Below are 72089 nucleotides of genomic sequence, written 5' to 3' on the forward strand. Positions count from 1 at the left end.
TCATCTCACTCTCTTCGTCTTCGGCTCCTAATCCTATCAACATTTCACTGCGTTTACTTCTTCCGCCATCCGCATCTCCACGTACTTAAATTTAGTTTTTCTTTTTTTTGGCTTGCTTTGATGTCACGTAGTCATTCTATGTTGAAAATCAAAATTATTTCATGTCAAGATCGGTTCCATGGATCCACGGGAACCGGACAGACCGACGGTCCGGTTCCCGGGTGGATCCATGCAACAAACGGGTGGATCCTGGTTCCAATTTTTCGGAACCGGTCTTTAGCGGGCGGTTCCCGGTTCTAGGTCGGGAACCGCCCGCCCGGACCATGCACACCCCTAGTGAGCTCAATAAAATCCCAATCAAGTGTATCATAAGCCTTTTGGAAGTCCACTTTAACAACGCACTTTGGCAGATATGGGTCAAGATGGAACCTCACAAACAACTCCTGGGCTAAGAGAATATTGTCCCTGATCCTCCTACCCTTGACAAAAGCATTCTAGGAGGAGCTTATCAAATCATTCAACATGGCCACAATACGATTGGCCAAGATCTTGGTGATTACTTTATATATAGTGTTACAATAAGCTATAGACCTAAAATCAGATATGGCACAAGCATTAGAAACCTTAGGCACTAGAGGTAGAATCGTGTTGTTGATTTCCCTTAACAACCGACCCGTGGAGAAGAAATCCTTCATAGCATCCAAGACCAGCGGCCCAACTAGCTCCCAATTGCTCTTATAGAATTCCAACGTAAACCCATCCGGCCCGGAGCTTTGCCGTAGGCCAAAGAAAACAAAGTATCCCTAATTTCATAATCCAAAACCAATAAGGAGAGAGTACAAACCTGGTCAGCCGAAAGCGGCCTCCGGATAAACTCCTTCAACTCTTGCAACGAAGGCTTCACAATAGCAACTTGGGGAGATAGGAGGTTAGAGAAGAATGACACAAACACCGAAGGCACCAAGGCCGGATCTGCTACTAAGGAGCTTGAAGATGTCTTCTATTGACTGATTGGTGAAAAAAATTTGTGTTTAGGTCACTTTCCTTGAGCCACCTCACTCTGGATTTCTGTCCGAAAAAAGATTCCTCATAGGTACGCAACTCAACATAGACACGGCGCTAGGTCTTCTCCAACTCAGCAAGCATAACATTGTCTAGATCCTCCTGAAGACCGAGTTGGGAAGTACATAAGGCATTCCTTGCCTCATCAGTCCTCTTTGAGATGTTAGAAAAACCTCTCTATTGAGTCGCTTGAGGCGGCCCTTTAGAGACTTTAATTTACAAACTAATCTAAACATAGGCGGCCCTTTAATTTACAAACTAATCCACTGGAATTTCCTAGACTTGTTGCATAATAGAAGAAAAATCAGGATGCTTCATCCAAAAATCATAGAACTTGAACAACTTCCTTCTTGAAGCTGGGCTAAGAATTCTAACAACCATGGGGGAATGGTCAGAGATTCCCGGATTCAAAAGGGAAGCTTCAGAGAAGGAGAATTCATCGTTCCACTTGGTATTAACCAGAACTCAATCAATCTTTCTCATCTTTATACTATCGCCAGAAGAAGTGGACCAAGTATATCGAAGACCGACATACCTTAAATCCTCCAACTCGGTCCAGTCTAGGCAATGGCTGAATTCATCAAAGCAAGGTACCCAAGCCATAGAACTCCCACTACCAACACAATCCAACGAATCTTTGATAGCATTGAAGTCACCAGCAACCAACCAAGTCGAACCTTGCATCAAAAGGCTCATCCGAACGAGGTCCTCCCAAAGGGGATGACGATGAGCAAACGAATGTTCACCATAAATGATGGAAAGACCAGAAGTCAGCCCTATCTAAATAAACTTCAAATGGCCATGGATAGCTTGAGCATTAACTAATGAAACTTCAAAACTTACAAACTCCGGATTCCTTCCTACCCAGATTCTCCCACAAGGGGCAAACTCATAATTTGCAGACTAGGTCCACCATGTTAAAAAACAGGAGGAAATAGGATCAAAAAGAGATTTTGGAACTTTGGTCTCAAGGGGACCAATAAAACACGGGTTATTCAAAGAAACGAACCTTCTAACTTCAGCACACCTTTAAGGGTTTACTATACCCCTTATATTCCAAACACCTATGTACATAACACAAGGAAAGCATGATTACCTCTTTTTAGAGGACGTACGCCGACTAGGGGACGAAGCATGAACTGAGTGAGAAGGATCAAGAAGCAATTTCTGTAGCCTCTCTTGCAAGGTTTCAGAATTCTCAAGAGCAGAACAGCCTTCGAAGAAGGAGGGCAAGTAGATAGCAAGTCATCATCATCCAAATAGAAATTGGGGTCCTCAATGTCTTCTATTGAGTTGGAATCCTAGAATAACCATCGTCCCCCTAGACGTAGACAATGCCTAGGTCTTCTGACCAAGGTTGCCGAGAACTACTTTAAGAGCAAGGTCCTTAAGCTTCAAGGACTGACCACCATCTACGGGAAGTGCCGGCTTGAAAGACGTTGCTTCCTTACTAGTAGGGCCCTTTTTCTTCTTGCCCTTCACTAGTTTCCATCCCAAGTCAGCCCCTAAGGAAGGAATAACATCAATGGCTTCAAAGGCAACAAAAGTATCCACAATCTTGCTATTTTCAACACCTTCAAATGAAGCACCAGCCGCTGGAGGGGCAATCAAAAAGCAAGAGGGGGCCGAGCGTTATTTGGGCTAATACCCCTCTCAGGAGGGCGATCTAACTCATCTCCAACCCGAATCTAGTCCACTTCACACATCGAAGCAAGGCTGCGAAACATCCCAAGCGTTAGGAGCAGCCGGGGTCTTTGGAGTAGAAAGGCTAGTAGGAGCAAGTGTGCATTTGTGGCCAAAGATGCCACAACCAGGACAAGCAAGAGGCCTCCATTCATACTCTATGCTCACCAAACAAGCGCGACCTCTGTGAACCACCTCAACAAACTCACAAGTCGGCTAATTCGCTGTAATTTCCACCCAAACCCTAGCGAATGCCAGCATCTTCATTTGTTTCGGTACAACGGTCCACATAAAGCAGTTTTCCCACCACACTGGTGACTTTACCAATTACTTGAGAAGACTAGAACGCAAGGGGCAAGTTCCTCAATCTAATCAAAATCGGTACTGTCAAGTGACTATCCTTTCTTAGTCAGAGTCCATTGTTGTAACACCAGTAGCACTCTGACCATGGTAATAGGTCCTCCTTCCAGGATCTTCCGCCGGAACTCAACATCGGGAACATGAAAGAAGAAAAAACCCTAGCCATTGGACATCACCTTGGCCAACTTCAGGCCCCAGGCATTTTTGAGGGCCGACTCAATAGTTTTGAATGGAAGTCTTTTCCCAATGAAGAACCAACAAGGCACTCCTTCAGCTTGGGGTCACTGCCTCAAGATCATCATCCGATAGCTCAACAACGGGCATTTCGTTCACATAAGTCGATGTAGAGTATTCCAAATCGTACCCCTTCGCAGCAACACTTGCCATAGCAACCCATGATCGAGTGTTGGGGATCTTTGAGCTATTCCTCTATTGAGGATTCTTTGAGCTAGACCTAGCTCGGCTCCTACCGTGCGGCCCTGCAAGACCACGGGAAGGCCGAGGCACCTGATCCTCACAACTAGATGAGGTTGGGACAAATCATTCCACAACTACCTTAGAGGAGTCCCTTTAGGTTGAATGGCCAGGGACGGGATAGGAGGGGCTTCGAGCACTAAGGCCTTCCCCACCATTATGGGCCACATCCACCAAATAACACATCACAACAGAGAACGGTACGAGACCAGCGACGAGGAGCAAGATCCTAGTCGAAAGCAAGCAAAAGGCCCATGAGTGGACACATAGCAAGGAAGCACTCAGCGGGCTTTAAAGAAGGGCAGACAAGGGATCTTCCTTCAGTAAATCAACCCCACTCTCGGACGAAGGCTCCTAGAAGCAATCTCTTCCATCGCAACCCAAAGGAGGAAACGTAGCTAGACTAACTGTTGGGGGGTTTTAAAGGAGGGTAGAAAGCGCTCTTTTCCTCCAAAAATCAAGCCCAACAACCAGCCAAGGCAATCGGAATCGGCCGAACTCCGAGAAGCAGAAATAGCACCCGCAGGCCGACACCACTGGAGCCTCCAACAACAGCAATGATGAGGAGGACCAGCTTGAGAGGATGCCCCGAGGAGGCAGCAACTCTAGAATCGGCGACGACCTTGGTGATGCCAGCATGGTGGGTTTCCTAGTACCTCCCCCTTCGCGGCGTCAACGACGGATGCCGCCGCGACGGCTCTTCGTGGGAGTCCGAAGAAGCTACCTCTAGCGAGGGACGTTCCGGCGAAGAGACGAACGAAGAGAGCGGATTTCTTGAGGCGCTGCCAAGAATCCGTCGAGCGTCAGATTCTTGCAAAAAGTAGCAAACATCCACAACCACACAAAGATAATAAATCCGCACACATTCTCCCCATTTTTGTCAACAGCAAAAAGTGGAGAAGAATATAAAAAGTTTGATGAAGTCAGGGCTGTTTGGGGATGCAAACGAGTTGGAAATCTCTCATTGATTGAACTATTTCCTCCGGCTTTCACAGTGACTCCTAGACCTTCTTAACATCTTCAACCTTGGCAGTTTCTTGAGCTGTCTCTTGAAAATGAAGCCTAAGGTCATGTACCTAATCATGAAGAGAGACTGAAGTGGCTTTCAATGCAAATTGAAGGTTTTGAATCTCACACTCCATGCCATATTGTTGAGCCTTTATTTCCACAAGAAGTTCAAGCAGTCTTTTAAAGTCTGTTGTGGTGTATGTTTAAGTACTAGCTTCAACACATTTAGTTCGAGGAGTGTCTAGAGATGAGGGAACCTCAGCTTGTCGAGTATCAAGACATGGAGAGGATGCCTCAATCTCAACTTCAAGATATTGAGAGGCATGGACATCCTTTGAATCTGCTAGAGATCTGCTCACATCATCACTTATAAAAACAGGTGAAGAAGATGTACCTATGTTTACAGCAGCTCTCCTTGTCTTTGTGGTTATAGGTGGAGAAGAAAATTCTTGTTCTTGTTCTTGCTCAACTGGCAAGTGATGTGCTTTTTCTCTTGCATCTCCTATAGTTTCACTTCGAGTCTTCTCAAAATCCTCGACAAGAATACTGCAAATGTTGGCTCAAAAGAGTCATCTTGACCATCTTCTTCTTTTGCTTCCCCTTCTTCTTCTCTTTCTTCTCTTCCTTCTCTTCTTGTTCTTCTCTCTTCCTCTGCTCTTCTTTCTCCACTTCCTTCTCTTCTCTCTTCTCTTCTTTCACTTCCCTGCTCTGTCTCTACTCATCCTCTATCCTCTCTATTCTATAGCTGCTCAAAACTAACAAAGCTTTGTAGATTTTTCAAGGCAAATGCAGATAGTGTGAGATCATCATCATCTTCTTCATCTTGTAAAATAAGGGCTCTCCTTTTTCTTGATAGGTGCAATCATTGGCTCTTTGCCTTTCCTTTTCTTTGTGGCAGAGTCTTGTTTTGTCTTGGTTGGGGACTTCTCCTTCAAATGCTACAATGCTTTATTCAACTTCTTCAGTCTCATTTTCAAAACCATCTTCAATCCTATCACCATAGGAGCAATGGTTTTGACACAAAGAGATGCCGAAGACTGAATGTGAAAGTGTTGAAACAATTTGGTAACCAGCGTAGAGTAAGGAAGTTGTCCATTATCCTTCACAATAGTCCTGTACATTTGCATCAGGATTGTGTGTGGCAGCAAGAACTTCATCCCATTATTGATGGCAAACATCAACTTTGCCTCGGAGCAAGATACGTCTGTCCTGGAGGTTGAATTGGGTCGAATGCAGTTAATTACAATCTTGCGCAGCAAAATGTTGGAGGTAGACATTCTGGAATATGAAATTCCTCCTTCAGCAAGTCTGCCCTAAACAAGAGACAAAGTTACATGACCAACAGACACATTTATTGGTTGGAAACTCCCTCTTTCCACACCAATGACATCCGCCAATGTGTCCACATCCACCACAAAGTCTTTTTCCCTCACCATAAAATGAAATCTATTCACATCTAGAAAAGATAGATTCAAATAGAGATAAGCAGTTAATTCAGGGTAAGCAACAAAAGTTTCAGAACAAAATCTTTCAAGTTGAAGGAGAGCAAACTTCTCCCTTAGATTCACCTTCAAGAAATCCATGAAATCAAAATCCATAGTTCGAGAGTTAATCACTCCTCTCTTTAGCAAATTCGAATAAGTCTTTTTGTAGTCTTTAGAACGAAACAAATCCGTTCCCTCACCACGCACATTAGCAGCCACGCCCATCTTAAGTTGAAAATTCGCATACATTTTCTCATCATCATCCTTCACCTCAGGCTGATTAAAAGAACCAAACTGTAGATCACTTGGAAAGTTGGCAAAAATCCTGTCTGCCAAACCTTCAAGCGCAATGCCTAACCTTTCCATTTGTCTTAGAAACACGGTCTTGTTCTTATAACCTCTTTCTTGTAGAAACTCATCAATAAAAGTCATCGTAGTACCACCCTATTTTAACTTATTATAGAGTTTAAAAAGAAACCGGGGTTTCAACATTTCTTACAGATTCAACATCTTCCACAATTTCTTCTTCTACTTGGTGCGAAGAATCTTGAGTCGCATGCTGACATTGTTGAGAATGTTGTTGCTGTTGCTATTGCTATTGAGGAGAGTTTTCTTCCTTAGTTAAGTCAAAATGAGTAGGACCCTCTGGCATGTGCTGTGGTCCCCTGTTAGCAATCCGAGATGATTTCCTCTGGAAAGACATTTTTGCAATCGAGGAAGATTTCTTGAACTCGTTCGGTTGAAAAAAAATGAAAACTTTGTAGAGTAAACTTGAGAGAAAAAGTGAGAGAGTAGGAATTTTGTATTTTAGGATTTTTCATAATCGTAAATGGAGAAGAACTTGACAGTATTTAAAGCAAGTGAACGGAGTATATGAACAGTCACAAAGGAAAAAATAAACTACCTTTTTCAAAAATAAAAACTGCCAAATATTTCAAAAATTCGAAAAAATAGTTTCTAAAAATAAATAAGGCAAGTAACGACTCAAAAATCATTGTACCTTTTCATACCAAAATTAAATTACCTGTAATGAAAAGAAATTGACTTACAGATGTAATTTTTTATCATTCGAGTATGACCACCTTCAGATTTTAACCAATAGAAAATATAATGTTTAGTCCGGTGCAAATAGACTCAAATAGACTTTTCTCCAGTGGCTTTGTAAAAATGTTTGCCAACCAATTCTTTGAGTCAATAAACTGAATCATGATTTCTCCATTCTAAACATGATCTCTTATGAAATGATGTTGAATCTCTATATGTTTTGCCCTTGAATGAAGAATTAGATTCTTCGTGAGATTGATGGCATTGGTATTGTCGCATTTGATCTCGATGCATGATTCTTCATTTCTAAAGTCTCTTAACTATTGCCTTATCCACAAGATTTTAGAACAACAGCTTCCAAAAGCCACATATTCTACTTATGTTGTTAGAGCTACAATACTTTGCTTCCTTGAGAACCAAGACACTAGCTTGTCACCCATAAATTGACAAGTACTAGAAGTACTTTTTCTATCAACTCTACAACTTGCTAAATCTGCGTCTGAATATCCAAGGAGAGTAAAGTTTCCTTCTTTGAGATACCACATACCTAGCTTTAGAGTAGTTGCAATGTATTTAATGATGCACTTTGCAACACTTAAATGAGATTCTTTGGGATATGATTTGAATCTAGCACAAATGCAAGCACTAAACAAAACGTCAGGTCTAGATGCAGTAAGGTAAAAAAGTGAACCAATAATACTCCTGTAGAGCTTTTGGTCAACTTTCTTTCCCCATTCATCTTTGTCCAGCTTTGAAAAACTTGACATCGGTATCTTAGTCTTTTTTGCAATTCTCAATCCAAATTTCTTAATGAGATCTTTTGCATATTTCTCTTGATGAATAAAGATATATTTCTTTGATTGTTTAACTTGTAATCTCAGAAAGAAAGTTAATTCACCCATCATACTCATCTCGAATTCATCCTACATACTTCTAGAGAATTTCTTGCATAGATTTTCATTAGGAGATCCGAAAATAATATCATCGACATAAATTTAAACTAATAAAGTCTTTTCCTTCTCTTTTGATGAATAAAGTAGTATCTACCTTTCCTTTAGTAAAACCATTTTGGGTTAGAAAATTACTTAACATTTTATACTAGGCTCGAGGTGCTTGCTTTAGTCCATACAAGGCCTTTTCTTCAAGATCTTCAAAACCAAGTAGTTGTTCCACATAGACTTTTTCTTGATAAATCCATTTAGGAATGCACATTTTACATCCATCCAAAATAACCTGAAATTTCCATAGCAAGCAAAAGCAAGTAATAATCTAATTGCTTCTAATCTTGCTACTAGTGCATAGGTCTCGTCATAGTCTATCCCTTCTTCTTACGTATATCATTTGGCCACGAGTCTTGCTTTGTTCCTAACCACTTTTCCTTTCTCATCCACCTTGTTCTTGAAAACCCATTTAATTCATATAATAGATTTACTTTTAGGTTTGGGAATTAGCTCCCAAACATCATTGATGTTGAACTATCTGAGCTCTTCTTGCATAACTTCAATCCATCTTTCATCAGATATGGCTTCTTCTATACTTTTGGTTTTATTTCAAAAATAAGTGCTAAAGCACTAGACTCTTCTCGTCTTTTAGATCTGGTGTAAATTCCTTCATCAATGTTGTCAATGATGAGTTCTTTGGGATGACTTGACTTATGCTTCCAGTTGCTGGTTGGTCTAAGAGTCTACTAATCCTCTACTTCAGTTGAATCTTCTGGTTCTGCTTGATGTTGATCTTTAGAAGTCTAAACCACTTCAGGGGAAATAGACTTTGTGTAGTATGGAGCAGGTTCAGATTCTTCAAGTTGAGTTTAATCTAATTGATTCTGCATAGTATCTTGAAACTTGATATTCATAGATTCTTCCATAGATTTAGTCTTCTTATTAAACACTCGGTATGCTTTGCTTGAGGTAGAATAGCCAAGGAAAATTCATTCATCTAACTTTTCTTCAAACTTCCCAGTTCAATCATTTGCATTTTTCAAAACAAAACACTTACAACCAAATACATGAAAGTAAGAAACATTTGACTTTTTCCATTTATACACTTCATAAGGAGTTTTCTCTAGTATAGGCCTCAAGAACACTTTGTTGATAATATAGCAAGCTGTAGAAACTGTTTTAGCCCAAAATCAAGAGTAAATTTTACTCTCAATTAAGAGGGTTCTTGCCATTTCTTACAAAGATATGTTCTTTCTTTCCACAACCCCATTTTGTTATGGAGTATATGAAGAAGAGAAAACATGTTGAAACCAGATTCATCACAGAACTTCACAAAGTCTTGATTTTCAAACTCACTTCCATGGTCTGTATGTATGCTTGAAATAGCATATTCTTTTTCATTCTGAACTTTCTTGGCAAACTTTGAAAAGAGAGAAAAGGCTCCAAACTTATTTGCCATAAAGTAAACCTAAGTAAAGTGAGATTAATCATCCACGATTACTAGACAATATTTCTTTCCACCAATACTTTGAGTTCTGGTTAGTCCAAAGAGGTCCATATGCAGAAGCTGCAAAGCTCGATTAGTAGAAACTTGATTTATTGATTCAAAAAAACTTCTAACATGTTTTTCCAAAACAAGGAATACATAATTTAGATTTTTGATAAGTCATGTTGGGAAGACCACAAACAAGCTTCTTGGATGAGATTTTGGCAATCTGCTTCATGTTAACATGACCAAGCTTTCGATGCCAAAGATTTGCTTCATCTTGAATGGAAATAAGACCCTAAGAGCTTTATGGTTTTATGTCCATAAGATAAATGTTCCTGTGTCTTCGCCTAGTAAAAGATTAAGAGAAATCTTTACTTGTTCCCGAATAGATGCCTTCTTGGAAATTAATTTTGAATCTAGTATTGCAAAGCTGACTTATGCTAAGTATTTTATAATTCAGTCCTTCCACCGAGGAGACATTGTTTATAGTCAGGCTTCCAATCTTCACGATTCCACATCCAACAATTCTTCCTTTACTGTTTCTACCAAATGAGACTTTTCATCATTTATTTGAACAAGCTTTATAAAGCAACTTAAATCTCCTGTCATGTGTCTCGAATAGCCACTATCGACATACCATTTGATCTTTTTCTTAATAGTGACCTATGATCAAGAAATGAACTCAAGCTTTTTGGTACCCATATTTTCTTGGGTCTAGAAAAGTTAGTGTTAAAAACAGTCTTTACCCAATCTCTCTTAACATGTCTCCAAATCTTAGGACATTCCTTCTTGAAATGTTTTGTATTGTTACACTTTGAACATTTGAGAACACTTCAGCCAACTGGTTTTATAAAAACTCTTTGAAAATGATTTTTGTAAAATGCCTTTGTTGGTCTTTGTTTAATTATTTCTTTAACTTTTGGAAAATCAATTAAATGTATAGTTTCTAGAGTCATACATAAACCAGATTTGTTGAAAAAATAATTTTTTTCTAACTTCTCAGATCCTTTTGAAAATCTTTTTGTGATATTCAAATATCTTCTTTCAAAAAGGCATTTTCCTTTGAAAGAGAATTTGAATTTTCTTTCAAATCAACAAAACTTTTATCAGACTTTCAAACTTTTCTCTCCAAGAATTTTCTTGTTGCTTCAATTTAGAATTCTCCCCTTTAAGCTCAGAGATCCTTTTAAGAGATGTTTTGAGACTGAGATAGAATTCATCTATATACTTCGAAACTTTAATGGGAATTTTTAAATTGCTAACCTCAACTTCTTTGTCTGAGTCTAAATCAGAATCCATTTCGAAGTCCGAGTCTGACTTTGAATTTGCCATTAGACAGATGTTGACATATTCTTCATCACTTTCTTGCATTCAAGGTCACTCCATGTTTCTGCTTTGAGAGCATTCTTATACTTCTTAGTTCTTTCTTTCTTTTTCTTCAACAAATGACAGTTAGATCTAATATGCCCATTTTTCTTGCATTCGAAGAATCTTACATTTTTGTTGATCTCGTTGTCCTCAGTTGATCTCTTCTAGAAATTTTTGCATGCTCTACTTTTTCCAATTGAATCTTCTTCCCTTTCTATTCAACTTTTTGAATTTCTTAATCATAAGCGCCAGTTCTTTATCATCCATTTCATCTTCTGAATCTGTATCATCAAAATCATCGTTAGATTTTAAAGCAATTGATTTATTACCTTTAAAATCGTCTTCTTCATTGATCTACTCCACTTGATATGGTTGAAGTGTGCCAACAAGTTCATCTACTAAAAGAGGCATGATCCTTTGGGTTTCTTTAATGGAAGTCTTCACATGATTCCAGTCTTTGGAGAGTCCATGCAGCAATTTGTTGACCTTCATTGGTCTTGAGATTGGTTGTCCTTGATATGCCAAGCCGTTTACAATCTCTGTGAAGCAACTAAACATATCGGTGATGGATTCTCCAAGCTTCATCTTGAAGGCTTCATACTGCCCGAGTAGAACATTGATTTTTATTTCTTTTACTCGATCAATTCCTTCATAGGTAACATGCAATCTGTCCCAAACTTCTTTTGTTGTTTCACAAGAAGAAATTTGATTATACTCAATAGGAAATAAAGCACGGTATAAATAGTAGATAGCTTTAGCATCAAAGCTTGTCTCTTGGTTAATTCTTCTTGTGCCATTTCGTCAGCATCTACAACTTCATTTCCTCTTTCTGAGGTTGATGTGGCTTTGGGATTGATCCATTTTTCTACCAAACCCCATTCTAAGGGATCTTTCGATCTTAGAAACGCATTCATCTTGTTTTTCCACACATTATATTCATTTCCATCAAAGTAAGGAAGTCTGGTGTTACTTTAGCCTTCAACCAAACCTGGAGCCAAAATACTAGCCATAGATCTTTAGCTCGGAAGTAAAAACACTTCAATAAAATGAGCACACAAACTCTAATACCAATTGAAAAAGCTAGTAATAACACCTAAAGGGGGTGAATAGGTATAATAAAAAGTCCTGCAAGATTCAAAAGTAATATTTTCTTATAGAAAACCATAGACAAATTTAGACTTTAACAATTTTTAAACTTGAACAGATAAATAAAGCTACTTAATTAAAATAAAGAAGTTGAGGGAAGAAAATAAGAACATAAGATTTATAGTGATTTGGCTTAGATCAAGCATACGTCTACTCTCTCGCGCGACAGCCTATTGGCTGGATTTCACTAAGAATTCAAAAAGATTTTACAATCTTGCGATCTTGACTTGCAGTTGAAGAGTCTCTACTAGTCTCTTGCAAAGTTTCACTAAGAGTTTCTCTCTTCTTCTTTTTTTCGGTAACCCAGGGAACCCTGTAAGTTGACAGCCGGTGAGCAAACCCAGGGAAAGCTACTACAAGACCCATCACCACAGCACTCTAGGTAAGAATCCTTAATGACGCCTCTGGGATTCGAACTTCTCCCCTTCATGAGGGGGAGAGAGCCCAAGCTAGCTGCGCCGCTAAGGGCGGTGGTGAGTTTCTCTCTTTTTTATACAACTTTAAGCTTAGTGAAATAGCAATGAACTAGAAAGCTTTAGACTTTGAAATTTTCTTTCACACCCACTCTCGAACAACTACAGAGTCCTCCTTATATACTCCTTCATGCCTTTACTACCGTTGACATTTTTCAAAAGAATTCTTCCAATCTACCCGTTGGAGAGAATCAATCAATGAGATCTCGAGTCATTAAATAATTTGTGATGAAAGCTCGTCAATCATGTTCGCCCATACAATCAGGATCTTAGTTTTCATAAGTAGAACCTTCCAAGTTTGCTTGCCTTCCAAAGATTTGATTATCGGAATTGTTTCTAATAAAGATAGTCAATCATATGGGTGTTATATCCAGCCATAAGGTCATCTGTAAGCCATACGAATTGAATTCTTGAAGAATAAAGATAATATCGCATCTAGATAATTCTTCATTTTTCAATCTGAAAACTGTTAGTGTCGGCAGACTTTGAACCTAAAGTCTAGTAGTTTTCAGACTTTGACACTAGAGTTTGGATGCTTTCAGACTAGACTTTCTGGAAACGTTTTGTCAACTTCAAAACAGTAAATGAGTTTTCTCCAACAACTCTTCACTGTGAAGTCAAGATCGCAAGACTGTAAAATCTCTTTTGAATTATTAGCGAAATCCAGCCAATAGGTTATCAGCGCAGAGAGAGTGGACATAGGCTTGATCTAAGCCGAACCACTATAAATCTTATGTTTTTATTCTCTTCCCCCAACTCTTTTATTTTGATTAGTAAGCCTTATTTATCTGTTGAGGTTTAAAACTGTTAAAGTTTGAATACATCTATGATTTGATTTTCTATTAGCAATTATTACTTCTGAATCTTGCGAGAATTTTTGTTTACACCTATTCACCCCCCTCTAGGTGTTATTACTAGCTCTTTCAAGATCATCCTATTATATGTATCTATCATCAAATACTACATGGTAACTATCAAGTCCAAGACAAAAACCTTTAATGAGGCCAAAACGCGGCAACATGAGGTTCTCTTTCGCAATCTCTATATCATCATTAGCACGACGAAGCAGGTGTATAATCAAGGCTGGTCACGACCTGGCATAATTTCGAAAATGTTCGTGAAAACAAGATTGCATGCGACTAGCCCCGCATGGTCAAAAACCACAACAGCTCGCCGCATCAAACCTAAGAGAATAGAGCTCTCACCAGAATCTCACAAAAAACACAAACCAACAACGGGATCTTTGAAACTCCGACGGGAAGGTCAAAAGACTTCAGATAAAAGAAAGAGGATCACGATACCAGAAAGAATCACAAAACCACAACAGCTCCCCGCATCAAACGATCCCCGACATAGGTTCAGAATCCGACCATACCCCAGCATCAGTAATGAGAACTCATTTAAAACTGTATTAATTATGTTCGTTTGTTTTGTTTTCAAGTGCCTTCGACGACGGATCAAGACCTCAAGTAGTGTGAAGCTCATTTTTGGTTGAGTGGACCGAGATGGTGTTATGAATATTAAAGATAGATGATTACAAGAACTTTCCATCTTAGAGACGTTAGAGAGAAACCGAATATTTTTCAAAGGGAAGATCCGACTGAGTGAGACTCAGGATCGGCAAGACACGAGGCAAAGTAAAACTATTATATTATATTATATTATATTATATTGCAATGTTCTATCAATAGCACTAATAGTAATTTCAATTTAAAACTTTTGTTGAGTATTAATTATTCCCGCCCATTTGACCTTTGCTTTTCAATTTGGGTCAAATGATAGAAGTTTTTGAAGAGTAGAGTATAATTATCATTTCGAGGACGTTGTGGGCTGTGAAACGACAGCTTTTGTATAGTTGACTGCCAATCAAAATTTGCGAGTGTACGAGCATTAGGTCCACTCCACTATCGTTCTCATCTAAGGTCTCCAGACTCGTACTATGATTTGATTTTTCCATTGTGCTCCCCTTAACTTTTAATTTAATTCCAATTGGATCTTCTAACGGGGTTGTGATATCAATTTAGTCCTTTCTGTTGAGAAACTTACTTTAACGAGGGCAGTTATCATAACAAGTTGTGGAAATTATATACTGCAAATTTTTTATATATTGAGAAGAGCCATGGGATTATCACTTTCGTTTAGATATAGAAATTTAATTTTAAAAATTATTGAAATCAGAAAATGAGAGAGAATTAAAGTCGAGAGAGGAGAGGGCGGCCCAAAGGCAACAATTATTGTGTGATTGAAAGGTTTCTCATATTTCATGTATGCCGAACATTCACTCGTGCTGTGTGTGTATATGAAAAATGAACTAATCATGAAACGAGAGAGTAAGATATAAAAGGATCATGTCCTACCCAATATGACCGAGCATATGAAATGCATGTTTGGATGGAGAGATTTATACTGTGTTTGAATAACCATCTATTCCCTTTCTTTCTCTCTCCATCTCTCGATAAAAATAAGTAAATTAATAGCTAATTATTACACAAAATATTTGACGCATAAAAAGGAAAGAAAAATTGAGATCAGTGTGAAACTCTCGTGAATCGCGTGGTCTATGAACTTCCTCATCACATCGATGATGTTTCAAAGATCAGTAAGCAAAATTCAAGTCACGTTGCATTTGCTTCAGCAAAACTATCCTGGAAAATAATATATAATAGTAGACAACATTTGTCTGTGTAGCCTTACCAAAAAAAAAAAAAAAAAAACATTTGTCTGTGTAGGCCACATAAGCATTAGCAAATCAACTGCTAAAACCTTAAAATTGATATTTATCCTATAATATTTCATAAAGCTAAGGGGACTTCCAATTTTTAGAAATCTTAATCACCCAAGTTCTCTTTTACATCCATCGACAAAGCAAAAAGTATAAGGACTGGGGATATATTATATTATATTATATTATATTATATTATATTATAGTTATATTATACATCCATCGACAAAGCAAAAGCAAAAAGCACACGCACGCCCTGTTAATTCATTGAACTCTGTACCAAAGAGACTAAATTCACATTTTATCTTTTAATCTAAATATAGAATAAATTTGAAGAATCCGTTAAATATAGATATCTTAATGATTCTCTAAATATGGTTATATATTTTTTTCTATTAAAAAAGTTTGGAAAGAACAGTGAATGAACTATTTGATTTCAACTTCATATCATGACAGTGAAAAAAATAAAGAAAAAAATTTATATTTCTTAATAAATTTATTGCATAGGCCATTAAGATATTACCAATAGTTAGACATGCTTCCCGGTTACAGATAGTATCCAGAAAAACTTCCTGTAGTTACAACTAGTGTGTCAAGTCCTGCATATGACTAAGGGATTAAAAAGGGTAATTTCATGTCTAAGGTCACGCGCTACGCACGTGTGTGCAGTCGAGTGGCTGGCTAAGGGGATATAATGAGTAATTTCATGGAAGGGTAGATGAGAAATTGGAAGTTTTAAAAAATAATATGCTAAATCTCAAATTGTTCCAATACGGGGGCTTGGTTACGCAGGGGTAAAGAGTTAGCACCTTCACATCGCCTCTTTGGGGTCATGCGTCTGGACTCAGAGTAGATCGAGGTAGCAATGACCTCCATGTATCTCTCTAGTGATGCAAAGCTATGGTGGAGAATCGAGCATGACAAGATCCAACAGGGTTTGCCCACAGTTTAAATACATAGGTTGACTTGAGGCAACCACTAAGGCAATAATTCTTTCTAGAGGATCTAAGATTTAGTAATGCTTGGAGTGCATCACATGAGCTAAAACCTGGTGACAATATCTAAAAATATGTGCATAATCATATATCACATAACAGTATTGACGTGATATAATCCGTCAATTATTATTTCTCGTGTGCATTGATGTTATGTGCACATGTATCACACTACCAATCAATCGATTACACCACATGTTACTATCACGTGAATATATACATCGTATAAAATATCCTTTTGTTGGAAATTTACTGCAATCGTTTCGGTATTCAGAGTACTTTGATGCGGATAGTCATTGGCACATAGTATTGCAATCACAAGATGGTAAGATTTCACCTTTTTGCTTTGGGAGAATGAAAGTGTAGGACAAAATGTTTCCGTTTTTCTGTGCTTATGAAACCAACTACAAATTGCAATATTATTTTGTCGGTGCACTCGAACTGCTTAAACATAAAACTCGCATGAAACAACGATTGCCCACTCAAAACACACTCGAACATAATCGAACGAACCCATCCAGTCCGGCACCGCGGTCCAGGCATTACTCGACAAGCTCGAGCGCAGATCACGGGATCGATCCACTTGAAGAACCCGCGACAATTATCTCGCCACGCACGCGACGAAAGGAAAAGAAAAAACAAGATTATTAGTTGAAATCCGTAGAGTCGAACAAGCTGGAGCTCACTAATTTGGGCATGCAGGAAAGAGCCCTGGCGAGGCTATTGGGCCAAAGTGGAAGACGGGTAAATAGAGGGGCAGACTGGGTAGCTAAGGCCCGTAGACGAACCATACTTCAATCGAATTGGGCAGCCTGCTCCGTTCAAATGGTATCGGAATTCGCTTAGGCTTTTTTTTTTTTTTTTTTTATATGAGTCGAAAATTTTGGATGCTCCTTTTATGGCCTTCCTCCCCTAGTTGGATCTCTCGCCGACGTAACTTGGCTTTTGTACTGAAATTGCGAAGCGTAGGGCGCGGTTGAGTTTTGTTTATTTTGGCGGTTTCCGGAAATCTCATTCCTATTACTCAAACAATCACTAGAGATGACATGATTGGGTCATTTTCCAGACAAAATTGTCCCTCCTCTAGTGCCGAAAATGTTACATCTCATGAGCGTGTGTCGATCACATCACTTTTTGAAAGGTCCATTGAATTTTGAGGGACTTTGGATTTTCATTTGGGGTGCGTATACTTCACGGAAAGTTTTCTGATGATGGAAAGTATTTTCTATGAAAATCATTTTAGAAGAAAATGATTAATTTTTATTTGTTAGGTGGTTTAATGGAAAATGATTTCCTTCTTACTAAAAGGGAAGTCGTTGTCCACCAAATCTAAGCTTTTCAGCTCATAAAAAACGATTTCAGATCAATTAATTTTTCTTTATTCAAATATCAGAAAGTTGGAAATTAAATTTCTTTTTGCAATTGCTCCACGAAAATTGAATGATTTGGCAAAATTTTCCTAATAATGACTGCGATTACAAAAATGAATGAAAGAAAAATAATACGTCATCATCCATGAAAATGCTTAGACACAAATTGTTATTACATTTCTCATTGAGTAATTATTTCAAGCGATTCAACTGATCATTTTTAGGTTTCCAAATCATTAATTTTTACAAAACAAATAAAGTCGCAGATAAAATCCACATGTGCACGTTTTTTAAAATTTTCTTGAGTCGTTTGGTTAGAAGAAAAAAAAAAAGAAAGCTCTCAAATATATTTTAATCCAACTTTTAATATATCAGCGTGGATAATATCGATCGCCCCATGCCGAAATATTTTCGCAATTTTAAATAAATAAATAAATAAGTGGATAATGGCTAGATGAGCTAACATGACAGCCAATGGCAGCTAAGCTATAACCAAACCAGCATAGTAAGAAGTCAAACACATAATACAAAATTATCCGAAATTTCTTAGGTCAAACGCATAAGAAGCATCTAAAGAAAATAGATACATTTCACGCATTGAAATGTCATAAAATAATTTCCCACGTGAGCAGTGGGTTGAAATTGCGAAAATTATTATAATTTATTGAAGATTATACCCATACTAAGAACAACAGCCTTGATAAAACCTTGAGCATGCTTATAAATTGGCCCTAAGAGAATTATTAGCAGGTCCACAGGTGACGTCATAATTCCTTGTAATTAAATTGTCGATTTTAGTCCACCCAAGTCTCTGTCTCAAATCATAGTTGTTGTTTTCTGCACTATTTGGAAATCTGGCCCAGATTGGGCTCATGGTGGGACAAAAATGGGCCACGGATCCAAGATCCACCGGGCCCGGAGGCCCATCTCTGACAGCCCAGATTATTCGCTTCGCCCTGAATTAAATAGCATTAATGTCGTCGCATCTCGCATTGATCCGTCGTTTTTTATAAGCAAAATCTAGTCATATTCAACGGTTCATATTCATTTTTAACGCATGCACGACACTCACAAGAATAGCATTTTTTTTTCCTTTTCGCTTGCTTCAAACGAAACCTCCTTAGGCAAGACTCCGAACTTCTTTTTTCTTCACTTTTTCAGGTAAAAGATATAATTTATCCAAAAGCAAATCACATTTCGGGCCATTTCCATTCCCTCTCTTTTTAAATTAAGGACAAGTATTAAATAACCATAAGGGCCTAGTCAAATCCAACATAGATAAGAAAAGATTTCATGCTCGATATCATCACTTACTTATTTTATATTTAGTATCCAGTAATTTGATTTATTCTATTAGAATAGAAAAAGATTGATCCATCCTATCCTATGACATTTTGGTGTCACCCGAATTTGGCTTAAAAAAAAGTAGGGATAAAGTAAATTAATCTTTTTTCACAATATACATACTATGACTAATAACGCGGTAGAAATAATTAGAGATGGCCAATAAAAAATTTACGTCAATCCTTTTTTTATAAATTAGAAAAAAAAAATCCAAATTTCTGTATTAGTGGTCTCTCTCTCTGTGTCTTTTCACTTGGTTGACTGACCTTTGACTTTTTGCAGCCCTAGCACAAACTCCACCTTCTGACCAAAGCAGAGAGAAAAATTCACGAGAAAGAATCCATCGATCTCTTTTCGCGTTAAACGGAGTCGCTCCGATAATCACCCCCCAAAACCTCCCCCAGATCCAGAATGGCAGTTTCGTAATTCCGGACAGCAACGGGTCCTTTGGGTAATTTCACATCCCATCCCATATAAAACCGCCATGGACCATCCCCTTCTTTCCCCCTCCCCTTCCTCCTCCCCCATTCCCTCACTCTCTCTGTCCCCCTTTCTCACCTCTCTCTCTCTCTCTCTCTCTCTCTCTCCTCTCTCCCTCCGCCCTCGCCCGCCGCGCCGCCGCCGCCGCCTCCGCCACGCCTCCGATCATCGATCCGCCACCACCTTCCTCCACCTGCAAATCCTCCTTCTCCTCAGATCCTATTTTCGTTTTCTCCGACCTTCTTCTCTCTCTCTTCTCTCTCTCTCTCCATCTTATCTCCAATTTCTTTTGTATTTTTAAAATTCCATCTCTCTCTCTCTCTCTCTCTCTCTCTCTTTTGGGGCATTTTAGTAAATTCCACGTCGTTTTCGCACTTTGGACGTACTCTCTTTCTCTCAGCTCGTTTTACAAAGTGATCTGGCGCTTTTGCCCTCGATGCCCGGGGGTGAATTGACGTAACCGCCCTTCCCTCCCCGGGGACGCGTGGCCGCCTTTTTCCCATGCGGGCGAGATGAGCTACCGCGCCCGCACGATCTTGACACCTGGCGCGTCGAGGAAACGCAAGGAGAGGGAGTCGTTTTACACCAGCGCCGCGGCTCACGCTACCGCGACCAAGCCGGCCGCCAGGCCGGCCCAGGCCCTGGCCCAGGCCCACGCCGCCGCCAAGGAGGGCCCAGCCGAGCCGCCGGCCATGTCCGACAACCGGCTCCTGGCGGGGCTCATGGCCCACGAGTTCCTGACGAAGGGCACGCTGCTCGGGACGATGCCAGAGGCGGCGTCGTCTCCTCGGGGGGACGATCCGACGCCGCCGAAGCAGCAGCAGCCGCCGCCGCAGCAGCCGCCGCAGACGGAGGAGGTGGGGAAGCCGAGCGGGAGCTACGGCGAGGTGGCGAGCATCCTGAAGGCCGACGGGGTCCACGTCCCGGGGATCCTGAACCCCTCGCAGCTGGCCCGGTGGATCCAGATGTGACGTGGCGGCCCGCTATTGGCCCCGACGAAGCGGCTGCAGGGGAGCGCGAGGAGCACCCGATCCGGACCCCTCTAATCGAGAGACGGTTAGTCTCTCTCTGTCTCTGTCTCTTAGAACAAGTGTCGACTAGCCTGGAACCGTCGCTGCCGCGACAGCGCGTCGGTGTAATCGAGGGAGAGATGGACGGTTCGATCGATGATTCCATCTGTCATGTAGGAGATCAGACGGATCGCAATTATATGCAAATTCTCTTGTTTTCCTCCGTTCTATTTTTGGGTATTATGTTGTTGTGGGCACCTGGCCGGCCGGCGATACGATCCGGCCGGTTTTCCGGCGGGGGCCGATCGGTGGAGCCCCCCCGGGGCCAATTTTTTCAATGGAATGATGATGGAATGAAAGACATTTTGCTCCAGTCATCTAGTCCGACATGACTCGACATGACCCGACATCGGGCACAACCCATCTCAACCGTTTGAAAAACATGCGAATCGTCTGACTACACGCGTAACCGTGCCGAATTACCATTGTTGTCGAGAGCGTCATCATGCATTCGCGGAACGAATTCGAAGCATTATGTAAGCAGCGAATCGTCCTTTTTTAACTTTGGCCTGTAGGTTTTTCCTTTTGCATCCTCCTATCGCTAAAGATCCCATTCGCCATGGCAAAGAAAGAAACGAGTTATCCTCCTTTATTAACAGCAACATCGTCACAGAGACTTCAATTTTCCGGGCCCCCCCGCCGCTGCCGCTTGAATGTTAGCCCAGCGATGAAAGGTGCCCACAGTCTTTTTTTCGATACGTCGCGAATTCGAGATGTAGTAGGTTTGCAATTAGCTTTCCCCACCCAAAGAGTGCTTTTTCCGGCGGTAAGTAGGTGGGGTTACGGTGACAGGCTCGCCTTTTCTGAAGTCTTGACTAATTTTGGGGGAAAAAAGTAATGATTTTAAAATAAGGTTTATGATATCGACCGATCACAACCGTAATTTGGGGTCTGATAAAAGTGAATTCAAAGGTAAAATAGTGTATTCTAGAAAAATAGACAAGATAAGTTAATTTTCGGTGCGAGAAATGATCCATCTTTTTCTTTTCCTTCTTTCTATTAATAATTTAGTGAGTTGAATTTACAAGACCTCATTTTTTTATTTGTACCTATATATGCATGTTCATAGTCATGGATTTTGCTGGAACCGTATCCTATCACGATGTTTGGAAAGCCCAAGACCGGCAATACACCTACATCGAGACCCATCTTTCACGGGCTAACCAAGATTTCTTGAGATCGAGAATAGAACAGGAATTCGAACATGTGATCGTTGACTTTCAAATAAGGTCTATGACCAATCAAGAACTGCCACGACGGCTCTACCTTACATCGATTCGACGATTCTTTCTTTGACCAGTTCCACATGTGTTGGATTCGCTTGCCACTCGCTCGCGGATACCACGACAAATGTGTCCGTCCCAATCGTCTTCTTAAACTATAATTTTGCAACGTCTCTCTTCCGTTCATCTACAAAATAATTGCTTTGACCAACTGCCGAAAAACTTTTCGTTGGCATTGCGATCGGGACCGTCTCTGCAAGCTGCTGGCCTATCAGGAAATTGGCCTTTTTCATGTGGAATTTGCTTAGCTTCTTCGTGGCGTGGAAGAAGACCATCTACTTACTTACGTGGAACGGCTTTTGACATTACTCCCATGTGAATTTCACCATATAATCATCTAGAATGACTCGAGAAAACAAGAAATGGAACATGTAATGAATGGATGACGTATTTTGCAAGATGGTTTTTACGACTCGGCTGGAGGTGGAAGAAGATCGACCCAGTAAGGCTTCTTACTTCCATATAATCATCTAGAACGACTCGAGAAAACAACAAAAAGAACATGTAATGGATAGATGACGTATTTCGCAAGACGGTTTTTATGACATAGACGAGAGGTTGAAGAAGATCGACCCGGAAATTTTCTCGTGACCAAGGAAACTCGATTTGAGCTTTCACGAATGTTGGTGAGCTTGAACTGCTTGATCCGTATCTACGAGACCGGATCAATGTGCAAGTTTATCACAACGTCGCACGGAATGGTTCGAATGTCATTGGGAAATGATCCAGGAGTCGCAACCAGAATGAATACTTTTATTCGGTGCAATGCTCAGAAACATCAAACGCAAAACAAGGAAAAAGGTTCGTAATTGTTGAAGTCTCACTGACGATAGTTTAAACATGATCTGTTGATCCCAGCAATACAACTTTTGAGCGAGTGGCAAAGTGAAAAGGGTACTCAACGAGTAGTATGATAATGCCAGTTAGGCTGGAATTTCGCCAACACGCCCTTTTGCTTTGTTTCCATGAAATCATTAATTACCATCTCTCATCTTAACACACCAGTTAGTATAGCAAGGAGCATGTGTTCCCCAAGAACGTATAGAGAGATCAGTTATCCTACCCTAAGCCTTCTTGATGGCAACTGATCTTGCCTTCAGATTGAGAAAGATTGCCCTGAGATGGGAAAACAAGTGAATTAGAACAGAGAATCTTGCCTTGACATGTAGCTTAGAACATAAGACTTGGAAACTTTTCATAAGCGCATGTATAGTTCGATATTGACCATAAAGTTTAACGGTAATCATATAATGAAAAGCAGCATTCAGGGGCTTGAGACTATAAGACCATGCCTTAGTGGCCGCTCCTTTGACTTATTACATTCTGAACGTGCAATGAGATCTCATTAATTTTCTGATATAGCTTTCACTGAAGAGTTGCAGCAGTAAAATCTAGCTTGCATTAGAAGTCAGGGTTGTGTCGACTCTAAGAATACTGACCATCTAACATATTGATTGTATTCTTTGAGATGTTAAAACTAAAATGTAAACAGCATGTAAAAGAACAGCTTCAAAATCTGTTACATGTTTTCACCTTCAATATATCTTTTTATGAGCTCAAACATTTAGGAGGTGTTAAGTAACCAAAAATAGAAAAAAAATGTGTTGAACTGGAAGGAACTATAACATTCATTTAGTAATAGCAGACTGTTCGGAGCAATTGTTCCAACCAAGTAGAAATATCAGTGATGTTTACTTTAGTTGTCAGTCATATTATTGCGACAGTCAATTGAAACCATATTAACCAGTCCCTGACTAATCAAACCCATTGATTAGATGCCCCTGGACATGAGCACACAATGTATCCACATATGCCAGGATAATCGGGGTTCCAAGACAAGTTAAAGCAATGCCAAATAAGAGATATCTTCTTAAACCACTTCATGCCTTGGAGGTAACAGATGGCTAAGTACTATTACCAGGCAATGGCACTGGCTCCAGAAAAACGGAAAGCCAAAGTAAAAAAAGACAAACTTACCAGCATGAGGCAACAAAGCTGTGGAACAAAACACGAAACTGGACAGGCATGTACTGGTAATTCACCCACCCAACTATGGGCCAAAACTGCATTATATCAGCATAAAAATTAGTGAGTGACAAATTCTTTCTAATGACATTACTTCCAATTTGTATAGTAACAGAGAGTTAACATTGTTTTACCCTCCATGCAGTCAATTGCACCGAAGGATAGTCCTTTCGGACTTTGTCCTTGACTAAACTCCATGGTCTTCCTGCGTTCACAAAGTATATGCTTAACAAAATTTCGGGTATGCAGCACAGACAGGGTACTCAAATACAGAAACTATGTAATGGAAAGGGAAAGTGAAAATCAGATAACTTTGGGCAATTTTGATATCCTTTGTCAAGCTAATTGTTTCCAGAGATTCATGACTAAAGAGCAACACACAAGACTTGCAACAAGGGAGCACTTCACAAAGAGAAACTGACATGCCAAATGAAGAACTACTACTAAGTAAAGTTCCCCCAAAAGATAAACAGTAATCTCATAACAAAAACAAAGACGTTGATTATAAGAATTCAAATTCTTATTTCCAAATGTTGATAGCTCCACCACTTACAATATCAACTCTAAAAGCAGATTAATCTTTAGATAAATCATTCAAAGTAGCTTAGCTGAGTCAGCACGCACACCTAAATTAGAGAATAATATATCATCTGGTCTGTGGCAGAGCAAATCACCACATGCATTCAAAATGAACAAGGTAGTATATCCCTTTGGGGCGACTTTGTATGATCATAGCATCCTCCATGGAGCTTATCTATAAATGCTTCATTTTCTAATTTTATGTAGCTGCAAACACTGCCTGAATGTACTTAGAATGAAATGTGACCTTTATTACTTCTCCACAATAAAATTGAAGGAAAACAAATGCATAAGAAAATAGAAGAAACTCTCAACTCCAAGGGGACTGGATGCTTGAATACGGTAGTACACTCAGGGATGGTGGATCCCTAATCAGTAGGCACAGATACCTTTTTCAACATATTGCAGCTTTAAAAATAGCCAAAGCCATGATTGAGAGCATGGATGGTGAAAGTTACAATAAATTGAGAAGAAACAATACTTGAAGCAACTAGGGATGCATCGACAACATCAAGATTAACAAAAAAATATCTGATATATGAGCATACCTTCGACCACCAAGCCATAGTACATCATGAAGAACATGTTATTCCATGGAGAACTTGTCAGTTGCTCCAACAACACCTATTACAAAGCAACCTCATCCATCAAACATCAGGAGTGTCACAGAAAGGTTTCACCGCCCATTTATAGCACAGGCAAAGAAAATGCCCCAAGACAATGTAAAGACCACATATGCTAGACCAACATTTATGGCTCCTTTCACAACAGGTTAAGCTGTTCGGATATAATTATGGCTTTTTTTTACAATCGATATCCAAAAACAGATGTCAGGCGGAAAGTGAAAGTTCATAACTTCACAGCAAGTCTTCTGAAATGAATGGCAGGTAGGCCCGAGTTCCTTACTTTCATGGCGACGGTTCTGTTGCCTTTCTTCCCCTTGAAGATGATGTCCATCAATTTATGGAGAAAATGTCCAAATGGCCCTCCGTATGCAAACCCATAAAGCTGCCACAATCATTCGGTAATCATCAGCATATGAATTTCGCTCGCATCAGTCGTCCGTATTCACCAACCAAAAGGATCAATTGCCAACCAAAAAAATTAACTCCATTGCCGACGATCGTTTACCGTACCATGATAAGCAGCAATCTCCTGATCTGAAGTTTCTTGATCCCGGAAATCTTCTGCGCAATCGTATCGCTAAGGCCAGCCAAAACCCCGGCAGTGATCGCCTAAAGACAACACTCAAAGCGTGAAAAAACATCTCAAGAACAGAGCGCGGCGGACCAAGAACCGCGACCCAAAATCGCCCGCCGCGAAAGACGCGATTTTGACTCGACGGGCGCGGCGGAGAAGCGAAAACAGATCGTGGGCAAGAATCAAGAGGGGCGACAGAGAGAGAGAAACCACCTTGGTCCGGAGAGGGTGGGTCTGGAGCTGCCCCAGGTACTTCCCCCATGCTTCTTTGGCCACCTCTGACATGTCGCGATCGAGTCGAGCAAGCACAACACAACACAACCCAACACAACACCCGCACCCCGGCGCAAACTCTCTCTCTCTCTCTCTCTCTCTCTCTCTCGCTGTCGCTTCCGGTTTTCTTGGGCTTGAGATTCGCTGGTTCGATGCGCGAGACAGGGAGGAAGAGAGGAGCAGAGGGACTTAAATGGAGGGAGAATAGACAACAGAGGAGGGAGGCGGGCGGGGGGTTAGGTAGGGGTACGCACGTTGACCATGCGAGGCTGCATCTGATCCTGCCCGCGAGTGCAGACTGATAGAGAAGGACGAAGACGAAGAAGACCCACCAAAAAAGTACTTCTCTGCCTTCTTTCCAGTCTCATAAAGATCGATCCCTTTCTTCATGCTGGGAAGATGAAAACAAATAAATAAATAAATAAATAAAACTCTTAATTATAAATTTATCTCGAATTTATGTTTTACCATTAAAAGTTTCGAATTTTTGTTAATTTCATTAAATTTTATTATCAAATTACAAATTTAATGGCACGCGGCAATTGATGAGAGTACTAATTTGGCATTTTATCCACTATTCATAATAGGTGCTCATTTCAATTTGTAATTTTACATTATATTAATCAAAATAAACGAAAAGCAAATTCATCACAAATATATTAATTTAGAGTTTTTATGGATAAAAAGGTAATAACTTGTCATAAATATTAATTTAAAGTTTTTATGATTAAAATGTTCATTAACTTGTCATAAACATAATAATTTGAAATTTTTGGTAACTTTATTTTTATTTCGGTTGTAAATTGTTTTCCGTATCTCATCTTCATGATTTTCCCCGCTTTTCTCCAATTTCCTGGATTTATTTTTCTCGTCCGTGTGTCTTACAGCGTGGGTCACGCTCATGAGATGGGAAAAATGAAAAGGAAAGGAAGGCGACAACAAATAAATGAAGAACTTTACCAAAAAAATAAAATAAAATAAAAATAAATGAAGAAAGGGAAACGTGTTTCTCTTTCTTTGTGGGTGTCTTGATGCGTTACGGTCCTGTTTAGACTCGATTCCAGATTGCAGATTGGCAATACATTTTGCAACCTGATTTTCTAAGAAACTGTCGCTCCCCTGGCATTCAAAGTCTACAGGGAAGAAGTTGAGATAGAGACTCGTGGACATCTGAAAAAGGTACGTTGTCCTACGAACGCGGGCCTTTCTCTTAACCTCCAAAAAGGAACTGCTTTTCAAGTTCTTTTTATTTTTCGAAAAATACTTTTCTCATTTTTTTTTTTTTTAAATTTGGATCACTTATAAAAAAAAATCAACATAAAATGTTTCCTAATCAACAGAAAAAATTATTTCTAAATGCTGGAAAATGATTTTTCTTTAAAAATTGAAAAAATCCATTTTTTTAATATGGTAGATGTAAACTTCAACTAAGGAACTTCATATTTAGGTACATAAAATCCACCCTTGTCTAGGGGCAAGGGCCAGGTCCACCGGGCTCCATCGAGGCTAGGCCTGAGTCCAAAGAGACCAACCCCTAGACCATAGAGGTTGGATCCTAGACACTAGCGCCCGTGGTCAGATCCCCAACCTCTAGGCCGGTTCACAGATGCTAGGCCAAGGACCTTTGTCCTCTTAAGTTCATGAAGGTCAGCCCCATACCTTAGTGGCCATGCTTGTTTACCCAAAGCTCGGGCCCACTAGGGGCCTGTTGAGAAAATTTACACCTTGTTGGACCAATAATATATTTCTAATCTTCTACTGCTACATTGAGGAAATTTCCTCAGCCACTTGGATGTTAAACTCGACATTAGCAATTTATGTGGCCTGCTTTCTCCACTGCCGTGCTAGCTTGTGTTTGTTTAACGGGAATGAAAGCGGTTGAACAAGAATGGTCCCTTCATTTCTTTTTCCGTACTTGCGTTTGGTGACGTGGAATAAGAGTAAATCAAAATTAAAAATTGAGAACAAAGGTATTTTATTTTGGGTTTCCATTAATAAAAGGAATGGATATTACTAGATATAAATTGTAAATTTGTGATTCGAGGAACATATGTGGCGTGGCAAGAAGAATTATGGACCAATATCTCTTTCTCTAGATCTCTTTTTTTTTTCTTAAACATATTTTAGTAAGTTTTTATTAATTGTTTCATTTGTTATGAAACTTTTTTTACCAAGTTTCTACTAAGTTTTTATACGCAATTAGAAGATATTTTTCTCCAGGAGCACTCTTTTAATTGACCCACTTCACACAGATTAGCATAATTCGTTGTTGAACTAAGTAATTAAATTTGTGAAATTATAATGTTTTTATGATCTAGGTCTTGTAGATAACTATTACGCAATGCAATGAAATGGAAAGGGCCCCCGGGGAGGGGGGGTGATGTTTGTGGTACCATACTTGCAATTATTTTGTTGTATGTAGTTACATGCATGAGAGAAAATTGCATAACAAATTGATATTATATAATATGACTAGTAGAAGTTTTTTTTTTTTTTGTGATGGACATAAAAATGCTGGAGGGCATCACTGAGATAAGATTAGTAAAAAATGAGATTTAGTTTTGTGCGGATTATTATTATTTTTAAATACTATAAATAATTTTTAATAATAAAATTATTTTTTTATCCTAATAAGAGATAAATGAGTTGAAAAAGTCAAAGAGAGTACACGATTGGCAGCAGTGCAGCCCTTGCTTACCGAGAAAATATTGGGTGGTCCGGGACCTCCACATCAGCGTGGTCCCGGACCACTCAGGTTGCGCCACGTGGAAGCGTGGCCCGCTTGCTGTCTTTTGCATTTTTCTTTTTTTCTTTTTCTCTCACTAGCCTTCTCCTGACCTTTCAACGAGCTATTCTGGGCCCACCAGAAACTTTTCCTCTCGGGAAATTTGAAAAATTCGGCGCTCTCTCTCTCTCCTCCCAAGAAAATAAAAGCAATCCTTCTCTCTTACAAATTTTCTCTCTCCATATTTTCGTTTGACTCGCGCCCGGTTGCTCTGCCCTCCGCTTCTTCTCCGATCGGACGACGGAGCTGCTGTCCGACGAATCACGCCATCGTCCCCGCTTCCGCATCCACCTCGTCGGCTGCCGCTGCATCTGAGCTACAGCTAATATTTTCTCTTTCGTTCTGCCCCTTCGTCGCGTTGCTCCTCCGGCGAACGACGGAGCCCGCCGTCCGACAAACCACGCCGCCGCACTTACGCATCCGCCTCGTCCGCCACCTCCGCATCTACATTCTCCTCCGTCTTCAACGGCGACCGGGCTCTTCCTCTCCCAGTCGCCGTCCTTGTCGCTGATGCAGGGGATGCGAGGGAGGCGGAAGCGGGACCTCGTGGATGCTCCGGGTCGATGCATCTTGACGTGGAAGACCAGGGTCTTGTCGAACGAGAGCTCGCGCTCCCCGTAACGGATGGGCATCGAGCTGTGGTAGCCGCAACCGCCACCGATGCTCTTGACGAATCCAGCCACGGCGAGACGGAACTTGACCGCGAGGAGCCACCTGAACGCCCCGCCTCTCCTCGGCCACAGCAGCGCAAGGCGAACCACGTCCCAAGCTCTGCGGGTGACGTCGGAGTCCCCGCTTGCCATTTCTGGATGCAGAACGTGTTACAGAGACGGTGAGGACAGCGAATCACAAGCGAGCGGAAGCCCAACGGCAGAGAAGATGCTCTCTTGGTGTTCCGGAGGACGGCCCCAACCAGCGATGCGATCGAGGGAGCTGAGAAGGAGGCTGCGGTGGATCTGGATTTGGTCATCCACACTAACTCCTAAAATCTTGCAAATGTAAATAGCGATTGATTGTATTATGTAATCTCCCTCTCTCTGAGCTCATAATCTCTTGCGCGTGTGAATAGGGGTGCATGTCTGTGTGCTTGTGTGAATATGTTGGGGTGTGCAATGAGGAAAGATCAGCTGGCTTGTTTTGGGTTTCATGCGCAACTTTAGTAGGAAATAGCAGTGTTGTACAAAAATCCTAGTTTTGCGAACTAGAATGATAGTTTGCTAGGTTATGCTTGCCCAAGTGCTTTAGACCATCAAAGATTCAAACCCAGAACGCAGACGTGAAGAAATCATCTTCTTCGAGAGGGACACGCTCCATCGAAGAGAAAGAGCAAGAACGAAATCAAACCCCAGTCGAAACGGAATCACCATGGGGAATTCGGTATATACCATATCAACCAGACCAAAATTAGCAGCATCAACACGAACCCAATCAATAGCTCCTCCAACGACCCACAATAGCGGGCGGCACAAGAGAACTGGACCTCATACTTCTCGCTCAAATTCGCATACAAGATCCCCCAGTTCCTCGCGCGAGCTTGGCTGCTCGTCGTCTCATTTGCTTCCTCATCGACCAGCTCGTAAACGTAAGCCTCCGCAACGCCTTCCTTCCTCAATGGCGTCCCTTGCCCCGACCTCAGGTGTCCCAACAGGCTCTTCACGTACATTTCGGAGTAGAGCTCGTTGGCGTCGATCTCTGCTGCATCGGGGCTCGAGTTTGGCCACCCCTGTCTAGGCCACAATCACCGGGATGTTCTCATGCCCCGCAACCGCCATGGCCGTGATCACCGCGTCGACCATCATGTCGAAGAGATTTCGGTACCGTGCTCTCTCGCATTCACTTGAACTCTGACTTTCGTGATGCCTAAAGAAGATCCGACTAGCCCAATCGTGCCCTTCGGACCCTGCCTCCGTAGCGACGACGTGGAGCTCGCCCACTTCGCCAAGCCGCCTCCTTGCCGCAACCAGAGGCGCAGCAGCAGCAAGTGCTTCGTCTACGCCCTCGCCCCGATCGTCATCCTCCGCGCCGCCTTCCTCGGGTTTGCCCTCACCGTCCGCGTCAAGAGCCCCGAGCTCAGGCTTCGCCGTGTCGACGTCAAGTCCCTCGACTTAGTCCACCGTGGCCTCCTTCTCAGCTCCCTCGACCACGTCGCCGGTTGGGGAGGCCATCCTCCGGAACACCAACTTCTCCAGCAACCTCGCCTCTGAGCCTCCCGTGTGGGGGTCTCGCTCTGCGGGCGACGCTCGCCGACGTTGAGGGAGCTCGAAGAGGCCTGCTTCTCCTCCGCGTGCTGCATCTGCGATCCTGGGAACGCCGGAACGAACGATGGAGCAGCAACGAGCCCGAAGAGAGAAGCGAGCGAGCATCGGAGTAGGGGCGGCCCGTCAGCGACGGGAGGAACGGCCGCTTGATGCACGGCGGAGCAGCAACGAGCGCGGAGAGAGGGAGAAAAGTTCAAATTCAAAATTTCGAAAGGAAACAAATGGAGAGAGGGACAGAGAAACGAGAGGAACGAAGGGCCGTTTTCTTTCTCAAACGAAGGAAAGAGAAAAGTTTTTCCCCGCAATAAATGCTCTGACAGGAGAGAGAGTGTGCAGGCTAAGAGGAGAGAGGGCGTTGACAGGCTAGGAAGAGGAGAGAGAGGGGAAGAGGGCAGAAGACACCAGATGGGCCCACACCATCCACATGGCACCTCGTGAGTGGCCGGGGACCACGCTGACGTGGAGGTCCCGGACCACCCAATATTTTCTCCTTGCTTACCCCTCTCTAGGTCTTCGGCTGACGTGTAATAAATTAAAACTAACTACTTTTCTTGAAAACGACTTTCATAAAAATAGAAATTTGAAAATGAATTTTCTAGCTAGATAATATTTTATGATGGCTATACAATATTAGATATGGGTTCGGTCTTCAATTAACATTTCTCTGAGCTTTCCTCTTGTTTGGTGGGAATTTCCCTTCAGAGCTGACTCAAGTCCTCCTTGCAGTTTCTGCGCATTTGTCCCAACATCACTTTCCACGATCCACGTGAAACGCTTCCAATGAAGGTCTTCTACCTCCAAATTTGACTAAATTATATAATACATGATCATGCGCACTGCTTAAAGTAGTGTCGAAATTGATTGATTGTTCATTGTTCACATTTGAATGAGGGAAATTATCTAAACAACCCTAAATTTATTGTAATTTTTCAAATTCAATAATAATTTTTTTGGTCAATTTAGTCATAAAATTTTATATTTGTTTCAACTAATGCTAATGTGGACGTTGACCGACGTTGACCATTTAATCGACACTGACATATCAATGTTTTAATTTTTTTCCTATTTCTTCTTCTTTTTTTGTTACCTTTTTTCCTTCTTCCTCTAGCTTTTCTAATGACTAGCCACTAGGGAAGCTCATCCTCGCCTAGCATTGCAATGGCAAGGGCAAGGGCAAGGGATAGCCTTGCCAATGACAGCCAGGCCTTGCTAGGGGTGGCCAAGGCTAGCCCTCGCCAAGTGAAGTCCATCTCACCATCCTTAGCCCCTAGTTTGGTCAATAGAAAGAAAAAAACAAAAAAGAGAAATAAAAAGAAAATAAATTAAATTAAAAATTAACATGCCAACGTTAACCATATCCTACACTGAGAGTGGTTTGAATGATTTCAATGCAAGCTTGTTAATAATCCAAGAAATATGTGCGTCAGTATTAATTGATCAAAATTATCTGAATGGATTGAATTAATACAAATGTAAAAAGTTTAGGGTTGACTTGGTAAAAAAGAAGGTTTAAAGCTAAATTAAAAAAGAATACAATAAGTTTTGCACTATTTTAATAATTTTTCCCATGCAAATGCATTACACGAGAAAAATTGTATTGCTAAACTAAAAAATTTAAAAGATACATGAAGAGAAAATCTCTCTAGAATCCCACTTAGGTCTCTTTCCTATTCCTACATAATCATATCAAAATAGTCAAACTTAGATCTTAGAAGAATAATGTAGTGGCTGGGGAGGAAATGGCGGAGGAAGTGGATCTCTTTCCAACCCCCCATATAAATTTCTTTTGGCGGAAATACCCTCCACATAGGGAGCCCGTTCGATTCAATAATGATGTAACGAGCTTTGCACCTCTCACCAAAAAAATCTTAAATCTATTACACTTGTACTAATCAATCATAAATGTTTTATTTATGCAAGTTTAGTAAAATATTTTTATATTTTACCAATTGAGTCTATCCAATCAAACTAATTTTGATTAAAAATCGTTAATGTGAACATCAACCGTCTTAGGTGACACTAACTTGGACATTCTTGTATTACTTTTTTTAAGGGGATTAGGAGCTTACAAGGGTTGCCAACTAATCGTTATGGCACTAGGCAAGGGCCACAATGTTCTTGCCTAATTTGGGTGTTGCGACTTTGTGCAGTTGACTAGAGACCATGCGCCCTTGCTTTGGGCTGGTGAGGGCATCATGGCCTTGCCAGTGAATCAACTCCTATTCTTCTGAGTGGTTTCATTCCTAAGTATTTTTCATCTTTCGAGTGAAAAACATAAAAGAAAAGCAAAGGATAAGATAGTAATATAAAGTTGCAATATCCACAACCAGGAAAAAAAGAGAGAATCACAAATTGAAAATGCAAATTGTATTGCTCAATTTAAATGGTTCGCCCTATTTTCACTCCCTTATCGACTCCTAACACCCCCATATCACATTGAATTGAGTATACTAACCATTACAGGTCCCATTCTTTATTTAAGAATAATTCTTACTATTTTCATCCTTGCAATTGGCTCCTGATACCCCCAACACATTGAATTAATTACATTATCTCTTGCACGTCTTGCCTTGAATTTAATATTATTTTTTACTGTTGACACCTAAATTTTGGCGATCCGATCATTTATTTACTGTATAGAAAATTATGGGTTAATTTTATCCCTGAAAAAATATTAGTTGCATAGCATATAAATTTAGGTGCATTTATTTTTAGTTTGCATGTTTTGCATTTATTTTTTGGACCGGTGATGGATGAATTTGAATTAGTGATTTTGAGCTTTAATTTGGCAAGCCGGACTAAGCCATGAAGCGAACAAATTGGCCCAAACCCTTTTTTTAATGATAAAAAATTATTTCGTGAAAAATAGAAATTTTGAAATTTTTCCAAGATATGATTGAATTTTTTTTGGATAGGGCAAGTGGAAAAGCAAATATTGCGTTCGGCAAAATGAATATTACGTTTGGAAAAAAATCTTTGTCTATATCGATTGGAAAAATTAAAAAAAAATTTTAATCATTGGCCTATAAATAGGTTGTTTATGTAGGTTTCAGGAGGCCACACATTGAATATACGGCCGCACAAAGGAGGGTTTTTATTTTGTATTGGGGCTTTTTTTTGGTTCTTGGAGGTAAAAAAAAAAAAAAAACTGAAGACACAAGAGGAAAAATTCTTTCTTCGATTTTTAGGGTTTTTGGGTGTCTTCCTTCGTTCCTTCGAGGGAGAGACACAAAAGAAAAGCTTTTGAGAGGAAGCAAAAGTCAACGAAGGGATTTTGGCTTCTGCTGAAGGACAGCAGCGACAGAGACGCACGATTGAGTACACCACAAATTTGAGAAACGCGCGTGAGAAATCGAGAGGCGGATCGTGGGGGAAAAATCGATAACGAAAAGCTCTACCCTCTTTTACCTTCGGAAGTTCAATGGGACTCCTTCGAAGTCAGTAATATCCCCGTGCGCCTGCAACTCTTTCTCGGTGTCCGTGAAGGGTGCCCAACTTCAATTAATCTGCTGCTCCCATCTCTCTGCCAATTGCAGAGTGCTTCGTTGTCGCCTCCACCGCAACTTTGCTTCCGCTGGCAGTTCCTGTGGGCTTCAAGACGGTTTGGGCAGCGTGCGGGCGTGACTGCAGTTTCCTCAGCCTTGAATTGCAGCCCTGGTGAAGCCCATCTTGCAATCAACGTGATTGAAATTCCCTGAATCACGAATTTTTAAGATAAATTCGCAACTTTAGAATGGAATAATTATTCTATTTATAAATTTTAAATTGAATAATTAGTTAAGATCAATTTATCGATTTTATTAGCGAAATAATCCAGTTTGAATTTCAATTCGAATAGTGAATAACATTTTTGATGATCATGGATGGTTTGATGTTTATCTCTTAATTGTTTTATTTATCTCAAAAATACAAAAAAAAAATGCATTTACATTCCATGTAGATTAGAATTGATTGCATAATATTTTAAAATGCATGTTTAGAAGGTATTTAGAATTGATAACGTTTCACTTTAGTTCTCACTTTAGTTATATTTTTTTTTAGTGGTTTTAATTACGAATTTTCATAAAAAAAACAAAAAAATCATGCGCGTGTCATGTAGGATTAGGTTTATGAAATGCCTATCATCTAGTGATTGTTGATAGGATCATTTAGTTAGAAATTGCTCGTCATTAGAATTATGTCATTTGGTTAATTTAGATTGCATAATTAATTGTTACATTTCTTTAATTTCGAATTTCATGGAAAATACAATTTTTTTTAGAATAAATACATTTCACGCTTTAGTATAGATTGCATTTTATTTATGTCATATAGTTAGGTCATATTGTCATGTCATATCATTTTATGTTAGATTAGAAGCATGCATTGCATGATTCTCATTAAAAAAGTGAAAATAAAAATTGAGTAATTAGAAATCATATTTAAGATTGTTGATATGAATTCTGATTTAATATTGGAGATGCTTTCGTTGCTATGAGATAATTCTTACAATTTATTCATCGCTTTATCTGGGTGTTAAATTGATGTTTGCGCATCCGCATGATCACCTTACATGTTAAGGAAATAGATTTAAAATCAATTCAAGCTACTTGCAAAACACTTTTTTTCAAAATAAAAGAGAAAGAGTCCGAAAGGAGTTAGAAATCTAGCGTAACCAAGTCCCGAATTCATAATCCCTAGTTCGTATGAGTAAAATAAATCTCCGTTGCTTTATTCTAATCGACCCACCAAAAATATATTAGTAGCGATTCCTTATTGGAAAATCAATTGCATGTTAAAAATTTGAACATAAGTCGCGAATTAGTATGGGCTTGGGAGAGTCCAAGCTAAGTTTAGTCTTAGCAATCCATTAGCCAAACCTTAAGTGGTACCCGAAAATTTGGTCGCGACACTTACCATTTCTTCTTCTTTTTTGAATTTTACTAAAAGAAAAACTTACTCGCATCACTTTCAAACAATTTTTCTTCACTTAATCAATTCTTTCGCACCTGTTACATTTGCATGTTTCGTTTATGTTTGTCCTTTTCAGAACTTATTCTCAATTACTATAACTTGAGTAGGCACTAATCATATATTAAAGTAAAAAATGTTAAATTTATCTATAAAATGTTTACTTTATTTCTGTAAATTATTCTCATGATTGTGAATCTTTTGACTTCAAATTTTGGTACAAAGTTTATGAGTATTTACTTAAAGATTGAATATTGTGGTTGTTGTATGCATTATGCACAATTTACTCAAAGATTATCCTTTTACTTGTGCTTAAATTACTTTTTTAAATAATTTTTCCCAATATAAAAATAATATAAAAATCATTAAAAAATAATTTTTTTCTGCCATAAACAAATAATTAGGTTGTTATCTATATAATAAAATATTTTTAAAAAGAGGTGCACCAATTTTATTCCAAATTGAGAAAGAAAAGGAAAAAAAAATGAAGGCAAGCCTTAATCTTAAATCAAAAGTGGGCCCCACATTTAATATCAATAAATATTATTTTAGATGGGTATGAGTAGTCTATCTCTAGTAAAAATGAAACAAATGATAAAAAATATAAGAAATAATCTTAAATCTAGAGTGGGGCTTGCAATGTTTAGCATAATCTATTCAACATAAAAGTGGATGTATGAAGCTAATAAGGAGATGTAAATAGTGAACCATTAAAACAAGAGCATTTAAGCCACAACAAGATGAGCAGAGTTTAGCTCAAAGCCAATCAACTATGGGTACACGAGGAGTAGCCTCACCTTACAGTGGCCTTGACACTGCCTCATCTCATTTTAGGCATGGGGAGCTTGGCGGTAGCTAGTATCGAAGCATTGATGTAGAGTCTACATTTCTACTGATAAGTCCCTTGATTCCCACTTAAAATTTTCTTCCAAAGTGGGTAGGAATACGGGAGGTAATATTGCGAGATCTCTAATTTTAGGGCGGATCTCCCATCTATTTCTTTTCCTTTGAGCCTTTTAAAGCCCTACTTGGGTCCAAAAAGGTTTTCTCTTTTTATGAAACCATTTATGGGGATGGAAATGACTTCGCCCTCGACAAAATGTCTCATTTTGATTCTATTTAATTCTTAAAAAAAAAAAAAAAAATCTCTTTCAAATTCTAGAATAAAAAAAATGCTAGAATCGTAACACCTTCGAAAATGAAAGCCTACCCACTATCTTTTAAAAAAAAAGAAGAAGAAGAAATACTTGAATTTATCGACAAAATGCGCGGGGCTCGCGCAATATGCGTTGGTTCGAGAGTGCAAGGGAATGGTATGCAAAAGGAAAATAACGAGAAGTCTTTGACCTTGGAAATTGGGCCGGGCCAGACATAATTTGGAATAATAGTCCAAGCCCACTATTGTACATGCATGCTTCCTTAAGTTGATATTGTACAATTGATTGCCTGCTACTTCACGGCCTGGCTCGGACCATAAGGCGGGTCTGTCGCGACGCCAACAACTCGGGTCGCCGCCCGCCCTGACCTGGCTCTCGGAATAGCCCTCGTATCAAACGAGCCCTATCTCCAGTGGATGTATAAAGCATGCGCTTCAAATCAAAGAAACCCTAATCTTCAAAGTTTAGATATCGTACTCATACCAAGAGATATTGCCGGGAAAAAGGAGTCGTTCCGTTCGTGATGGATGGTCATTTCTAGCAGCACAGACTATAGTCCTCCACTATCGACATCGAACCATCGTTTCTTGTCCTGCCTAGTGGGAACTATCGAAACAGGGAAAAAATTGTTGCATGCAGCCCAGTTGATAAAGACATTTTGAGGGGTGGGACCGGAGAGTAATAGGTCCAGAGTTCATTTCTCGTGAGCATCGTACACATATGTACATAATCTATGTTGCAATAAGTGAAGAATATACTTATATAATGAACTCATTTTTCAGACCAATAATATAATACTAGTCTTCTAACCACCACTTTGACAAAATTTCCTCAGCCACTCGAATGTTAAACTCGGTATAGCAAGTTTTGCGGTCTACTTTCTCCACTGCTCTACTAGCTTGTGTTTATTTAAGAGATGAGTAGTTCTAGGTTCTAAGTTCCGTATCCACTTGAAATCTGGAACCAACTTTATATACTTTGGAAATTGGAACCTACCCTGTCATGAGTTCTACGAGTCAATTCCACATTCTACCTTAGGTTCCACTTGTGATATTAATTGAACGATTACATTGAATCATCACTTTTAATGATCATAATTTGTTGTTACAAGTCATTAACCACAATTTATATTTAGACACATAAATAATATGAAATATTAATAAAGTAAAAGCCCTAATCATAAAATAGAAACTCAGACTTATCATTGGCAAAATCAGTCAAAGACATAAATAAAGGAAAACACAAAGACTTATCTTAGATTTTATGCTCCGAGTTTCATTTAGTTAGAACCTAAAACTTATCCATCGAAATAGGTTCCTCAATTTTTAGAACATAAAACCCGCCCTACATACATTGAAACTTTGAATCGGACAAATCTCACCAATCCGATTTTTTGGTTTTAAGATCCATGTTGGAGCTATGCTCACCCCTAGTTTGGTTAGCTATAATGAAAGTAGTTAAATGAGAATGGTCCCTTAGTTTCTTTTTCAGTACTTGTGTTTGGTGACATGGAATAAAAGTAAGTGAAAATTAAAAATTGAGAATGAAGACGTAGTTTTTTCCGGATTTACATTAATATGGAGGAGTCGGGAATGAATTAATAGGAATGACTCGATATAAAACTTAATTTTTTAGTTCTAGGAGGAATAGATCACTTTCCAACTCCACATATAAATTGCTCTCGGTGGAAATACTCTCCACATAGAAAGCAAGTTTGAATAATGAATTTTTTTTTTTTTGAATAATGACTTAACTGAGAAGGTAGGGAGCTTTAACATGTCTCTCAAGGAAATCACTGGAAAAAAAATCATAAATCTATTGCTCTTCTATTAATTTGGTTCTAAATATTTTAAATGTGTAATTTAATAAAATATTTTTATATTTTGTTAATTGAGTCAATCCAGCCAAGACAATTTAGTCGGAAATCTTTTCATGTGGATATTATCAAATAATTTTAATAATTTTTTAAAGTTTACTGTTCTTTTTTTTTTCTTCTTTTTTTCATCTCTTTACCTTTTCTTTGAAGGGATTAGGGGCTGACAAAGGTGAGCAGCAAACCCTTGCCGGCACTAAGTGAGGACTGCAATGCCTTCACTTGATCTAGGCATCACAACCTCACTTGAGCCTAGCAAGGGGTCGCGTGCCCTCACTTTGGCCAATTAGGGCATGACTATTGCTAGTGATTCAACCCGTATTCTTATGAATGATTTCACTCCTAAATAATTTTCGTCTTTGAGTGAAAAACATAAAAGAAAAGAAAAGGATGAGATAATAATATAAAGTTGCAATTTCCACAACCTGGAAAATAGAGAGAGAGAAAGAATCACGGAACCAATTTGGAAAATGCACATAGTATTGCTCAATTTGAATGAGAGCATTTAAGTCCCAAAGAAAGTGATCTCTTTTGGGGTGGAAATGACTTCGCCCTTAACAAAATGCCTCCTTTTAATTCTCCAATTTAATTCTTGAAAAAGGCTAGAATCGTAACACCGTCGAAAATGGAAAACTACCCACTGCCTAAAAAATGAAAAAAAAAATACTCGAAATTATTTACGAAATGCACGGGGCTGGCGCAATATGCTTTGGTTCGAGAGTGCAAGGGAGAGGAATAGTATATAAAAGGTAAATAATGAGAGGTCTTCGTCCTTGGAAATTGGGCCGGGCCAGACATCATCTGGAATAATAGTCCAAGCCCACTATCACCCTCTCTTGAGTTTTAAACAATGGACATTCATGCTTCTTTAGTTGATAATGTACGCTTGATCGCCTGCTACTTCATGCGCCCGGCTTGGACCATATGGTGGGTCCGTTGCGACGCTGACAACTCGGGTCGCCACCCGGCCCGAACGGGGCTCTCGGAATAGCCCTTGTATCGAACGAATTTGCCCTATCTTTCGTCCAACGGATGTATGAAGCACGCACTTAAAATCAAGCACAACCCTAGTCTTCAAAATTTAGATATCGTACTCATATTGAGATATGTTGCCAGGAAAAGGGATCGTCTTGTGCATGACAATGGCCATTTTTAGCAGCATCTACAAAAGTCCTCCACTATCAACACTGAACCATCTTTTCTTGTCTCGCCTAATGGCAAGAATCAATACAGGGAAAACTGTTGCTCTGCAATGATGGAATCACGACACAACTCGTCGGCCGGCTCATTTTCTTAAAAATGATCATTCTTATCCCTTACAAAAAGGAAAAAAAAAAAACGAAAAATATTTTCATCATTCAAAAAAATAATTAAACATAAATTATAGTCGATAATGAAAATATTTTTATTGACTAATAATTTTAAGTAATGCAAGTAATCATTTTTAGAAAAATGATATACAAATTATTCATTTTATGCGAAACAAATATAATCTTAGTTAATTACAAAACACCAAATGTTATGATTTAATTAACTTTTGCCTTACAAAAATTTGGATGAGCTTAACATTTTCCCGTCGGACTGCATGTACAGTGGTACACGCGTGCGAGGGAGAAAGTGAGTGGAAGTTGAAAAGACCAATGGCATCGATTTAGCTTGTCGGCCTAATGCTTCCACATAGTTGACAAACAAAGGTATGATGAAAAAAAATGTTTGGGAGGTGTAGAATGGGATTGTCCCTTGTTTAAGTCACGTCACCATTCTAATTCAATTCCCAATTGATTATTTTTTTTTTTTAAAGATTTAAGTGGCCAACAGTTTTCATATATATCTTGGCCGATCCACCTTTCTTGGGTTTTTGTTTTTGAAGTCCTATGTACCGTTTGAATTATTGAAATTACCTAAACATTTGTGAAAGTTTATATTTCTAGGGTTTAAGATGGCTAAAAAGATTTTTGACAGCAAGTAATGCCATAGACATCGCGACACCGTGCATATGTATTGTCACATTCCAAAGCATGGCTTAGAATCGGTTGGCATTTGTAGTGCACAAGGTGTCCTCGAGCAGCATAATTCATTCTATTAGGGAGCGGCTTGAAGACTAGCCCAAGGTTAGAAACCTATTGGATTGTGCCTGAACATCGTCACAGTCCAATTTACATGCATTATTCGAAGAGTTTTTACACGGTCCAGGCCTCACTTAAATCGGTATGTTATGTCATTGATTGATTATTGAAAATATATAGAGTTAAGTTACTTAAACATTAAAGTACTTTTACATGAGGCAATACCACACGTGTTTTACACGTGTATAATTCATTTCACTCCATAATAACATTTATTTTTCCTAAATTGAGTAAATTGAACACAAAGCAAAGGAGATAGAAGCCTTTTTGAAAATCATGTATGCACGTGTATTTTACACGAAATTACGAGTATTAGTAATCATCTGTCCTTTGGCCAATAGAAATCATAGTTGTTTCCTTATTGGGTTGTTTTACCCTATTGGAAGTGCTCATGCACAGTCGATTTCCATTATAGAGGATCATACCATAAATTCCACGGCAAAAGTTCTGCCCAAGGTAGCAAATTCCGAAATGGGTTTCTTCACCTCTCTATCTACTATCTATTAGTGGCGCCGACGTGGAAAATTGACAAGAAATATTACTATAATAGACACCTATAACACCTATATTTATTATGCACTGAATTCAGCTCCATAGGACTGACAAAAAAAAAAAAAAATTCAGCTCCACCTAATGCTGTTCTATATAGATTTTAATTTTTCTGTTTGGATATTTTTCGATAAATTTCGATAATGATGATGAGCAATTGGGTGTCCACTACATGCAAATTAATCTAAAATTGAGGAGACAAAAGATGACCATCGTGTTAAAAAAATGACCAGTGATGAAGAATTAGTGGAGGATCAAAGGAAGTGATCGTGCAAGAATCGAGTGGGAAGATTCACGATTTGATTTTAAATTCAATTTTGGTTGGTAACAATGAAATTGGACTAAAGTAAAAATCTTAATGGAAAGCTGACTTAGCAAAAGGCAACTTTTCCGAAAAAATCTCGGAGAGTCAATTTACATAAAAATAAAATGAACAAAAGAGAAAATAAAAGAGGCCGCAGAGATTGGAGGTTGATTATAGCGCGGCTCCACAATAATTAATTAGTAAATAAACTGCACGATAAATCAATGTTATGTAAAAAATGTGAAAATAACGGCGACCACTGGTTCATCCGCCACTTTTCTGGGATTCAATCATGACAAGCTACTTAAGATAAAATGCAATTGGAATTATTTTTATTGTTTTGTATCTCCACTAATCTATTTTTTGAACTTTTTTTTTTTCGTTTTTCTATATAAATGTAGTAATTTAAGATGGGGTTTTCTTACTCCAACACACATTGGATTTTAATTTAAATTGAGATAAACCTGCCAATAGAACTGCGAGTCTATCAAAGTTAGGTCAACTCACATTAATGCAAAGTCAAGGATTGAATTGCATTAAGACCTACCGAAAACCAAGGTTAATCCGCAAGTTCTATGACCACATAATATAAGAATACACAAGCTCTACTCATATTATCCTCTTCCAGGCCAACTTATGATGGTAGTAATAATTGTGATAATATTGTTAAGATATTCTCTCAAGTATTTTTTGTTTTGGTGATCTAGGGAATCTGCGCATCGTACTAACACGGACAGCCCGAAAGGCCCGGGGTAACGGGAGGTAAACTCTAGAGACAACACGTACTAGCCACCACACACGTGCCACCGGTTAAGTCACCTTGCGAGGCTCGAGAATCGGACTCCTCCCCTTGCGTTAGGGGGAGAAGCTCGCCGCCAGCAGCACCACCCGGGTGGGTGGTTTCTCTCAAGTATTGATATATAATAAAGTTGTTAAAGTCGTATTTTCCACTATCCATAGTTAGGAATTTTTGCCACCTAACTTTGCATCACGTGAATATATAAGCCCTGTACATGTCATGTAACTCCACCTTTGACCACTATCAACTAAATTGTTTGAAATCTACTGCGAAATCACTTCTGACCGCGGGAGCCATCCTTCATTGCTAAACCACAAGTTGCGTATGCCTTGAACACCTCCACCATCACCGCACTTGTTATCACATCACTTCAACCCGTATTCCGACACTGCCAAAACCAATTGCGACATTGCTAGCAGCATTGTCGCCGTCGCCTCTGCCACCATCGCGATCCCTAGTTCACCATCCTGCGATTGCCAATTCTAGGGCCACGTCTGAGTGCACTTATTAGTTGCTAGTTATATATTAAGTGATTAAGCATTTTTCTTACTTAAATTAATCAATGAATATGTACCTAAAAATTGGTCTTCCATTCGATGAACTATTTAAGAGTGCCAAAAGTTAACTTTGGCAATACTTGACGATGTTAATAATGATACCTTAATTTACAAAATGATAGTGTAGAAATTCTAAATGGATCTTTAATACCTGGGATGATTATTCTATGCAAGCAAGTACGTGGTCCGACGTCCTTCACATAAAAAGAAGAGGAATTTAAATGAATCTAAGTATGATGATAAAATGTGGCAGAATATTGCAGATTCAGATGCCACTAAACTCCCAGAAAAGGAAAAAAAAGAAAAGAATATTGCAGAATCCTCCCACTAAAACCATAGATGTCTACGAGCCCCTCAATTCCAGCTTGTGGACACTGAGCAAGGCGATGCATATAATTTATATATTCTGAGATAAAGAATCTAATACAATAACTTTGTCTTCTTCTTTTTTTAATTATCATTTTCTTTTCGAATTTTCACACATGTTGCGCACTTTGGTCGGTTCGTATTAGACCCGAGATATTCTAATGACGGCGGTCCTTATATTCTAATGAGCTGTGGTACATAACTAGTCCCATCTAGCAAATAAACAAAGTAGAAAATGCTTATGGTTGAAAGGCCACTAGTCCCCCCATTACAACCGATCAAAAATTTTCATTTCATATGCATGATATAAATAAGCTTTTGATATTTGAAATGAGATAAAAAGTTTGCCGACAATTTATTACACCTCTCGGATCAGCAATGGTATCATCCCCCATTTATAATGCACATTTCTCATGCATTTTACATGCATGTCTAGTGTAATTATAAACTACTAACCACTAAATCACCAGGTCAACCACAATAATTTGACAGGAGAACTTGCGTTGACTTATTTTGTAGGACGTATGTGTTCGGAAAATTGAACTATTCTATATATTAGTTATATAATCCTAACAAAAAGTATTTATTGAAGATGTCAATACATGTAAAAATTGTTTTGAACGCATCATTTCGCATCCCAATAATCAGATATTTCAATATGCCAAATAAAATTCATGGTGAACATGACCGGTATTTTTAATCTAATTGATATGGCAGATTTTATATACATAATCATGTGGCGAATATTTTTATACTGTAATTACAATTTAATCCACTTATTTAGATAGTAATTCACAGTTTATCATAGTTTTCTATTTTTTTTTAATCGTTACCTCTTATATTGTTAGAAATTTTTTGAAAAAACACAAACCAAGAACAAATAAAAAAAACAGGATTTAAGGAGCATCTGGCGGCCAATGCGATCTCTGTGCTCCCCATTACACCATGTTGACTTCCACGAGACAAAAGAGGAGTTCGTGGGGAAGACGCACATGTGACCCTTTTTCGACCAGAATCTACACGTTTGTTTGTCCCATCATTGTTAATTTTATTTTTCTAAGATTTGCCACATTAGTTTGGACATCCCATCAAATTTTCCACATTGAGAAGCTAGTGGGAATTTTTGAATAAAAAGCTTTATTTTCAATGTGCTCTTTTTGTAGTTCTTATGCTGCATTTTCTTGGTTAGGGTTATCACAATCTTTTTTCATCTAGATATCACGTATCAATTGACTAGAATCGCATAGTCCCAGATACATTTAATCATATTTTTTTTATATTAAAATTGTATTTTTCTGTGTGTAAGATTCACTATATCAGTTGATGGATAATTCTTGATCTACTCTAGTTTTGGTGTCCCCACGGTTCATCTCATTCACTATGCCCATCGAGGAGAACGGGCCTCTCAATCTAGCCATTGCCATCGAGGCATCAATCTCTACAATGATGGCCAAATCTTGATGGGATCTAGATGAATGCACCAGGACCTTCCTCAAAGGAGGAGGTTTTGGTTCTTAGGGTTTGAATTTGATTCGGTGTGACAAAGTTCATGTGAAATAGACGTGTGTCTTTTTCTGATAAGTGAAATATGCAATAATGCATCGTTTATGATAGAAAATCCCTAATACAATATCAAAAAAGTCGAACCAACTGGAGTCGATAATTCCATGCCACACATGACTATGCCCTAGGGAATAATAAGATGCAAAATAAGTATTCTCTGTCAGCAAAATGACTAACCCACCAAAGGGACAGATGAATGCTTTAGTCACAGGAGCAAAGTGGACACCCTCCCGCTCCTTTTTTTCTTGGTATGACGTCAGACCACGTTCATCTCTACTGTTTCAGAGAACTCTCTTTTCAAATTAATGCAGCAGCAACACCCACCCAAAAGAAAAACATTTGAAAAATGAGGAGAAAAAAAAGGAAAAAAGAAAGGAAAAACGGGAAGATGCAGGGCAACAAGCAACGTCCTCCTTTTTTTCTCCCTCCACGTCTCTCTCGCACTTTCTATAAATAACCTCACCTCGAAATCAAATCATCTTCACGCTTCGCCCTCCTCCTCCTTCTTCTCGTCTCGTTTTCGGGCCAACAGACTTCCTTTCTTCTTCTTCACGGTGATTATTTGCAGAAGAATAATCGGAAAGGAGGAGGAGGAGGAGGAGGAGGAGGAGGACGGAGGACGGAGAAGAAGACGGGAATGGTGAAGTTCTCGAAGGAGCTCGAAGCTCAGCTGATCCCGGAATGGAAAGAGGCCTTCGTCAATTACTGGCAGCTGAAGAAGCACGTGAAGAAGATCAAGCTCGCGAGAAAGCCCACGAAACCCTCTCATCCAGAGGCACTGATCAAATGGGATCTCGCGAGCTCCGTCCTCATCGACCCCGTCCGCTCCGTGGCAAAGAAGATCGCCGACAGGCTTCGCGGCCCCATCGACGATAACGAAACCATCGCTCAAGTAGTGATTCAGGTACGTTTGTACGCTTGAAAACCCACGCTTCCTTGTGTGAGAGAAAGAGTCTGCATTTTCATTTTTATTGTCCTGTGTTATTAAGCTCGTAGACATACTTTTCTCTTGCCTTTCCTCCGTCCTTCTCTTTTCACCGTGCATGGTACTTATGCTGCGTTAAAATGAACTTCATCATTAGGTTTGCCAAGCTTTTAGTTTGCTGTAGATGATAGGGTGCGTGAAGAGAAATGCTACAAGTTTAAAGCCAAATCTGCAGACTATATATAGAAAAGCTTGTCATTTGATGAATAGGTTGTTTATTGGTTAAGCACTTACGTTGGCATATGTTTGGTTGTAATGATAAGTAAATACTTTGTGTAAAAGCAACGGCAGTTATAATGAAATAGAGCTGCAATTACGCTATTTTCAGTTCAGACGTCGGATAAAGTTTACAATAGTCAAAATTTAGTGACTTGAAATCCTAAAAATTAGAAATTCTAGATGTACACAAAGTAGCTACTACAACTCTAATCATCAATTTTAGAATATTTCCACTTTAGTATTATCATTTTGTTGGTCGAAACTCTAGTTTTATTGATTTTTCGATTTTTTTTTTCATGCAAAATAATCAATTTCAAGGTTGATTTATTTATTATATATGTTGTGGTTGGACTCCAATAACCGCTGCAACTTTCCTAGTTCCTCCATTTTTCGTTCCTCGTCACTTTATGCCCCTTGCTCTTTTATTGGGTATTGAAGAGTATTAGTAATTGTCTGAACTTGCCAAATAGTATATTTAACGTGCGAATTTAATAAGTAGATTGTCCAATATGTTTAATTTTTCATATTTCAAAGTATTTCAATACAAGTTCTTATTTTATTAATATTTTGGAAAAAAATACGTCTCTTTAAGTAGGCCTAATAAGTATTTTAAATACATGCGTTAACATGATCTTTTTTGATCGAAAGTGACTCTCAATTTGTCTGTGAGATGTATTATTCCTAAAATTTAATTTGGATAGGCGCGACTAGTCCCCAGCTCAAGCCCCACCTCTCTTTTCTATCCACGCTACTCCTTACAAATGAATAGTGATAAACTATTCAAGCTAATTGGGCCCTGCCAAGTGTAGCAGTGAATCCACTGCATTCGTGACCGTCAAGATGCACTAATTCTTCCGTTCACTCAAAGCTGAGTCTTGATCGTCCAACATCCACAATTCAAAATCAGAAAACCTTGTACCAGCACGACAAATCTAATCCGATCTTCTAAAGGTGATAAGAGAACACGTCGGCTTTTTACCCCGTGAAGAATTTAACACAACCTTTTAAGTGTACCAAAATATATATATAAAATACACAATCACTTTGACAAAATTATTATTCTCTAGCACTTCGTTCATTTTTCGTTGTCATCTTATTCATGTGCTAGCTCACCCGACTCTTATTGCGTTGACGATTAGGACCAACACATTTTCAACTGCATAAATACAGTCCACTTTCATTTGATATTAATTTCATAGTTTATTCTCTATATCGAAATGATATCACTTTTCTCCAAGCAAGCGTAAAAAAACTTTCACTCCATAAAGCAAGAACTCAAAGAACTCTTTTTTTTCTTTTTTTTTTTTTTTTCTAGAAGGGCCTTTTGCCTAAAGTTCCAAACTTCGGCTTATGGACGAGATACTAATACATGCTAATTTTGTCACACCAGCCAAAAGTCATGTGGTTTTTTGTTATTTCTGGAAGGTTGCGTTATATTCATCTCAATAGGTAAAAGATTGCATTTTTTTAGTGTGTTTGAAAGGTCGTGTTAAATTTGTCATAGTGATAAATTATTGTCTATTTTTTTGGTTTTTGGCCCAAAAATGATACCAAGTTTGATCTCATCAAGCTCTCAAAATAGTAGTGAATCTCAGTTGACTTACCCTATTCTTCATTAATCGGTAAAAAAAAGCTATAGCTTCATATGAAGTCTTTGTTTAGTAAGGAGAGTAGTCCAAGTTACACGTTTCCGAAACTTCATAGATGATGACTTTGAGTCGATGAAGCAAAACCCGAAAAGAGATAATACCCTTTTTGAGTTGTCAGTTTTCACATTCACTCTTTCAAGCCGAGCAATATTCGCATGAATTCGGGTCCATATGACTGTTATTCATCAGTTTTCATTGATCCACATGATCTAGTGGTTGTTCGGCCATGAGCTCTTTCGAGCTGGGACCTGTGTGCTACAATTTCCTGTTGAGGTGAGATCGAGGGGATGAGGTGAGGGCAAAAATCCCGGGAAAAAAGTCCTTTTTCTTTGTATTTTTCTGAATAATATATAGTTTCTCCCCTTAAAAAAGAAGGTAAAGAAGGAGAAACGCTTGCACAGGTAGGTCTCTCTCTTTAAATCACGAAGCTAACGTGAGCCGAGCACCAAAAAAGAGAAGGAAAATGACACATAAACGAAAGAGACACCAAAAGACAGACGAAGTCGTTGAATAAAGGCCCATTTTCCTGCCTTTCGTTTTCTCTTTTCGTCGATTTATCGTTCCTTGGGGTTTGATTGCAGGTGACGAGTGAGAACTTGGAGAATGGACAGGTAGAGGGCGAAGCGCATGAAACAGAACTCACTAAGCTGTTCAATGAAGAACACGAGGTACATCAATAAGACCAACGAATCAATTGCTGCACAATACATATATTTACTTTGAATTTTCATTATATTTATATAATTGATCGAGCATCTTTAGGTGAGAGTGTTCTTTGAGGCGCTGGACGAAGAGCTTAATAAGGTGAACCAGTTTTACGATAACAGGGAGAGAGAGTTTCTGGAGAGGGGAGAGGAGCTCGATAAGCAGCTGCAGATCTTGCAAGACCTGAAGACCATAGTGAGCGAGAGGCGACGCAGGAATTCGTCGTCCCTGAAGGCGAATGGCAGTCACGAGGGAAGCATCTCGCGTTCTTCTTCTCCCCGTGATTCTGATTTTTCATCAGGTGAGATTCATAGTGATTTTCCTGATTATACGCAATTTATGTCGTTTTTCCACAACTCAACGGATGTGGCATTTTCTTTTTTCTATAAATTAGGAGGAATTGTACATGGTCTTGAAAGCTAAGAGCGTGATTATTTCGATAGGGTGACATTTTCAAAAATCCGCTGTTAAAGGGTAGTTTTAGGAAAGTATGGATAGCCTCGTGCCCTGCCACGTGGAGCTTAGAGAGAGAAAGCTGCATGGGTCTGTCGCAAAGTGGGTGAACCTCAATCTGTAAACGATGATGTGTACAACTACAAAGACAATTGTTCACGAAATGAGTCGTCCCATTACATACAGGACTTCTAGATAGGGAAAGATCATAGAGTTAAGGCATCTCATTGCAACCAACAACGCCATGAAACAAATTTATGTAAGGTAAAATGAGTCATGGCTAGAGAAATATATTATTAGATAGATTCTTGAAATTTTCTTGATTAAAATGTAAAAATCACATGAATAGCGACTGCCAGTTATAGCAATATGAGTTTTTAACCAAACGGGATAGTCAATTGTAGAATACTATTGATGGCTGAAGTTAATGGATGGGCCAAAAGCTATCTAGGTGGTCGATCTTAGTCAAGGCTTGTCGGCAATTGAATTTGGCCTTGCCGGCAATGTTGCGTGATGAATGCATAGGAAAATTGGTAAGAGCAAAACTGGAATTGAAATAATTTAGTGATGGTAAAATTTGAAGAAAGAAATAATTTAGCATTCCGTAAATGATCAAAGCCAAAGTTGGGTGAGACTTGCATTGAGATAAAACTTCTAGAAATACTAACTTTGATTTAAAGACCTTTGAAATTTTCCTGGTGTCTACCTAATTATGGCACAAAGGCCTTAAAGTGCCTGTTAGCATATCTTTAGTAAGTGATTAGCAAGGTTTTTTCCCCATTTTTGTTTTGTGTTCAAACTTAATTTCACAAAATTCGGCATTAGCTAAGTTATCCCGAAGGTATTATCGAATTTGAGAGAGCGCCTAGCCCGCAATTCATCTAATTATCATTTGACCATTATCCGTGACATGCACTTCTTGTTGATTATATTCCATAGAGAGCTTTGGCGACCTCCTCAATGAGAACTCCATGGAAGCCTTAGAGGAAGGTCAGGGGGTTGCAACCCAAGGGAAAAATGGCGCGAGTCATGTGAGCTCGGTGACGAGGTCATCGTCAAGGTCGAAGCCGAGAGGCAAGCCAAAGACGGGCATGACGAAGAGGATTCCGAGCACAGCAACGCCGGCAGGCGCGATCACGGCTCTCACGTCGATGCTGCGGGACGAACTTGTGAACAGCAAGAACACGAGAAAGGACGGGACCAGAGATTCCAGCATCAGCAAGAAGAAGATCCAGTGTGCTGAGAAGATGATCAGAGGTGCTTTTGTGGAGCTCTACAGAGGGCTTTGTCTGCTGAAAAACTATAGGTTATTATTATTTTTCGTTTTGGTCGTTAACTACAGGTTATTTGATTTAGTTCACTCTTATATATTTTTTCATACATACACATATTTTCCTCTTGTAAAAGAGCATTGAAAAAAGAATTAATTCAGATATTCTAAATCGATTTCTACATTTATGGATAATGGATATCATTATTTGGGTACTTTTGGCAGCTCATTAAACTTGATGGCCTTCACAAAGATTTTGAAGAAATTCCACAAGGTGAGCATTTTAATTTTTTGAACTTACTATGAGATCATCATTGGAGGTCATTTACCTTCTCAATTAGAAGAGACACTCTAAATGTGTAAAACATGTAGGAGTAAAATATAAAATAAAAAGGGAGATAATTCGCAACACATGTGTTCATGTTTTATATAAAAACAATTTAGTATATTACATCCTTAAACATCTCTGTCATGGTTTTATTACCCATCAAAATATTATCGTGCTATAATTTACACGCACGCACGCTCACACAAAGTATTTTGATATCTGTAACAGTAATATTGGCCATAACATAATCCCTTGTATGATAGAGCATGTAATAGCTAGCACAAACAAAACCGTAATAGCGATTTCCAAAGTACTCCTCAGAATTAAATATTTCTAGAATTACTGATAATAGGTATAATTATGATAAATTTTTCTTATTATTATATAGCCAAAATATTCATTGTTGTACAATTATTGTTGAAAAAAAAAATAAGATAGTTATATGACCAGAATTATAGTATATTGTAGAATGTAATTATTTAATATAGTACTGTAGATTGAATATTATAGATTATTACAAAAAAAACAATTAGTAATTACTTAATTGAAGAATTTAGATTTTTATATAATGTTTCCTATACTATGAGTAGAAATTAGAGTCAGCACAGTGAAGAATTTAGAGCTTATATTAATTCTTTGGCCATTTATAGCATTCATGATACTCAACGTGCAGCTAGAGAATTAGACTAAATTGCTGATTTCAATTTCTGAATGAACAGGTTGCAGGTCAACAAGTGTCCACAAATTATCTAAAAGAAGTGAAGAAATCCCACTTTGTCAGCTCAGATAAGGTAACCTGATTTTCAAAGTTTCCAAAGATTTTACACAAGGAAATTTCTAAACACTTCAAGCTGAAGGTGGTTATGATTTTTCTAAGGACCACTAACGGAGTTCTTGTGTGATTTTTGCTAGGTTATTAGACTAATGGACGAAGTGGAGTCCATCTTTACCAAGAACTTTGCCAACGATGACAGGAAAAAGGCCATGAAGTTCTTAAGGCCACACCAGCAAAGAGATTCTCACACGGTCACGTTCTTCGTCGGTAAGGATCTCTCCCAAGTCCCGAACTCGCGGTTGAGTTGGACACTGTAAGACTTGTTCAGATTTAGCTCTCAACAGTTTCGATTTTGCTGTGAATGGGTACAATTAGAAGTTCATCCGAGTACATCTTGACATTTTCCATCTGTCTGCAGGATTACTCACCGGATGTTTCGTCACATTGTTTAGCTTATACGCGACGCTAGCACACCTCACCGGCGTTTTCGCCTCCAATGCCGATCCTACTTTCGTGGAAATTGTGTACCCTGTGTTCAGGTAGGGTACTAATCTAATCGTTTCGCCTTTCACAATTGCTGATGTTATATCTTAATTAGTGCATGGTACTGATTTTCCACACAGATATGAGCAACAGTCTGTTTTTGTGCAGTGCCTTCGCATTGTTCAGCTTGCACCTGTTCATGTATGGATGCAACCTCTTCGCATGGAAGCGGACTCGAATCAACTACAACTTCATATTCGAATTTTCGCCCACCACGGCGCTCAAGTACCGAGATGCGTTCCTCATCTGCACCGCCTCCATGACGACTGTGGTTGCTGCGATGGTCGTTCACCTCCTCCTGCGCCCCGACAAAACCTCTCCGAACTGGGTCGACGCAATTCCAGGAGTCCTCCTTATGGTACAAAAACTTCCCCCACAATTTCATTGATAGGACTAAGTTGTGACTAGACATATTATTCACATTTTTGAGAATTTGTCCCCATTTTTCTACTTTAACTTGCAGATTTATATATTGTTGCTGGTATGTCCGTTCGATGTCTTCTATCGTCCAACCCGATACTGTTTCATTCGGATCATAATTAACATTATCTGCTCACCTTTTTGTAAGGTACATTTTTTGCCTCTTCAAATGCATGGAAGAACTTTGCAATAGACAATTTGATCACATTTTGAAGTTGATATAATTGAATGCAGGTTTTGATGGTAGACTTTTTCATGGCTGACCAACTAACCAGTCAGGTACAATAAACTTCATCCTGCGAATTTCGTCTGCGTCATTTTTGTGCAATAACACCATTATATATTGAATTATGTTCTCTATGTTCATTGGAAATCTATACACATTTCTGTTCCTTTGTCACTGCAGATTCCATTGCTGAGGCACATGGAGACGACAGCCTGCCACTTTCTTGCCGGAAGCTTCAAAACACACCAATATGAGACCTGCAAATCGGGGCAATTTTATAGAGAACTCGCTTATGTGATCTCATTCTCACCGTACTACTGGCGTGCCATGCAGGTTACTTACATCCTTCCATAAATGAAATCATCAAATGATCATGAGCTTAACTTCAAATTTTATTAGCTGAGATCTTGGTGTTTCTTGTCCATACTCAGTGTGTGAGAAGATGGTTTGACGAGGGCGATGCGAACCATCTGGCAAACATGGGGAAGTACGTCTCAGCCATGGTGGCAGCCGGAGTGAGGATCACATACGACCATCAGAAGGGGACGCCATGGCTGATAGTAGTCTTGGTGACCTCAACTGTGGCGATGTTTTATCAGCTTTATTGGGATTTCATCAAAGATTGGGGCGTCCTCAACCGAAGATCCAGAACCCTTGGCTCAGAGATGATCTAATCCTCAAGAACAGATGCATTTATTTCATTTCCATCGTAAGTTCCTCAGTCCTTCGAATTCCAATTTGTCCATACTGAAAGAAATACTTGGTGATGACAATTGACAAGTACTGAGAAGCTCTTACTATTGTAGGCTTTGAACATGGTTCTGAGGCTTGCTTGGGTAAAGACAGTTCTGCAGTTCCGAGGGGGAGTCGTTGAATCGCGTTTGCTAGATTTGTTCATGGCTTCATTGGAAGTGATTCGTAGGGGACATTGGAACTTCTACAGGTACATTTCAGCTACCTTCTCCTCTTGTACGTCTGTTGAGTTCATTGTCCTAGGTCCTATGAACAAATTTAGCCAGAGATTTCAATGTCATTTTCGTTCAACATCTGCTGCTAAGTTTCATTCAAAAATGAATGTACAGATTGGAGAATGAACATTTGAACAATGTTGGGAAGTTCCGAGCCGTGAAGACGGTTCCTTTACCATTTAGAGAGATGGACTTGGACGACTGAATTAAGCCACTAGACCGAGGCAAAGCTGTCATACATCACTACCATTTAGAGGCAACCATGAGAAATTCTGCTGCTGCCCCCCCAAGCATTAATGCGCTAATCAACTCCTGCTTCAATTGTAACTGTATGTACAATTCGGTTTATCAATCTATGTATAGAACAAGATCAGATCTTTCATCACCAGGGGTCCCAAATCCGCGTGTAAGAGAGTGAAGGATGCCTGTCGTGAGAATTGATTGTGTTGCATATTCTAGCATTCTAGTATTGATTAGCGATGGAGGAATGCTAATTGCATGTTCCTTTGATTTGTTTTCAACTCCTTTTTAAGTAGTGACATTGAGTTCAAGAGATGGTTCCCTGAAGCATAAAGCAGTTCCAAGAAGAAACTGAACGACTCCCAGAAGTACGTAGGAGCGAACAGAAAATCACTTAATCTTGCAAAACCATGGTGCAATTTCACATCAAGTGCAAACGTAACAAATTCACAGAGAATATCATTAAGCCGATCCATGATTCGAGTTTTATACCTGTCTTCTTTGTTCGGCTCCTATGACACATTAAGTTGTCTGCAACACCAGGATTTTCTATCCATAAGCTTAACATATTATACAACAAAAAATAATTTGTACATCTGTGCTGCCCAAAACTCACTTGCCATTCATCAGAATGTCACTCCTCGTCTTGGGCGATTTCAGCAATCCCTGCTTCGACAAATACTCAGCTATTCTGTTGGCAATGCAATAAGCTGTGGACTCAATGGTGATCATCGGGTTGACGCCGACAGCGGTGGGCAAAACACTAGCATCGCACACAAATAGACCCTCGGCTTCCCAACTCTCCCCGTTCTCATCCACTGCACCTTCCTTCTCATTGATTCCCATCCTGCAACTCCCCATCTGATGGGCAGAAGTGTAAAATGCCCACTTCTCATCCATGGCCAAGGGGCCATCCTCTGCACTGACCCTGTCCAAAAACTCCTCAACTTGGTACTCACTGGCAGTCCCTCCCCTGCACTTCATCCTGAGGCCATCACTCCGGTGGGTCCCCACCTCGTCTGCCCCCGCGGCGATCAAGATCCTGAGTGATTGCTGCAGGCCCGCCCTGATATTCTCCTTGTCCAACGAGTCCATCTTATAGTTTATTATTCCCTCCCTTGTCACTTCCCCATGCCCCCTGTCCCGGACTATGGTGAGAAAGTGAGCAGTCCTCGCATATTTGGCCAACCGGTCCTTTATGTCGAGGCCCGACTCCCAAGGGCAAAGCACCGCAAATGTTGCGGGCCCAAGTAACGGCGTCTCGATGATGGCCTGCACATTTGGATTTGAATTTCCCTCAACGACCTTGTGGATCAATGTGATTATCCCACCCTGGTAGGATGTGCCGCTGAGCTGCGAGCTCGAGTCCTGAGGGAAATGACCCCAGGCCATTGACACAGGGTGGAGATGGAGGTTCCGACCAATATGCTTGTTCTTTAGTCCACTCGAGATCAGGAGAGGCGGTGTCAGGAGGCCCCGCATGCCGAAACCGTGACCTTGGCCTCAAACTGCAGGACATTTTCAATATCGCTGTTCATTGATTTCGCCCTCACTCCGATGCATTTCTTTCTTCGCGCTCTGCCAGGAGCGTTCTTCTCAAAGACAAGCTGCTCAGCTTTGCATCCTGATAGGATCACGGCACCGCAATTCACCGCATCCACCAGCCAGGTGCAGTCGGTACCTTGCTTGTCTCCCCTCCTGCAGCCGTAGCCACAAGAGCCGCAATAGTGGCCCTCCGAGGAATTCCGTGGCACCGCGTTGATCTCAAGGCCGAGCTTCTCACATCCCTCTTGAAGAACCTTATTCTGAAAGCTCTGTTCCACGCACCGATCGGTCACCCCAATCCTCTTGCACACGATGTCCATGGCAGAGGCATACTCTTTGCTCCCAAAGAGCTCCATCCCGTGCTTCTCAGCCCAATCTTGGAGGACAGCATGGGGCGTCCTGATGGACGCAGACCAATTGACAGCAGATCCGCCTCCAACCGTGGACCCTGCTAGAGTCAGCACGTTCGCAGTGCAAGATGCTAGTATGCCTCCTGATTCATAGAGTTGGTCCATGGAGGGGCCTTCCAGGGAAGAGTAGTCCTTGTGGGTGTAGTAGTTCCCTTTCTCTAGAACCACCACCTTGTAACCGGAACCTGCCAGGACTGCTGCCGCAACCCCACCGCCGCAGCCGGAGCCCACGATGACAGCATCGCACTTGATTCTGTAAATCTTGTTTTCGGAATCCTGTGTGACTTCCAGGCCTTTTTGCTTGAGAGATTGGAGGAGGCCTAGATCTGTAGAGTAAATGGTTTCAATGATTCCCTTCTCAAGCGGCCTTCCCTGGTCGGGTTTCAACATTTCCTGCTCCTCGTCTACTTGATACCCAATCGCTTTCCATAACGGATTTTCGCCTTTCTCATCCACCTGCAATATCACAAAATAAACGTTGGAAAATTCTCCAGCTAATCCTCAAGAATCACTGCATCTTGCATCACAAAGGATAAATCCCTGAAGGGTGAATCTTGAAATTGACCTCAGGATACTTCAGCTAGCATCTGCTATTAGGTGGCTCTTTTTTTCCCTCATCTCCTAGGACAGATGCAGCAAACTAAACAGTGGATCGAGTTCAACTAGATAAAAAAGGCCGTCGATCAAAGTATCGGTTAACATCAACCAACTAATTCTGTGCCAAATTTGTGCTTTGGATCTTTAGGAATCATTCTATTCTTGTCCATCTTCTGTGAAAATTTAAGACATCAGGAACATTACTATTAGCTTACTTTTAGCACCTCATTGTTGTAGATTTTACTCAGCATCTGTCAGCGTTCTGATTGTAATACTCACAACAAGTATACTCAAAATCATCACTCGAGCAGTATTCAGAATCAGACCATGACTTCAACATGCACAGGCTTTTCTCCTCTCACCAAAATTAGTGCTTTGACATTATTATTACTCTCTCGCTAAATTAGTTCACATGAAAAGCTCAAGACTCAAGGGAAAATGTTATTAAAAAAAAAAGGCAAATAGACAACCTAGAAGTTCTTAGTATTCCCAAACTTGTTGGCGAAGTTACCATTACCAAGCCAAAGTTGGCATAAGAAGGATGTTCAATAAGTTAATAATTTGATGAGATATGACCAGGAAAGAATGGCAAAATTTGGTCAAGTGTCTCTTTCCATCCAAAACGATCGTCGAATTTTCGCAAGCATCAAGCCTGGTGAGACTTGGCGTGAAAAGATTGGACAAAGGGTGTTCAAAAGATGCCAAGGCATGGGATGCGGAAGTAGTCATTTTGACTAGTTTCGGGAGAGAAACTGACAGAATTATAAATTAAAGCTGGTAAATGAGGATTGATGTTGAGAGTGATTTTTACCTGTCCTCCATTTTTGCAAGCTTTCAATCATCTGTATGTACGACCCAGAAAAAAAACAAAAAATCATCTGTATGAGCTGTCTTACACTATGCCTATTGAGACCCAATGACCTGAAAAAGCTTGAGAGTTTGTTTTTTCTGGTCACAAAGGCAATAATTGAACTTCTCTTTGGCAAAGCTAAACTTAGCGGGAAATTGTTAGAAAAGTATGTCTATTCATTCTTAAATTTTGTAATTTTATCAATTTAATTTTAAATTCTTTGACAATTTATCAATTTAGTTATTTTAATGAATTTTGAATGGAAATTGTTGGTGGATACCGGCAGTTTTATATGACACTATTAATACTGATATTTAAATTTTTATTTTTATTTTTAGAAAATTTGAATCTTTTCTTCTGTTTTTTCTTTTCTTTTTATTTCTTACTTTTCCTTTTCTTTTTTTTTTTGTTTCTAAGCCAAACGAGGGTCGTTTGATCTTGACTAATTCTGTAGAAAAAAAAAAGAAAGAAAAATAAATAAAATAAAATAAAATTAATAAAATGTTCAAAAAAATTAAAAAGAAAAAAGGTCATAAAATATGTCAATGTTTGGTATCCATATCAACGATTTGGGAAATGACTAATTGACAAATCATTAGAAGATTTAGAAATAAAAAGACTAAAGTGAAATGTTTATAATTGAAATGACACAAATACAATATATTAAAGACTTTTTTGGTAATTGCCCTACTAAACTAGCACTACCTAGATTGATATTAGACACCTTACATTTTGTATTATTTGATGCGCATCGTGTACTTGGTATTGAAAGCTTATTAGTTTTTGGAATAACACAGCCTCTTTGTATCCCCTAACATCGCTCCAATTCCATTCATCTTACATTAAATAACATTCATAAGGAAAATTGGTAGCGATTTGCTATAGTAACAGATGTCTTGTTACAAATCAAAATGACAATGTTTTGAGACAAATCGTAAGTAAAGTAACTAAAATTTTACATGAACAAGTAATGTTCAAGCATCCGATAAAGGTTTATTCCTTTCGTTGTGATCCAATTTTATAAATCAACCTTCGTATCTCGCGAAAGTATTCAAGATCAAATTGTTGGTTCCGTCCTTTCGTCCAGATACAGAATACAAAAACGAGTTACACATGAAAAGGTTAGTCACAAATGTTTAGTAGTCCCTATACATGGATGTGTGTGCAATAAATGGGGGTAGTTGAGTACAATTTGGTCTCATCAATAATATGGGTCATATATGTTCATGGACCTCTACACAAGTGGGCTCTACCTAAGTTATGAATATATTTCATTTTCAATTTTTGTATAATATAGTGTAAAGATTATGTTAGACAATAATTGGCAGTGGAAGAGAAACATTTCCTTAAATCGAATAATTCTCCACACGTGTCCTACCTTTTAAATAGCGCCTAATTAAAAAAAGAGATTATTCTGAAGACGAAAGTCTTGCCTCTGAAAAGGTTTTCCTTTCATTGTCACTTCCAAAGTGTAGTTTGACAATCTCACAACCACATTTCTAAGTTACAACACCATTGAGTTTATACATTTTATGTTTCTCTCGAACTTTAAAATATTAACCCTCTGTTATAATTTCCGTTCACTTTTGCAATGCATGGCTTTTAAGTGGTAAATATGTATTTTCATCTCATTTTTTTTTTCCTAGAAATTTTTCTTTCACTCTCCATTTCAGTAAAGAAATGAAAAATTGACAAAAACTTTAAATATCAGATAAAAAAAATAGATAGCGGCAGTAGTATTACATAGTAAGATTGTTGGAGTTGATGAATTATTAATGGGACTAGCAAGGTATTTGAGAAAAAGAAATGTGATTGAGTAAAAAGGAAAAGGACATCAATATCCAAAAGGTACAATAACAAAAATCGAATGCTCGAGATGTAATTTCAAATGGTGAACTGATGCAAGAAAAGATCATCAATTAAAAATTTATAATACAACGCCTTAGATTTTTTGATTAATCATTTTATTTCATGAGCTGAGAGCGTCATTTCCTTTTAAATTTATATATTTTTAATCATTCACTTTTAACTTTAATTAACCCTTTAAATATACATAATGATAAAAATATTTCGTCATTTGGCCTTTTTTGTGTTTAATCTGCGTTTATTCTTTTTTCTTAAAATATTTTATTTAGCTCTATCAAAGCGGCTATACTAGTCAAACTTCAGCTGTCCAATATTACTGTCGATATCCATTTTTCGCTTATTAGTAATTAAGTCAATTTAATTTTCTCCTATGTTCTATATTTTCATTTCTTTAACAGCAATTAAGGGTAAAAAGAAAAGGCGATTTCGCTGGGAAAAAATGAGATGACATTATACTTTTATCCCTTAAATTTAATGTGCATTGTACATGCGAATAAAAAAATATAACATTAGAGTAAACAGTTTTAACGAAATGCAATGTTAGAGGATATCACCTAACACTTAGTTCTCACCTAACACTTAGTTCTCGACAAAGATGTACCAAACCCAAAAATTCGGAGGATTATCCCTAACTTTTAAATAGAAGATTTTCACCGAACAAGAGAAAGTAGACATCGAAACGGGGCATTTTCAGGTTAGTATTCAGACATAATGTTGAACCACAGAAGCGATGGAGCATCTTGGGTTGGTGTCATTGATTAGTTTGCTGGGGTCAACCGAAGAGGGATTTTGAATCATCGTGTCGACAGACCGATTCCAACCTGAATTGACTCTTTCCACGTTCAATGGCTGCTATTGAACGCGCATTTTGAGCCGTGAATCGTGCAGAAAAGAGGGTTCACGAGATGAGAAGCTGGAAAAGATGACTTCCCTTGCTGGCTCTCTCTCTCTCTCTCTCATCACTTATTTTGAGATAGAAATCGTTGACGCGTCTCAAAATTCTTGCGTCAACAGATCAGCCAGCATTCAAATTTTTCCAAAAGAAGAACTTAAATTAAGATTTGAATTCAAATTCAATGTCTAAGAACCATCTTAAATTATCTTTGTTTTCCTTTTTCCTTTTTCCTTTTTTTTTTGTGTGTGTTTGTGATTATTTGAAAGTGGGGAGAGGAAAGGTACCAAAAAGTTGCATTGCATTGAGACCAATATGTCCTAAACTTTTCATTTGAACCTATTTAATCCTAAACATTTTTATGTATTGTTAATCGAGCCTATTTGGAAAAATTTAGGCTGGAAAATTATGATATGGATGGGTTGACTCTTACCCAAGTTAAGGCGAATTGATACCAATACAATAAGTATAAAACTTTTTTGATACTTTTCCCGATTTTATTCTAGGCTAGTGTAAAATTAATGGCTTTTATACGAGTCACCATCACTAATAACATTAACTATGGATTTATATGCTCATTAACACTTCATCTTGAGCTGTTTATAGAGTGATTAATAAGTTAGTCAACGTATCTTTTATGAATCGTGAGCTGGTGACTACAGAAAATACAATTGAGAACAAATCACTAACAACCAACCACTTGATCTATTATATTGATGTCGCGTCGTTGTCAAGGCAAATGCTAAGAATTCAACATTTCATCTGAATTATGGTTTTCTTGACTAATCTCCAATTTTCCACTAATCATATAAATTTGCTTAACTTGTAAATTATAATAAGCCGAGATTAATCCCGCCCTTTAACAACTAATTATATCACGTGGAGGGTTAGATTTAATGCTAACCTGCCGTAATCATATGAAAAAGAGTTGGTATTTTGCTCAAGAAAGCGTGAAAGAAATACCCGAGAGAAGAGGACGTAAAGGCACATGACTTTGAGATATACGAAGGCCGACCGGATGGGCGTGAGGAACCGATGCTTGATCCATCCCGCAGCACCTTCTCTCGCTGGTCCGAGCCCATGCTCGAGAACGTGTTCACGTAGGGCCACCGCCCGCCCACGCAGAGCGAACCGCACAGCAGCAGCGTGCCGAGCCTCGTCGACAGCACCAGCAGGACCACTCGCGCCAGGATCACCGCCGCCAGCAGTCCCCTCCTCCCCAGAAGCTCCGCCACCTGCAACACAATCCACACATTCTTCATCACATGTTTCTCGAGCTTTTACTTCTTCTTCTTCTTCTTCTTCTTCTTCTTCTTCTTCTTCTTCTTCTTCTTCTTCGTCATGTCGTTGTCAGGGCGTGGACTTGCTGGGGGTGTTCGAAAGATACAAGATCAGGACCAATCTATTAAAGGTCTTGCTACTCACGGAAACATGGACTCGTGGCCTCTGTCGACTCGGTTAAGCACTATCGCACCTGATTCAAGCTCTCAATCGCTGCTGAGCTTTTCGATTACACCCAGGTATATACGCTTGTGCATGAAAGCGGTCTTACTTCTCAAAAATCCAAATGGAAGGGAGTGAATGTTCCATGTGAACATGAACCAAATCGTGAATTTTACCAGCTGCTGTGTACCGTGATGATCCATGACAATATAATTATCCGTCTAGCGAGAACAGTAATTTGATTTCATAAGAACTCAAAATCACAAACATGGCAAAAAGTTGTCTGAATTTGGTGGTTTTTCCTGTAATTCAAGGTAACATCTTTCGAATGGAGTGAGAGAGGACGTGGAATTGAGTTACCTCTTGAGGCACTGGAGCTCGAGAGCCAGACGATTCATAAAAGAAGCGCACCGCTTCGTCTTCTCTGTCCATCCGTCCCTCGAACTCTCCTCCCGCCGTCCCCGCCGCCGCCGCCGCCCCACTCAGCGGAGGGAACACCGTCTCGCAGATAGCGGCGAGAGCTTCCATCTCTCGCGAGGAGAAGCTGCCCCGGAACAGCTTCTTCTTCTCTCTATCCCCTCTGATTATGCCCTTCAACGCGGGATGGCACTCTCTCCCCATCTCTCTCTCCGCCGGTGGCGATGAATGGATATGAATCTTTTCGTTAGCAGTGATATGCGCGTCCGTCCGGAGGTGGATTCCTTTTATAGTTGAAGTTCGACATGAATATTGCGTAATTAGCTTGTATTACGTTGGCCCCACCACCCATGTAGGGACTCGGTCCATATGGACCAACACCATCATAGCCATCGAATGGGTGGGCCTCACAATGCGACACGCCTGATCAACAACTATAACGATTTGCCTAGACACCAAGTCTATTTAATACCTTCTCCATGCGCTCTTGCCCTCAAAACTGACAAGCTATTTGTGTATTTCGGTATCATAACATGAGGACGCAATACACGGGCCATGGTTTTGAATTTATAATCTTTAATCTGATGATCGAGTCGAGTCCATGATTCTAAGTTCATTCCATACCGAACCAGCCCGAATGAGGGTTATATATATACATTCTCACTATATGAGAATGAGTTATTCGAGCATATTAAAAACAGATACTATGTTTACATATGGATGTCTTCCCTCGATTGATCCTTTCTCTATCCTCTTTCACCAATGAGTGGTGACAATCCTTTATCCTTTCATTTCATTTGGGATTAAGAGGAGGTATAGTAGGACCCGCTTTCTAAATATTTCTCCTTATTTGGAACCCTACTCAACTCCTTTTAGCTTCTACTAAATTGTGCCGACACGTCCTGCTCGATTTTGCCTTTTGAGTTATGAAAACTTATTATTGTGAGTTAGGGCTAGTTCAAAAAGTACTCTCTGCTTCCCGGAGCTATAATCTCTCTCTTCTTAACAGTGATAGTGAGTTTAGTGCGGACATGCCACGTTATGGATCTCTATGAGTATTTTTTCATGGCATCATTGTTACACAAAATAAAAATAATTCAAGATCACAATAACCTTCATCCACAAAATAAAACAATTCGAAATCATCAGTATTCTTTTTGCCGCTCAATGTCACTTTGTCGATAGATCGAGACTTGATTTATAACCTTGATTTTTACACAGAAAAAAGAATACGTTAGAATGTTCAATCCAATGATTTGAATCGATCGATAGAAAAAGACCGCATCTGTAAATATAAAGTGCATATGCATCTGGATAGAAACTGTAGGTGGAATGTGATGAATGGGGGGCGACATGTGCGAAATAAATCGGATTTGAACCCAGTTATGATATAAAGTAAGGTTAATATAATGAAAAACCTAAAATTGGTACACTTGTGATAAATTTATCCAAAAATAATTTTTTGACCATTAAAAACCCTAAATGGATAAGCCTATGATAAATTTACCCTTCATTAGTTTTTATTAAATTTTACCATCAAATTACTGAGTTAAATGATAGGCGGCAGTGAATAAGTATATTAATTTGGGATTTACCCTCCATTTGCCACTATTGTACCCATTTGTAATTTTTCTTGATATTAATCAAATTTAATGGAAATTAATGAAAATAAATTTGCCACAAATAACTAGTTTGGGATTTTTAATGGTAAAAAAAAATTAAATTAGAATAAATTTATCACAAATGTACTAATTTAATGTTTTTCTTGAAATTAATCTTATGAAGTAATATGAGCTACTTTAAACGGAATATTATTATTATTATTATTATGGTTTTTGCTATCCCTCCTCAAAATAGGGAAATGGGTACGTCACAAGCGCAACGACCACTTGTGCAAAGGCCCCACTGGAGAAGGGAATTTCTAATTTTCTCACCCATAAATTTTCATAACCACCAAATTTGTTGTGCTCTTGGCCAATCAATGAAAAGCCCCCTTTCAGAATACAAGTTCCTTTCACTTTCCCACACTCATTTTCTTTTAGGATACAAGTTCCTTTCGCTTTCCCCCACTCTTTTTTAGAGAGAGAGAGAGAGAGAGTTGGTTCAGGGAGGAGGACCCATTTGGTTTCCCAGCCGGGGGTAGAGCATGAGGTTAAGAGCTTTCGATACAGAAAGGCAACGTGGACGTATCATCTTTCGATTAAACACGGCGGTACGAAGGCGTTGTACAAACTACATACCAATCACGTCCTCATTCATTGCGGTGAACGGGAAAAAAGGTTGGACCACCGGAGCTCAATCCCCGGGCAGCTCCAGTGTTCGCGAATCATCCTCGCGTTAGGTTTGATCTTTATACCGTCCGTAGGTCGCGCCCCGCGCTTTCCACCTCGTTTCCCTTTTGGACGTTTAGGACTGTTGGGATTTACCTTCGCGTGAGGCCGTCACTCTTGCGCGGTATTCGCGGCTCATTGGTCCGAGGTAAGGCGAGCCTTTATCACCGACACCAAAACCCTTTTTATGATGCACGTGTGAGTTACGTTAGGAAAAGTTGAACATTAGAGAGTTGATGGGGCGATCCCCACCCAGATATATTGATAAGTTTTGACATGAGCTCGCTCTTAAGGATCTCCCCGAATGAAAGTATCGGATTTCTACTGCGCACTTCTAATATCTTAACCAAGTTGCTAGAGGAAAAGTGCTTTGATGTTAAACAAAATCTTAGACCTATTGAATTTGTGTTAATTCAGTTTTAAACACTTTAATTGTACCAATTTAGTCACAATTTTTTTTTTTTTACATTTTATCAATTGAGTCTTAAACTTATTAAAATTATTTAAAAATGTCTACGTTAGTGCCGAGCGTGCCACATAAGATAGTTAATGATTTCTAGCCAAATTTTGGCATGCCACCTATTGAATTTGTGTTAATTCAGTTTTAAACCATTTCAATTTTATCAATTTAGTTATAATTTTTTTTTTTACATTTTATCAATTGAGTCTTAAATCTACTAAAATCACTTAAAAATGTCAACGTCAGTGCCGAGCTTACCACGTAAGATGATTAATGATTTCCCACCAAAATTTGTCGGAATGACTTAGTTAGCAAATTGTGAAAAAGTTTATGATTAAATTTGCGCAATTAAAAAATTGAAGATTGAATTGTCATAAGTGTACTATGTTTAAGACTTTTTTGATACTTTTCCCCATGTACATATGTATAACACCAAAGCGGTTTTCCTCTAGCCACTTCATGAGATATTAGAAGTGTGCAACACAAATCCGATATCCTTATCTAGGAAGATCACCAAGAGAGAGCTCAAGTTTGAATTCATCAGCATATCTAATTGGACCCACCACACTAATTATTTGATGTGAAATTTTTCTAAAGCAATTTACACGTGCATTTCAATAAAGGTAATGGTTTTAGGACCCCCACCCCAAAAAAAAATACAAGAATTAAGGTAATAGGGCTCATCTACTTTGGACCAATGAGCCGTGTACGGCACGGAGTGACCACCTCTCATGAATATAAATCCCAAAAAAGGGTAACGCCCAAAAAGTGAAGGAAAACAAGGGGGAAAGTGTCATGAGCAACCAACCTACAAATGAAAAAAAAATCAAACCTAACACGTGATGATTCGGGAACCAGGAAGCCCCCGGGACTTGAGCTCTTCTGGTCTTTTCCGTTCTTCGCTAATCCCCGCCCTAAGTCCAGGGAAAGGGAAAAAGAAAGTAAAGATAAAAGATAAAAAAATTATTTAAAAAATCACACATTTTAAAAATTATTAAATATTATTCAAATTATTTACCTCAGTGCCGGTCGTGCCACATGGGGCAGCCGGCATCCACGTCATCAATTTCTAGTTAAAATTGATCGAACAGACCTAATTGACAAAGCGTGAAAAAGTTTAAAACTGAATTAACACAACTAAAAACTTAAAACTAAACGGCACAATTATAATAAATTTAGGAATTTTTTGGCAATTCTCCCATGAAAGCACACAATGAGAATACCAATTTAATATATATGAAAAAAAAAAAAATAGGGAAATAAATTTATATGATGAAGAATAGTGGAGAAATGAAAAGGAAAAAATGGCTAATAGCTAAGTTGATAAGAGATATGGTCCTAGTGGTACTAATGGCAGGTCACCAAATCACTCATGTTGCAATGAAAGTTATATTGAAAAAATTATCCAAAAAATCCTAAATTTATTACACTTTTGCCAATTTAATCATAAACATTTTTATATTTTGTCAATTGAGTTCATCTAAAAATTTTGGTCGAATTTGTTAACATAGACGCTAGTCTTTCTACGTGGTACAACAATCAATGCTGATGTGAATAAGTTTTAATGATCTTTTAATATTTTTGGCCAAGTGGGTCAACCTTCCAGCCATATGCAAGGCCTGCGGGTGGGGAGCACTTGCCTAGGCCATGCGAGGTTGACCCTCACCTAGGCTAAGGCGGCCTCACCAAATCTAGCCTTGGTTTGGCAAAGATGAGCCTTCCCGAGGTGTTCCCTAGCCTAGGCTCTAATTGGCCCAATAATGGCAAGTGGCTGGCCACAGGCAAACGGAAGAAGGAAAAAAAAAAATTAAAAAAAAATTAAAAATTAAAAATATATTAAAAACTTTAAAAATTATCTACATCAACTCACGGTTTCCAAGAAAATTTGACTGGATAGACTCAATTGACAAATTAAAAGTTTAATATTGAATGAGCAGAAGTGCCATAAGTTTAAAGGCTTTTTAGATAATTTTATCAAGTTAAACATAGAGATGCCTAGGGGTGTAAATCTATAGTTTAGACCTTGAACGAATTGATTACACGGTGAAAAGAGAAATCTCGGGTTCCACCGTTTTCAGTACAACACATTTTGTTGTAAATTAATTCGTTATTTAATTCCTAAGTGGTCCACGAATTAGTCATATAAAGAAAGGGTCTTGAATTCTTATTTTGTATCCATGATTTTTCACATTTTATAAGAAAGGGACTAACAGATGGATGGTAATGCATTTTGACAGTAAGAAATTTCAAATTTAATTATATTCTTTATGAAAGCTAAGAATGAGCAATGGGAGGGGTTCAATAAACCAAAAAGACAGGATTTTGCAGTGGAAAGAGAAGGCTTTTGAGCCAGAAGAAAGATGGGAATGGGAGGGTTCTGGAAAATGAATTTGGAAATTCAGGCAAGGTTTTTTCTGGAAAGCTCCATTGTTAAGGAAAAGAAATGTCATATGGAGGAAAGCAGATGGAAATAAAGTTGAGATCTTTTGTTTTGGGGAAAGGAAATGTAAGCTCCAGGCTCTTGGGACTTGATAAGGTTTTCTGGGTCGATTATCAAGCAATGAAGAAGACAGCTGGAAAATGGTGGTGATGGAGAGAGTGAGAAAATTCGACGGGGTTTGTTAATTCAGTATTTCAGATGCCCTCGGGGTGACTTTCAGCTTCGTTTGAAGTGCCATACGATCGGGCAATGTGTACAGCGATGGTTAACTTAAATGATGTGAAATGAATGCCGTAAAGATAGAGGAAGAGTACGTGGCGCGAAACGAGATCCCACGGTTTGCATCCGCAACATTGAATGAGTAGCACCAAATGATTCATAACCGGGGCCTGCATTTTGAATTCGATCGGGCGAAGCGAAAGAATGGACCACCACCTTACTTTAGAATTGAAAGTGATCATCAAGGCATTGCTGTCCAGAGAGAGGACTCATTCGGATTGATGACGGAAGACGGTGCAACAGGGAGGTGTCCTTGAGTTCGAATTGGCAACTCTTTGCAGAGGATGACAGGGGCATTCAACGCCTAAAATTATGAGGACGAGTGTCCATCTGTAAAGCCAGATGCTAGTTGCCGAGATTAGCCTTTGCATTTCCACTTAATCGTTAAGTAGTAGAAGATGGAGTTGTTGTTGGCTGAGAGTCACTTCTTGAGGTGCATATTAGCCTCTCAAATTCTCTCAAAGTAAACACATGAGAAAATGGAACAGTCTAATATCTTAATGGGATAATGACACAAATGATTCTTTAACTTTGATCCAAAGTGTAATATAATCCCTAAACTTTCGCTTAATATTTAATGTGGTCGTTGAACTTTTAATTTATTTTATATGATTCATCAACTTTTAGTACATGTCTAATATAGTCATTGAATTATATGAAAATATTCAATATTAGTCATTTCATTAATTTAAGACTAGGGACGGCATTAAACATTTTCATTTAATTTAAGAATTAAATTAAACATGTAACAAAAGTTTATGGATACATTAAACAGATTAAAAGTTCAAAGACACATTGTGCATTAAGCCAAAGTTTATGGAACACATTGAAGATTTTTTTTGAATTCATTGATTATTTGTGTCATTTTCCATCTCTAAATATAAGAATGAAAACAACGTGTCTCGTGATCGGTGTGCTTCGGACCTTTATAGCACTTCATATGTTCAAGCCCATGAGCTCCTGGCCGATTCTTTTAGGACATAGCTCCTCCTTTGTTGCCTGTCGAAACAGGTAAGAACCATCGGACCAGCAGTTTAGATGCACCACCGCCTCTCTCAATTTGACAAAATTAGTAATGTCGACATGCGTTTTGCCACGGGCTCTTCTTAGATAATCTTAGGTTTAAGTATATGTTTGAAGAGTACCCTTGTATTTTGAAAAATCTCTCCCTCGTCTTTCTAGTGTATGCTCGAAATAACTAACTCCCATTCAATAGTGACGTACCTACAACCACATTTAATTTGGAGATTGATGAGACGCATGTGAAAGGTGCACGTCCCTAACATCATCTTGTCATGGACGTGATTGTCACGGGTCTAATCAGTAACCACCGAGGCCTTATTGCAAGTCCTCATCATGCTCATTATTTGGGCCAATTTCATAAAAAGGCACGAATTTTAGGTATTATCCTAAATCTGGCCCGAACTTTATTTTGTTTAAAAAAAAAACACAAACTTTAGATGTTATCCCAAAACTGACCCAAACTTTATTTTATCTATAAAAAAAAGTACATACTTTAGATGTTATCCCAAAACTAGCCCAAATTTTATTTGAGACAAAATAAAATAAGTCTATTATAAATAGGCTTCATATCTTTATTTAACTATAAGATGTACACGGTTTTAATATATCATTTTAAGGCAATGTAATCTTCTGCTTCCAACCCAGCTTTTAACATTGCAAACAACTTGCCTTTTTTCAATTGATCTAATGGCCCTAGCTATGTGCCTCGTCCCCTAGAATGAAGCTACTGAATTATTTTTCCCATGAGAATCATTTATAAAGTTCACCTTATTGGAGGGTGGACTTAAATTTAACACTTCCTCCAAACACTCGAATGTAGCATCGTTTGCTATGTTGTATATTATTGTTAATGCGGAAATGCCACGTCGGATGACTGTGGAATGAGGGTTAACAGAGGACCATATTTGGGACACAAGTGAAAGTTTATACATTTTTTTTAGACAAAATAAAATTTAGGCCAGATTTAAAACAATACCGAAAGTTCGTGTTTTTTTTAGACAAAATAAAGTTTGGGCCAAATTTGGAACAATACCTAAAGTTGGTGTTTTTTTTATGGAATTGGACCCTCATTAATTAGACCAAAAGAAGGATGATTTGTCAAGGAAGAAGAACGTCTTAGTCCTCTATCTTCCCTCATAAAGAGTGTCGTTTAGTTAAAGAATTCCAAGTACCTGCCCTTGTCTTTCCATTTTCAACTTTGATGATCGGGAAAGATCGTAGCATTTCTAGCAAGTTGTCCCACTTTTTTTTTTCCACAAAAAATTGGTACTTCGATTTAGGGATACTTTGATTGCACTTGCACCATGTTGGCTCTTTATTCATAGGTTGATTTGCAATTTCATTAAACTATGTTCGATTCTCAGACGATTATTAAGACTTGCTAATTAGACAAAACGGTTAGGACAAAGTGTACATGATAGGGGTAATGACCAAGCAATTAAACTTTTCAACTTCATCAATCAAACTAAGTGCCCGAAATTTTCTCAAAGTTATTTCCTTACATAGTGCAAGATCAATCGGAAGCCTAGGTAACCGACAGATGCATCGAGTCCAAAAGCAGAGACAAGATTGTCACCACGTAAACATGAAACCAGTGGCTCTGAAGAGATGAGTTTCGTGTACAGATGAATCAAACAATCGGCGATAGAAGAAGAAAATTGACAGCTAACTAATTGAAACAGCATCTCTTGCTTACCTACTTTTGGATTCCATCATCTAATTAGATGTTCATCTTTTTTTCATTCTTTGATGGGCAAAATCATCAGCTATATACATGTATTACCACCTCGCTCTAGTTTTCAGCAAATGAAAGCGAGACGATGAGTACTCCATACCCATTGGATCATGAAATGATCTAAAACCTCGTGTTCGCTTAAACAGGACATAAGCTCCATGTAACAGTGATGTGTCTCTGGACTGACCCTGTACCTGTGTTCCTCTTTGCTTTTCTTGTGCCGGGGCTGGCATTGTATTTGATTTAAAATTACCAGTTAAAAGTGCATCTCCAACCTCATTTTCTGCTGTAATTACCAAAATTCTATTTGTAGTTGTCTACAGGACAGGTTCTTGTTATGATAAATAAGAACATTACATTGAGTCATAACAGACCTTCAAATCCAGAAGCAGAAAATGAAGAGCACCATTTGGGCAGATCATAGTACTAGACAGCCCTTCACCTCCATTGGCAAGAACAAGGAAAAAGATGAGATCCACCATACATGCAGTTCTTTCTGAAACCGGACCACCAAGGCACGAACCGTTTGTCATGTCTAAGACAAGTGCCTCCACAATGCCGGGCGATCTCTCGAAATAAGGAGAGCACGTGAGGACAGATGGTCAAAAGAAGGCGAGTACAAGTCATCTGGACCAATGACTTCTCTGACATTTTGTGTGCTTCCACACCCAAGAGAGTGCAATACGTCATCCTTCGCAGCATCAAACACAAACAGTCCTTGCCCGCTCACCCCCATGACCAGGTTTGAGTTGCCCCAAACTTGAGTTATCGCCGCATGGTCGGAGTGTAAGTTTGACTCCGGCAAAGCATAAGTGCTGAATAGGCCTTGTTTGCGGAAGGAAAACTGTTGCACCTGCGTGCAACTCAGTTTCTTTCCTACCGATTTTAGGCTTGTGCAGCCCAGAAAAATGGAATCACCACGTGAGAAGACTGACTGCACGCTGATCCCGAGCTTTTGTATCTTGAGTCCCACACCAGATGGATGGCGGAAGTCCATGATATTAATTGAATCACCACTGCAGAATATGCCATCATTGCCTTCAGCTTCCGATGAACTGACTCTGCACTCAACACGGAAAGTCGTAAGAGAATATGGGATGAAAACCTTCAAATGGAGACCGATAGATAGAATCAAATACCAGAATCATGCATGCTTCAAACAAATACTGCATTTATAGCACAAAAGCAACTCAACAATCAGAAACAGAGATGTGATGTAGTCAATATGAAGAGGTGCCCATGTAGATGATGCGAAAATCCAGTCGACTTGCACACGAAGAACTACATTTAGGATATTGTTGACAAGGATAGAGACTTAAATTGTCTAAGAGCATTTACCTTTGTCGAACCCCTCCACCAATTTCAGCATCAGTATTGTTAATGTGAAGGGCCGATATTTTTCGTCCAGTGGAAGGCACGGAAAGTAATGGTTGTGCATTAAGAGAGTTCACATCCCATAGAGAGATTGCCTCAGCTTCAGCTATGACAACTTTCCCTCTGTTTCTCCATTGCAAAGGACTCGAATAGTCCATTGCTAACACAGGCTTCTGCACTTCCCATTTCATAACTTGCTCCCCATCCCGGATATCATAGACTCGGACACCCTTCTGGCAGGTGGCTGTTGAGATAATTAGAGGTCCACATGGCTTATACCACCATAGCTGATTTTCTGGGACCATAATACTAGACAGAGCACTTCTTCTATACAAAGTGTTACTGGGTAAAGGACCAAGTACTGTTCTTGAAGAAGTTACAGCACCGCCTTCCTCAATATGGCAAACTTGAACATCTTTGGTGTAGAAATCCCAGGAACAAAACCCTGCATCCATCGTATTTCCAGCAGAGGCTGCAACAACATACC

General features: G+C 39.1%; 6 protein-coding genes across 6 annotated transcripts in view; 2 read left to right on the forward strand and 4 right to left on the reverse strand.

Moving 5' to 3' along the window:
• Positions 1-19488: 19488 nt before the first annotated feature.
• LOC104414465 (hypothetical protein) lies at positions 19489-20826 on the forward strand. Its single transcript, XM_010025600.3, has one exon. It carries the CDS (start codon positions 19956-19958, stop codon positions 20412-20414), a length of 459 nt encoding a protein of 152 aa, XP_010023902.1. The 5' UTR covers positions 19489-19955; the 3' UTR covers positions 20415-20826.
• A 1772-nt stretch (positions 20827-22598) lies between these two features.
• On the reverse strand, positions 22599-25957 carry LOC104414466 (peroxisomal membrane protein PMP22). Its single transcript, XM_010025601.3, has 7 exons — positions 25814-25957; positions 25537-25635; positions 25307-25408; positions 24949-25024; positions 23956-24026; positions 23774-23859; positions 22599-22912 (listed from the first exon to the last, which is right to left on the reverse strand). The coding sequence occupies exons 1-7, from the start codon at positions 25883-25885 to the stop codon at positions 22861-22863; spliced, it is 558 nt and encodes a 185-aa protein (XP_010023903.1). The 5' UTR covers positions 25886-25957; the 3' UTR covers positions 22599-22860.
• A 1016-nt stretch (positions 25958-26973) lies between these two features.
• Positions 26974-29461, reverse strand: LOC120287245. The gene is made up of 2 exons (XM_039299973.1): positions 29075-29461; positions 26974-27006 (listed from the first exon to the last, which is right to left on the reverse strand). Exons 1-2 carry the CDS (start codon positions 29459-29461, stop codon positions 26974-26976), a joined length of 420 nt encoding a protein of 139 aa, XP_039155907.1.
• Positions 29462-45636: 16175 nt separating this feature from the next.
• Positions 45637-54200, forward strand: LOC104414467 (phosphate transporter PHO1). Its single transcript, XM_010025603.3, is given in 16 exon segments — positions 45637-46064; positions 48595-48681; positions 48776-49019; positions 50111-50477; positions 50667-50715; positions 51489-51560; positions 51682-51811; positions 51963-52083; positions 52196-52445; positions 52551-52655; positions 52742-52786; positions 52914-53066; positions 53165-53366; positions 53369-53442; positions 53540-53676; positions 53816-54200. Coding segments are annotated over 16 exon segments (2394 nt in total). The 5' UTR covers positions 45637-45797; the 3' UTR covers positions 53907-54200.
• Positions 54201-54314: 114 nt separating this feature from the next.
• Positions 54315-62229, reverse strand: LOC104414468 (long-chain-alcohol oxidase FAO1). Its single transcript, XM_010025604.3, is given in 5 exon segments — positions 54315-55416; positions 55419-56352; positions 61065-61147; positions 61150-61336; positions 61905-62229. Coding segments are annotated over 5 exon segments (2328 nt in total). The 5' UTR covers positions 62166-62229; the 3' UTR covers positions 54315-54553.
• Positions 62230-70470: 8241 nt separating this feature from the next.
• LOC104414469 (KIN14B-interacting protein At4g14310) overlaps positions 70471-72089 on the reverse strand; it is a 4354-nt gene continuing 2735 nt past the window's right edge. Inside the window, exons 2-3 of the mRNA XM_010025605.3 lie at positions 71567-72089; positions 70471-71289 (exon numbers count right to left, since the gene is read on the reverse strand). The exon at positions 71567-72089 is cut by the window's right edge and continues 97 nt beyond it. Coding sequence (XP_010023907.2) covers positions 70764-71289; positions 71567-72089 — 1049 coding nt within the window. The 3' untranslated portion in view covers positions 70471-70763. The remainder of the gene's footprint in view (positions 71290-71566) is intronic.

This window comes from Eucalyptus grandis, chromosome 8 (assembly GCF_016545825.1).
Source record: "Eucalyptus grandis isolate ANBG69807.140 chromosome 8, ASM1654582v1, whole genome shotgun sequence".
NCBI lineage: Eukaryota > Viridiplantae > Streptophyta > Magnoliopsida > Myrtales > Myrtaceae > Eucalyptus > Eucalyptus grandis.

Coding starts and splice junctions, on each gene's coding strand:
- LOC120287245 (XM_039299973.1), bottom strand. CDS start 29,461: ATGGCAAGCGGGGACTCCGACGTCACCCGCAGAGCTTGGGACGTGGTT. Junction 27,007..29,074: donor GTGGCGGACGAGGCGGATGC/GTAAGTGCGGCG, acceptor TCTTCCCTGTAG/ACTTTGAATGCCAGGGGAGC.
- LOC104414465 (XM_010025600.3), top strand. CDS start 19,956: ATGAGCTACCGCGCCCGCACGATCTTGACACCTGGCGCGTCGAGGAAA.
- LOC104414466 (XM_010025601.3), bottom strand. CDS start 25,885: ATGTCAGAGGTGGCCAAAGAAGCATGGGGGAAGTACCTGGGGCAGCTC. Junction 25,636..25,813: donor CCCACCCTCTCCGGACCAAG/GTGGTTTCTCTC, acceptor TGTTGTCTTTAG/GCGATCACTGCCGGGGTTTT. Junction 24,027..24,948: donor CTATGGCTTGGTGGTCGAAG/GTATGCTCATAT, acceptor TTGTGAACGCAG/GAAGACCATGGAGTTTAGTC.